We start from the raw sequence: 59321 nt of genomic DNA, 5'->3' as shown, positions 1-59321 counted from the left end.
TATTTTATTTCTTTCTCCCAGTTGGGGGTTCTATTAATGATGAGTAGTTTTTCCAGAAATAAAGTCAAAGGGCATTTATTCAAATATACCTGAGTATACTGGGACCCAGGAGTTTGAAGAAAACATAATTATTAATCAATTATTAGTTAATAAATTAAAGGAAGTGATCACAAGTAGTTGACTTGTTCCTTTGATATGACATATCATAAAAAAAGTGTTTTCTTGAGACTCCTGGTATCTTCAAGTATGTTTTTTAGTTTATCTAACAAATGCCAGAGTGAGCACCTTTAATAACTATTGATATTAAGATCCATCAGTTACATAAAACCATGGAAAATACAAGAAAAAATAGCAGTATTATTCATCAATCTTTCTAGGAAGATACTTTAAAATTAAATTGTTTTTGTTTTGGGGGGTTCTTTTTTAGGATTACACATTGATATTCTTTTTATTCCTAAATTTTTTAAATTGCCTTTTAAGACCTCTACCATTCTAACAGTCCTTTGAAGGCATGTTCTTTTCAGTGAACAGCCTTTTGGGGAGAATTCCAGTCTTCCCTTTAGATGCTTTCTTCTGAGTCATAGACCTTAGGTCGTCCCATAGACCGAGGAAGTAGACTTTACTTTATAAGGGAATAATCATCATTCAAATCACATCGCAAGCTGGATCTCAGATCATTTTGTCTTAACAAAAGAGAAGAAATAATGACTTAAATGTTATGTATACATAGTTCAAAACAGCGTTTAAAGTTTACAAAGTACCTGACTTCTAAAGAGGCAATCCTTGGGGACAAAAATTAGTGCATTATAAATATTTATTTGATTATTTAGTATCAACCAAAACACCATCCTGCGCTATTTTGACATTGAATTCCAGATATATCTGCTACACATCATTAACCTCTGTTTAGGTTGCTTGATCTGTGCTTGCCCTGAAACATTTATAGAAAAAAAAAAAAGTCTGTATTTAGAGCTATGTATTGGTCTTTATCTGAACATGTTTTATATTCATGTATAAAGTTCTTAGTCTCATAATCTTCATTCAAGACATGTTCTGACAGAATTTTAATTATATAGCTTCAAAAATTATATATTCACTCTGACTCGATGTTTTTAATTATGTACACAATTCATTTCTGAATTTATATCAACATTTGACTGTCAGCCAATTTAGTAGGAGGGTAAAGGTGTTATGATCATTGGATAAAATGGCCATAGCTATTTGGGAAAGACATTTGAAACCCCAAACAAACTTTTAAAAGTATTGCCTCATTTTCTCATGCCCATTTAATAAATCCCAACCTTTTTGGAATTTTTAGTATTTCTAAGGCCCACTTCACATTGCATGGAATACTCCAGTCCACCTAGGTTACTAGCACCCAGGAAACAGAACCTGCCTCCCAGATGCAGATTATTCCATTTTTGTTAGCACAAAAGTATAAATGGATCAACCTGTTATCCATCAAATACTTTTAAAACAGTAACCTATTATTTGCCTACAGTCTCTCCATTTAGTTATATTAGAATTACTAAACACTTCATCATCAAGCTGTACTTAGTCTAACTGATTTTTCTTTTGCTGTTTTACAAATACTTTAAAACTCTAATGGTTATCTTTGATAATGCTTAAAACAAGGTGCTTTCCTTCAAGTTCCAACATAAAAGTTGGTGAATTATTTGGGTACCAGTTCCTTGCTTGGTCATTTGTTGGCTCTTTGAAGTTGGTTTGTAAGTTCCAAAGAGTTATGTTTACAGCAATAAAATGATTAACACTGATTTTATTATCTTTTCTGGATTGTCAGGGGGCTGGGGGACAGAGGAATAACGAGAGGTTATCAAAGCTAGTTATTATTTTCAGCTCGTATAAGTGAAGAATTTGTTAACGTTTCACACCGGTAACGTTTATTTTCTCTGTCTATTGCCTTTTTCTCGCTCATGGTTACTGAGGAGCTCCTCTCCGGAGCGCTGCTCACTCATGTCAGAGCACAGCCTGCGCAGCCCGCACGAATAGTCAATGATGCACAGCGTGTACTTTCAGCATCTTTATGCTTTTCCTTTCTTTCTTTGCTGCTCTAATTTTTATTGTTGCGTACACTAGCATTTCATTGCTTTTAGAATGGCGTTTCTTTTTATTTGCGTTTGAAGTCTGACCCCTTCATCTGTATGGGGGCACATCTCTTCGCTCTCCAGCCACTTTCTGGACCATTATCGCCTCCGGCTTGCACAACCCTCAGCCTTTCAGACACATGGGGCCTGCTTATACCCGCCCCCCCACCCCCACCACTTTGTTCTCCACGTGCCATTTCCTGACCTCTGTCTTAATAACGTCCCCACTTTTACTGAAGACTCATGTTCTGGCCCACGGAAGTCTGGCCACAGACTTCTCCAACTACTGAGGGTGTTCACAGTAACCTCAGTGACCATAGGTGAGGCATGTGACACCCAACTCTTAGTCCCCAGACCCCCATCCTCCCCACTCCCCCTCCGCCACCCCCTTCCTTATCCTAACCCAGCATGGCAGCACTGGGAGGCCTCCGTTTTACTTCCTCCTCCTCCTCCCAGCTCAGGTGCTTAAGTCATTAAGGAATTGTTGCAATTCCTCCCCTTCATCCAAACTCCCAGGAATTTTTTTGGACTCTCACCACTTTCTCACTGGCTGTTAGCTTCACTTCCCTCCTTATGGAATCAGGCGTTAAGAGACCTACTCCAGTCACCTCTCGGTCACCTCCTGGCCCTGCTATCCCACTTACATATCCCAAATCTCTCCCCCTCCAGCTCTGTCTGCACACCAACAACTAAACAGATGATTCAAGGGAGCTGACTTTTTCATTTGAAACATAGGATCTCAATCATAGAGTAACATCTACTGCAGCTTTACAATCCTGGTTCTTTGACAGGCGTCCCCTCTCATTAGACGGCATTCCTATTCCATACCTTCTTTGTCCTCACACCTCCCACACCTCCTCTCTCCTTCTCATTCCTAGCTGGTGATCTAACCCTATTGTTTACTGAGAAAACAAGTCCTCAATCTCGAATCCACTCAGCTTCCTCTGCGAAACCTACACATGCACCTGTACACACACCCATTTCCCCGCCTAGCACAATGGAGTTAGTGTCCTACTCATATAAAAAGACAATCCCCATTTGTGCTCGAGGACTTCCTCTCTCTCTCTCTCTCTCTCTCTCTCTCTCTCTCTCTCTCTCTCTCTCTCTCTCTCCCCCCTCCTTGGACCAGTGCCTCACTTTTAATTTACTTGTTTCACCAAACTTCTTAAGACGCCTGCGCAGATGCTTTCTTTTCTTCTTCCTCATGTCCCATCAGACTTCCCCCCTCACCCATCAGTCCATCAGAATGGCCCCTGTGAAGTCTGTCCAGGACCTATACATTGCCAAACACAGGGCCCACTTTTCTTCCTTGCCTTCCATAGCTTCCGGGAAGAATCTGAAATTCTCTCTTCCTTGAAACAGTTCTTTCTCGGCTTTTCTAACACTGTCCTTTCAGGATATGACTTATGCTGTATTGGTCATTCTCTAACGGTTTGTTCCCTACCTACTCACCTTTTAAACGGTGATGTTCCCCTAACGTTTGGTCCCAAGCCCTCTCCTCTCAACATTCTACACTGTTTCTATGAGACCTCATCCAAGCCCCTTTGGAAGATGTTCAAAATTTAGCTTATCATTTTCCCACCCACATGTCCCTCATCCCAGTGACTAAGACCCCACTGGCCCACTGCTCAAGCCAGAAACTGAGCACTTCGCCCGGATTTCGTCCTCCTCTTCATCCTTTACATTTGCTCCACTGGGTCCTATTGATTCTACAACCAACATCTCTCTCCGTCCACCCGATAGCCGCCATCCCCATCCCCACCACACTGCCAGACCTGCCTCTTAAGTAGTCTCTCTGCTTCCATTTATCTTCAGACAGTTTCCTACAATGAGGCAGGTGGCCTTCGGAAATATAAATTACATTAAATAAATTCTCTATTTTAAGAATTTCAATGGATTTTCTTTGCACCTCCAAGAATAGCCCATAGGGGCCTGCCTGGTCTGGCATGGAAGATGGTGGTTTGGACTCGGATAAGCTGTGACGCAGGTGAGAAGAGACAGACGGAGGAACTGCCTTGACCTTCCTGTGCAGCTGGTCTTCACTCTGCGGGGAACGTTTCCTCCTCACTTGCATATGGTTGCCTCCTTTCATCTCTAGGTAGCAATTTAAGTGTCACCTCCTCAGAAATTCTGTCCTTGACCAACTTGTTCATTCATTCACCATGTGATTATTCACACAGCAGATGAAGGCCCAATAGTTGTGCCAAGCGGTGATGATAGGACAGTGAACAAAACCATGCTTCTGGTCGGGGAGCTTGTATTCAGCACTTGGAGGGGCCGGAGGAGGCGTGACAGTGAACAGGTAAATACACAGCGAGTCGGATGGCAGTAAGTGGCCAAGAGAAAATAAGGCAGGGCGGCTGAGGCCAGGGAGTGCAGGATGGGGTGTTCTTCTGCAGGAGGAAAAACTCTGGGCAGGCGCACACTGGGGGTGTTCGAGGAAGAAGCAGGAGACCCCAGCGGCTGGAGAGAGTGGGAGAAAGGACGCAGTTAGAAATGGAGTCTGAAAGGTGGCGAGGGATGGGACCGCGGGGCCCAGCAGGCCCCGGGAGAACCTGGACTTACTCTGCAGGAAATGGGCAGCTGGGCAGAGTGCTCTGCTCAGGTCTGTATCTTAAAGGGCCCACTCCCTGCGGTGCTGGAACTCTCGGAGGAAATCACAGACTCAACATCAGTTAGGAAGCTTCTGAATAACCCAGGTGAGTGAGTGGCTGTCGGTAACCGATAGTTAGCTTTACTCCGGAGGGACTCCTGCTCCCTGGTTCGTCGGCAACAGGATGGTAGGCAGTAAGTAACAAAAATAAAACAAAAACCTTAGGCAGTTTAGTAAAGCAACGTTTTAAAAAGAACCTGGAAAAAGGGGCCCAGAGCAATCAATTAAATTCAAATCTCCTTGTGAAATGTCTTGGAAAAACTCAAGTCTAATAACTACTGGTACAAAGGAGAATATTAGATGAGTTGAAAAGTTCAAAAATCATACCAGTTTCTGGGCATGTGCTTGGTGATGGAGTTCAAATAAGACAAATGTCAGCTGCCCCTGGGACTTACTTTTCTCCGTTTTACAAACAAAGCCTAATTGTGACAAACTTGGTGTATTCCAGTCATCCCCCCTCCCCCAAAACCTCGGCCGGCCCCTGACTCATTTTCCAGAACTGCTCACAATGTCAGGCTCCGGTTCTCACTGAGCTTCATAGCTGGTTGGACCCAGAATGTAATGTGTCACGTTTTTCAAAGAAAACTACTTCTCTGCGATCAAATTCGTAGGTATCACTTTAAAAATAAATGCCAGTTTCTGCTTGAGAAATTACTGATGTGGGTTTGTCAGTTTCTTTGGATCACAACTCAGATTGGGTTCACCCAGAGGTAGACCCTGAAAGAGAATGTGAGGGTCACCTGGAGGGGGGGGGGGGAGTGAATGGGGAGGTGAGACAGGACAGGGAAGGCAGCCCACGGAATGTGAGCTGTCGGCGTTACCACCAGGGGCCATTGCGCCTCAGCCCTCCCGGGGAAAACCCTGGGAACCCGGGTAGTTAAACTCAGACACAGAGTGAAACCATCCCAGAAATGAGGGAAACTGTGTGTTTGGACCAAGCCACCACCAGTTAATAGTTCAGGGCTGCCTCCGGGGACAGAATCCCGTGCCTGCTGTCCAGACGGGCAAAGCGGCGGTGGCACCAGCGAACAGAGAAACGCAAGCGCTGGCAGTTAGAATGTGGGTGAGTGGGCACAGAAATGGTAAGGGCAAGATATGGAGGGGCACCACCGGGCCTGTTACAACCGCTGGTGTCCTCCGCCCCACTGTCTGGCGAAATAGGCTACAAGAACCCTCAGAAGTTCCTGATTTGACAGGTCTTTCTTGAACATTCTGCTGTAAACAGAATGGACGTAAGCTAAAATATTGATAGGTTGGGTAATAAAACCCAATGGTATGAAATAGGAAAGTCTTCAGGTCCTCCTTGTAATTGCTAATGTACCTTTATGATATTGTGACATTGATGTTAATTAGATGTGTATAACCACAGAGTGTTTAGACATATAATCACCCTCCTCTAATACATGACTGAGCTTTCCTGTTACACACTTAGGAGTGACCTTAATAGATAATTGGTTTTGATGTCTATTTACTTTCAGAAAGAAGGGCTATGAGTCGATTACTAAAGACAGTATTTTATAGGCATAACCCCAATATTTTAATAACTTATTTCTAGCCATCATGCCAGTTCACTCAATCTCTAAGACATGTGCGTGCCCCTAGCTTATTATAAAGATACACCAAAAAATTTTCTTGTCATTAGTTGGATATGGAACTAATTAAACAACAAATTTTGAATTAATGTGTGATACTCAGAGGTCAGGACAGTGACAAGCAAAAACAGTAATTATTTCTTGAATACACAAATAAATGCCATCCATTCCCTACTCAATTTTTCTAAAATCCATCCTTGCATTGACAGTCTGTGTGAGAACTAGCTCCCAGATTAAATCATATTTCTTGTCAAATTCCCACCATTCCTAATAAAATTTCCTTTTCTGAATTGTTCTTTGGCACAATGATGCCCCTTCTCAAGGTATAAGACAAATTTAATAAAATATATGTTCATGATAAATATTCTTTGTAAATTATGAGTAGACTTCTTAACTTTATACAAACTATAAAATCCAGAAAGGAAACATTATATTTAATGGTACAACATTAAAAGCTTTCTCTATGAAACAGAGAAATAAAATAATGATGCTCACTACCAACGTTGCATTTAACATCTTACCAATGATTCAAAAGTAGAGCGGAATGATTATAGGGATTGGAAAGAAAGAAACAAAACTATCTTTATTGTCAAATTAAAGACTGATGTAGTTAAAATCCAAAAAAATCTTGAATTTTTAATATCAATCAAATTAAAAATAAGGGTCTAGCCAAATGAATGAACAAGACAAACAAAAACTCATAGTTACAGACAACAATATGGTGGTTACCAGAGGGAAAGAGGGGTAGGTAGGAAAGGGTAAAGGGGGTCAAATATACCGTATGGTGACTTTGGGTAAACACAAATGCAATATAAAGATGGTGCATTATAGAATTATACACTTGAAACCTACATAATTTTATTAGCCAATGTCACCCCAATAAATTTAAATTTTTTAATTTTAAAAAAGTAATAAACATTTTTTTTAATTTTAAAAAAATAGTCAATATCCATATGAGCTTAGCAAAATTGCTGAATACAAAAATCAAGAGCCAAACTCAATTGTATTTCTATATGAAATAAAATAAATGTCAGAAACTACAATTTTAAAAAATATGTCTTTATACTAGTACTAAAGAATAAGCCTCAAAGAGGTCTCTGTAAGACCTTAACAATGAAAAATAATAAAACTTTATTAAATAAAACCTAAAGTTACTTAAAATATTAAATAAAAGAATGCTCCTTGTTTGTATGTTCCAATACATGACTCAAAATTGTGCAGTCCTAATCATAGTCCCAGTTTGCTTGTGAATCAGGTGATTCTAAAACATACAGGAAATGCCATTGGCCACACAGCCAGAGCACTCTAGAATGGACAAGGCGGGAGAACTTGCTCTATCAGATGTCAAGACTTACTGTAAAGCTATGCAGTTAAAACAGCTTAGAACTCACATAAAAATAGACAAAAGGAAAATGAGACGAAAAAGAGACACCTACAGTTATGCACACTTTCTTTTTATTTTTAATATTTTATTTTTAATGCACAATTCAGGTTTATTATTATTGGTAGTGCAGAAAGCAGTGAAAAGCATACTCTTTTCAATGAATGTGTCAGGACAGTAAGATCCACATATGAAAAATAAAGATTAAATTGATCCCATGCCATTTACAAAAATTATCTCTAGATGACTTTGAAACTTAATCATGAAGGGCAATATTTTATGTGTGTGAAAGCTTTCTTAAATAAGACACCAGAGCACTAACCATAAAATAAAAAAATAATAAACTGATTACTTCAAAAATAAGAAAAGCTATTCATTACAAACTATCATTTTAAAAAGAAGACAGAATGAGTGAAAATATTTGCAATATATGTATCCAATACATAGATATGGATGATGTAAAGAACTACAAACTATTTTAAAGGAGAGCAATCTAAATAAAAATAGAAAAAAACTTCAATATGCATTTAACAAAATAAAAATTCCAAATAATCAAGAAATTTATGCAAAAATATTGAACCCAAAATAATCAGGGAAATGAATATGAGATACAAGTAGCTATCCCACAAGTTGGCTAAAATTTAAAGTCTGACAATACTTTTGGGGTCAGTGTTGGTGAGCAAGAATGCAGGCTGGCCTCACTTGGACTTTGGACCTTCAGAGCTGTAAGATAATGAACTTGTGCTGTTTTCAGGCACTAGTTTGTAACCATTTGTTAACACAGCAACAAGGAACTAGTAGATAGCAGGATTGTTTATAATATCCTGTTCTATATAAAAACATAATCATTCTCTATTGCAAAAAATATATTTTTAAGTAGAAAATAGTTGCCACATATATGGCCGAGGTTAATTTCTCTTACATATGAACAGTGTTTATAAATCAAAGTGTGACACAGTGGGGGAAAGGGAGTGTTTCACATAAAAAGAAGCAAGAATGGCCCTAGCTGGTTTTGCTCAGTGGTTAGAGCATCAGCCTGTGGACTGAAGGGTTCCTGGGTTCGATTCCAATCAAGAATACATGCCAGGGTTGCGGGGTGTGCAGGAGGCAGCCAATCAATGATTCCTTCTCATCATTGATATATCCATCTCTCTCTCCTTCTCCCTTCCTCTCTGAAATCAATAAAAAAAATTTTTTTAAAAAAAGCAGAAATGGCTAACCCCCTCTTCCATGAAGAGATGCTAAACTGATCACATATTTTTAAAAGTCCACGTTTACCTGTTTCCATTTTCCCTGAGGAACCCATAGGCCCAGGTTAATTTTCCTGCTTCAGTAGTTCTTAAACTTCAGTCTGCAGTCTCAGAATGACCCAGCAAGCATGTTAAAAATGAACTAATTCAAGGGTCCGTCCCCAGATGCTGACTCAGCAAATCTGGGGTCAAGAACCCGCCTTTCCTGCATACTGGACCATATGATACTTGGTGCAATTGATCCAAGAAATATATTTCAAGAAGCACTGCCTAGCCTTTGACTTTCTCATTCCTGAATTTCATCCCAAACAACTTCAGCCCAGCCCCGTGGTCGGCAAACCGCGGCTCACGAGCCACATGCGGCTCTTTGGCCCCTTGAGTGTGGCTCTTCCACAAAATACCACGGCCTGGGCGAGTCTATTTTGAAGAAGTGGCATTAGAAGAAGTTGAAGTTTTAAAAATGTGGCTCTCAAAAGAAATTTCAATCGTTGTACTATTGATATTTGGCTCTGTTGACTGATGAGTTTGCCGACCACTGGCCCAGACCATTCAGAGCATCAAAGGTACTCTATACACATCACAACTTTGCCAAAGAGGGGCACTGCCACTGCCAGCGGAGTAGCCAGGGTGGCACCTGAGTGAGTATCACACTGTGGCGCTGCTGCCACTGGCATCATGAGCAGGAGTCATTTGCAAAAATACATATTTTTAAGTAGAAAACGGTTGCCATAGACATGGCAGAGATTAGTTTCTCTTACATATCAACAATGTTTATAAATCCTATATTGTAAATCCTATATAATAAAAGGGTAATATGCAAATAGACTGAACGGCAGAACAACCATACAACCAATCAAAGCGTAATATGCTAATGATATGCTGAGGCTGCTCAACCGCTTGCTATGACGTGCACTGACCACCAGGGGGCAGACAGTCAACTGGTCAACCAGTCGCTATGACATACACTGATCACTAGAGAGCAGATGCTCCGACTGGTAGGTTAGCTTGCTGCTGGGGTCATCGGGACTGAGTGAGAAGGGCGGGACACGCCCTGGAGCCCTCCCTCTCTGGCCCGATAGTGCACCAGTAGCGTACCTCAGCCTGGCCTGCACCCACTCACAATCTGGGACTCCTCAGGGGATGTTGGAGAGCCAGTTTCAGCCCAATCCTGCAGGCCACTCCCCTTGGGAGGGCGCCAGATGAAGGGCTCATGGCTGGCAAGTGCTGCTGTGGCAGCACAAGCCTCTCCAGATTGGGACTGATGGGGCGCGAGCCCGAGGCAGGCACACTGGGGCCGGGATGAGCGGGAACAGCAGGTAGGAGCTGCAGGTGGCATTGGATTGTGGGTTTCAGCCAATCCCTACAGGCCACCCAGAGGGACCCCACCCATGCACGAATTTGTGCACCGGGCCTCTAGTCAATAATAAAGACATCAGTGACACAGGGGGGATAAAGTCTGCAGTAATACACTTTAATTAAAACAGCCCGGCTGGTATGGCTCAGTGGTTGGGTATCAACCTAGGAGGTCATGGTTCAAATCCCAATCAGAGCACATGCCTGGGTTGCAGACTTGATCCCCAGTGTGGGGTGTGCAGGAAACAGCCAATCAATGGTTCTCATCATTGATGTTTCTATCTCTCTCTCTCTCTCTCTCCCTCTCCCTTCCTCTCTGAAATCAATAAAAATATTTTTAAAAAAACAAAGCTAGAAGCCAGGTAATTCTTTCTGCACTTACTTAATGACATCCCACACTGAGGACGTGAAGTCACAGAGAGAATCAACAAGGCACCTCTGTCAGGGTGTATGATTTTAGGGTGTAAATGAACATCCTTATGATATTAAGCAGAACTCTGTAGGGAACTGACATTTAACCTCCATGATTTCTAACACCCACTAAATAACCTTGTGTGCTGGCACCCTTATCTCTACACATAAATTGGCTTTAATGAGGAAACAGGTTGTTTACCTTCAGTGCCATTATCTTAAGGTGAACAGTCAGGCATGTTTGCACAGCAGCTGCTCTAGGTCAAAGCCAAGACAGGCTGTGTTTACCTGCCGTCCATCTCCCGAGGCCCATGCCAACGGGAATCCTTCTGCTTGAGTCAACTCCAGAACCTACTTGCCTACTGCATTGGACAAACATAGTCTAGGTCCATAAATATTTTTTAAATTTCCTCTCCTCTAATATGCCCTTGGGTATTTCAGTAATATCCATCGTTAGTCCTAAACCATCATAATTAGATGGAATTTTTGCCCTAACATCATGTTCATACCATTTGGCCTGTAGAGATTACATTTCTGTTTTTCAAAAAAGAATTTGTACTGCAGCGTGTTGAATGAGCTGTCTTGTATGGCATTCCTTTAAAAATACAAGCGTTAGGGCACTTACTACGTTTTAGACGGATACGATGTAGAGAATGAAAATGTCCCACCATGTTGGAAGCAGGATGAGACCACATTACAGAAGCACAATAACAATAATGAAATACCAAGAGCATCCCTATAAGTCGACGTGCATTTTGCCATGAGCGGATGAAATGCTACTGGTTTGGTAGCAAACGCAAATAGGGAAACATAAGTAATAGGACAAAATTCTGCTTGCAGAGCCAGCTATTCAGCTCAATAATTTGGTGAACTATAAAACAGGTGTGGTTTAAATATATATATATATATGGCATTTAGCCATCAATTCTTTTCTATTTTGCCTTCACATATCTAGCCAATATTAGAAAGTGGCTCTTGGCATTTATATAAATTGACTGTAAAGCAGGAGGTAGTATGCTTTCCCTATCATCAGCACTAATCAACTGTATGTCTACCTCTAAAGTGTATAGGAGAGAAGTCAGAGAGGAGAGACTGAATTAAATAATCTCTAGCATATGTTCAAACATTGGCATTATGTGATGGCTAGAGCCCCACAAGAGAAACAGAAGTAGCTGCTATTTATCTAAGATCAGAACCATGATCAAGCTTTGGCTTGGAGAGGGTTTAAGTTGAAATCCTGCCCTAACAGGTTTGGCTCAGTGGATAGAGCATCAGTCTGCGGACTGAAGGGTCCCCTGTTCGATTCCGGTCAAGGACACATGCCTAGGTTGCGGGTTCGATCCCCAGTAGGGGGCATGCAGGAGGCAGCCAATCAATGATTCTCTCTCATCATTGATGTTTCTCTCTCTCTTTCCCTCTCCCTTCCTCTCTGAAATAAATAAAAATACATTTAAAACAGTAAATTGAAATCCTTTGGGGATTCTATTTTTGGGACCATCCCACCAACTCTCTCAAGGAGTAGATATTTAATAAATGAGGTGCCAGAGCTTCAAGTGTCAACTTCTCAGTTACTGCAGACTCTGCATCTGCTCATGATGGTAATCTCCAGATTTGAATTCGAGGGCCCATTGAAATTAGGGGTTATAAATGGAGAAATCTGGAGGAATCACCTAAATGATCAGGTACCTAGTTCTTCTGCTTGTTGTTTCTTTCCTTTGAAACTCATCCTATGAACAGCAACTCAAGTAGATTGAAAATTTTATATTTCAAGAGAAATCAACCAATCATAGTACAAACACAAAGGGTGGAAACCCTTGTGAAATATCTCCATCTGTTACAGCAAATGAAGAACATAATTTCCCCGTGCGAAAAACAATAACACATAGGGATTTAGACCTGTTTCATTAACTCTCTCAGGCAAATTAAATTATTCTAATTCAACATTAACTGAAATAAAACATAAATCATTTTCATTAGCTGGCTAAACAATGGTCAACTTTCTGTACAATGTTAGTATAATACACTACTGTCTGTAGGTTGCCGCTGAGCCTGCTTGGAAGTAGGTATGGAAACAAAACCATCATTAGAGCCACTGACTTCTCCCAGATGCCTTAGTTCCCTCTGAGGCTCTGAATGGCCTATTGTTTATAGACATAAATCCACTGAAGAATCCCATGTTGGATTCTCCCATTCTCTACTGTTCTGCAGTGACTCCCAGGGCAATCAAAGGTCTCCCACTCTTACATCTGCTTGATGGCCGAGAGCATAGAACTAGAAACACTGAAGCTTCTATATATTCTCTACCATTTTCTCATATTCCCGAAACTTCCATAGACTCCCTGCCAACTTTTCATATTCCCCTTTAGATGCAGACACCAAAAAGAATTGTATGTACATGAGTCATGATAAACTGGGTGGCACATAGAAAGAGGGTATCCGCTACGTATCTTTTAAGCCTTTTATTTGAGACACGTTGTATTCCCCAGTGTTTCTATAATTCAAAACTTAAGCAGTATTGCACATTAAATCTCCACAAGATCCAAACCATCTCCATAGCTGTTTGTGGTATCTTTCTAGTGACAGAAATATACACAGTCAGACAAGGAATACCCCCAACTCACCCACCCAGTGCAAATTCTTACAATCCTTTATTTTTAAAGTCAAGGTATTTATCCTATATAATAAAAGGATAATATGCAAATTGACTGAACGGCAGAACGACCGGTCACTATGATGCACACTGACCACCAGGGGGCAGACGCTCAACACAGGAGCTGCCCCCTGGTGGTCAGTGCGCTCCCACAGGGGGCTGGCTGGCAAGCACAGAGGCGGTGGTGGGAGCCTTCCTGCCTCCCCGGCAGCTCTAAGGATGTCCGACTGACGGCTTAGGCCCGCTCCCCATGGGCCTAAGATGTAAAAGAAAAGGTTTCTATGGTAGATACAATTGTCACATTCAAACCTCTGGGTAAAAATTCATGAAAATGAAAAATGAGGAAAGCTCAGTTGGATAGGTTTAAACCTCTTGGTTTAAAGACCTATCTTCTAGGATATAATGAAATGGTGGGTTGCTAAACCACCCAGTGAATGTTGTATGTCTGTTAGCATTCTAGACAATCTAGAGAAGCACCTAGAGATATATTTAAAACGCGGCCTGGCTGGCGTGGCTCAGTGGTTGAGCGTTGACCTATGAACCAGAAGGTTAGGGTTCAATTCCCGGTCAAGGCACATGCCCAGATTGCAGGCTCAATCCCCTGAGGGCTCCTGGACTACAAGAGGGCGCAGGCCAGGCTGAGGGACCAGATAGAGCTTATGCGTGGTATCATGTTTTGTTTGTGAATTGATTTTAGAGAGGAAGAGAGAGGGAGAGAGAGATAGAGACATCAATGGTGAGAGAGAATCATTGATTGGTTGCCTCCTGCACACCCCACCCTGGGGATCGAGCCTGCAACCTGTATGTCTGTTAACATTCTAGACAATCTAGAGAAACACCTAGAGATATATTTAAAACGTGGCCTGGCTGGCGTGGCTCAGTGGTTGAGCGTTGACCTATGAACCAGAAGGTCAGGGTTCAATTCCCCCCCTCCGAGTGCATGAATTTCGTGCACCGGGCCTCTAGTAGAAAAATAAAAGCAAAGGCCACAATGCAAATATAGCCAATAAGAAGGCCTTCAGCAGGCTGGACAGGAGAGAACCATGTCACACCACCCTGTGCCTTGGAAACAATCTCAAGCAGCAACATCATTTGTGCTTCCCACATACAGAGAACCGATTGGAAAATGCCACTGCACCCCGAAGCCCGAAGCTCACCGGCACAACTGATGGAGGATAGATCTCAATTTCATGCTGTTCTGACCTAGATATAAAAGAAAAGGTTTCTATGGTAGATACAATTGTCACATTCAAACCTCTGGGTGAAAATTCATGGAAATGAAAAATGAGGAAAGCTCAGTTGGATATAAAACAGTTACGAACTTTTTTAATGCTTAATTTACTCAAGCATAGCTTTCCATAACTCTTGGTTTAAAGACCTATCTTCTAGGATATAATGAAATGGTGGGTTGCTAAACCATCCAGTGAATGTTGTATGTCTGTTAGCATTCTAGACAATCTAGAGAACCACCTAGAGATATATTTAAAACGCGGCCTGGCTGGCGTGGCTCAGTGGTTGAGCGTCGACCTATGAACCAGAAGGTCAGGGTTCAATTCCCGGTCAAGGCACATGCCCAGGTTGCAGGCTCGATCCCCAGGGTGGGGTGTGCAGGAGGCAACCAATCAATGATTCTCTCTCACCATTGATGTCTCTATCTCTCTCTCCCTCTCTCTTCCTCTTTAAAATCAATTCACAAACAAAACATGATACCACGCACAAGCCCTATCTGGTCAACAGAGATATTTTTGAATTAGGCAGATATCCCCAAATACATAAGATTCGGCTTGGGCAGACAGTATATTCAAATACTACCTTTTTGCAACAATTCATTGTTTCCCATTGCTTATATATAATTTCCTTCTCTCATAAATATCTCAACATATAATTCATATCCCTTTATTTTAAGATACTATGCCAGCCCTCTAATTGCCTTGACTCTTTCCTATTCTCCAAAAATGTTAAGCTGAGGTTCTCAAGACACTAAGTGCTGGTTGGAAGACATTCCATCACTAGAAATAGAGCCCGCCTCGTTCTGAATGGCATGACGGGGTAGTGAGGGCAGGGTACAGTCTCCCTTTGAAGTTCTCTGACCCACCCATATTAATGACTGCAGACCATTGGACTACATCTCTTTTTATGCTTATTGAGGTTGCTGCGATATACCCTATTCCCAACCCACACTAACAAAAAGGGAGGGAAGAGTGAAAAAGGGAAATGGTTTTCAGAAATATCCAGATGCTGCCCTGGTCTTTTTCCCTGAAATTCCCAGGTTTCTGATGTCAGTCACTTCTTAATAAATATTCATGTGGGTTAGACAAGTGTTCCCATGGATGTACTTTTCTACCAGTGGCAATGCCACAAGGAGTGAGCAGACGCAGTACTGTGGTTATCTTAAAGCAATTTAATGTTATATCGTATGGGTTCGACTGTATATTCAGGGGAAAGGTGCTAAAACAAACATACTAGTGAAGTCAGCCTCTCTTGTCTTAACCGTATTTTTCCAGAACAACTTTAAAATGAAGAATGCAGTGCCAGGAGCAGACTTCTTGGGGAGGGAAGCAGGAATCGCCCGAATGAAGAGGTGAGCGCTTCGCTCCCGTCTTCCTCCCCGCACCACACTTCAGGCCGGTGCCCTTCACAAGGCCCTGTGCGCAGACGCATCCCTTGAAGTTGGTTTGGTAGTGGACATGTGTGTGTGTGCTGTCAGTCTGTGTAATTTTGCTTTTACAATGTTGGCAGTAAGAGGCAGCCTACTAATTTTATTCAGGATGATGATAGGCCCTAGCATTTTAATTATTTTTCATGTTGTGAGTAATTTATTATTCATTGGGTATCTTCCCCGTAAATCTTGTCTTCACACTGTAAGATTTTTTCTTTGGTGTCCAACAAAGGGTTTCATTGCAATAAGAATCAAGGTGTGTCCATGTGCTTACCCGGAGCCCAAACAATGCCAGCCTTCCAGACCAGCCGCGGAGACTGGGGTGGAGAGACAGAGTCATTCTAGAACATCTTCACTCCTCTGCCCGAGACAGCAGCGGCAGCACCCATGCCTTCCTAAAGGGCATCTCCAGGCACGTCTTGCTGCGGGCTGGATCCAGGAGCCCGGGGACTGGGACTAAACTCGAATCTCGCTGGGGTTTGTGTGCAGAGCAACCCGAAGGCATGGATTGGCTCCTCTTCAGGAACATTCGCCTCTTGATGGTTTTCCTGGTAAGTGGAATGTGAGGCCTGGGAGGGAAAGACAGCCTGATGCCTTGTCTCCTCCGTCCCCTGGACGTTCTACATGGGATTTCATCCATTTATCCACCCTGCCGGCAAAGACAGTTTCAGCCGCTGGTGATTTCAGAGGTCTCTCCCAGCTTGAGGGGCTACATGCTATAGAGAAGCAGGGCGAGAATCTGGCTGAATTGGCCTTAAACAGAATCAAAGACATCCTCTAATTCAGATGAAAGGCTAGAACAAATCTAAAATTTATCATCAGAAATCAAGTAATGCACCTATTTTATTAAGTATATTTTATTAAGCATAGTTCTTATACTTCAATCAGACAGATGATTGTCAAAATCCCCGGTGCAAATGGGTTCTAAATTTGAAGGGAAGCAAAGTGAATCCAGCCCATTTCTTTTAAACAGTTATTTCCCTGTGTGTTTCTCTCATGGTGGGAGAATGTTAGCGAGGCCAAAATTACATTGCAACTAATTATGTAATAGTTAAGTCATGTGACATTTGAATTGCCAAACTATTGCCAATTCAATCAGGAAGTTCTATTTAAAGGACCAATTAAACTAGGTTAGTTTAGATTCAAGCCTATTGATGGTCAAATGACAGAACAATTCAATCTGACTTGTCCATCCCAAGGTGTTTTCTTGTATATACCAAGGAAGAAATTCCTGTTTTTCACCCCATCCATAAATTTATCAATTTTTGGTACAATTTAACATGATACAAGGAATGTGTTTCCTTTTTCCTTCTTTGCATTTTTAAGGTAAACCATGTATTTATATTTTGCCTATTACTCAATAAATAGCTATTTATTAACCACTGATTTTGTGTTCGGTACTGTGGTAGGTGCTGGACACAAAAGGGTGAATGAAACATGTTCCTTATTTAAAATAACAGTTAAGAAAAGTAAGTGGAAAGATAAGAGAAGTGAATTATTAGAAAATTGCACATTTTTTTTTCAAAGTATATAAAGGCAAATTACCTATAGTTGGCTGCAGCACAGTCTCCCAGGAATGTTGGCAGTGGTGCTACGGCATGAGTTTGGAAAATGATTCCCACCCTACTGTTAGGAAGGCATTACACAGGACATATCTGAGCATCCGTTCTAAAAGGCAGAGAGCTGAAGCTGGACAGATATGGGAATACACCATATCCAGTTGGTCCAGCAGGTACCATTCTTCTGGAGTCCATGTCTATGAACTTCAAAAGCAGTGCACAGCCCAAGTTTAAAAGGAACAGTGGTAGGACATTCCATTCTCTGAACTTGGAGGACATATTATTAAACAAGACCATTATGCAAAATAATGATAAACTAAAACAGTACGATATTATTAAACAAGACCATTATGCAAAATAATGATAAACTAAAACAGTACGAATAGAAGTGCACTGCCCTGCTGTAAGGATCATCCTTTCCTTGCATTACTAAAGGAAGCAGAAAGAATCTGATGCCATCTTTCATAGAAATGAAGAGTTATTAGCGTAGACCTCTTACAGCACTTCTATGGGGTACCTCCATGCTTTGACTCAGATAAAGCTTTTGTTTCCTGTAAGGAAAACTGATTGTATGCATCAAGATTTTTGAGGCAACTTCTGGGCACTAAATTTTGCCTCTTATTCCTTTCTGCCCAGGTATATTCTATGACAATATTACTTAATTGAAGAGTAAATTTTCTTTTCCTTGATGTTGAAAGAGTATTATATTTCAGATTCGTAGAATCTCTTTTTGGTAGTATGGATTTATTTTCCTTCATAATTTTAGTGTTTTGATACTTAATTTCCCTCCACAGATATTAAAGTATTTCTGTTTCATACCTCATGGTAATTGTAATAGACTTAAGCTCTTTTTGTATTTCTAATAGATCTCTTAAGGTATCAACTAATAATTTTTGCAATCAGGACGTAGAGATTTCTAGCATGTGTCAAGATCGGGACAAGTGCAAGAATGTGTAAGGGGGATCAATTGCCTCTTCCGGATGCTGTAGAAAAGGGGCATTCCTGCTTGTCTTTCATTTCCTGACCTGCAGCTCGGCCCCTTTTTCATTAACTAAATCAAAGGCTCTCGGGGGCATTACTGCAGCTTACCCAGGGAGGGTGTGGCAGGCTCTCGGAGACGGCAGCTGTGTCATCTATATCTTAACCACAAAGAGTACTTTAAACAAGGTTGTGAGTGACTGAACCTATAAAAGCTACCCCAGCTCTCAGCTACAGAGCATCTCACTCTGTCACGTGAGCCCTTCAGCGCCTTCTTCCCAGGGCGCCCCTCCTGTCCCTTGGCTGTCACACACACAGGGGTGGTGAGGTGCCGTCAGCACTAAACCAAGACTCAGAAGCTCCGGACGGAAGTCACGGATTCTCCTCAAGGAGCTGCATAACCTTGGCTAAGGCACCAGCTCCTCGGGGCCTCCCTGTGCGCCCTGGGAGAATGTGTGGTCAGACATCCTGTCGCTAAGTTTCTTCCCAGACAGAAACTCCGAGACTCTACAATGGTCTCCATTGAACAGCTGTGTAGCGTAGAAGTTCAGGTCTGACTCGCATATATTTTCACAACTTTGGTTGGAGAACTTAAAGATTTAGGCAAAGCTATGGAGTGTGTAAGTTTACTAGGAAGGAATCACTTAAGGCAGAACAGTTAATAGCTACGAGAGGCTTGTATTTCATTGCGTCGATAAGATCATACAAACAGCCATGTAGCGTTTATCAGATAAGATGTTTTGTGCACAAATGGTGATCATTCATGCTATGCATGAGATGTTAACCTTTCAATTAAATGTTCTGATTCTTGGAAAGTAAAGAAGGTAGGTGGCTACACGTATGGATGTTATCTACTCTCAGCTGAAAACAGGTATCAAAATGGATCAACATATTTAGAACTAACCTATCTACTTATCAGGTTAGTTCTCACATAAATCACTGTGAGTCTGACAGGTGAAACAGAAATTTGGTGTATTTATTTATTTTACTTTCAGGCAAGTTTCTAGAAGTGGAGACTGATGACAAACCATCTTATCTGATGTGGGGTTTGGGTTGTACGAAACAGAACGCCTTCGGTAGCATGAAATGATCGGTTCCAAGACTGCTTGTTACAGACATCACTGATGTCCTCATCGCACCAAAGGTTAAACAGAGGCAAATCTCACCTCTGGTGTTTCTGTGTTGGTGTGACTAAGGAATTACAACACATATTTGAAACCAAGTGGACAGACTTATAGTGTGGCCTTCGAATCTCTGCGGAGTGCAGGATGGACTAAGAGAGCTTTGCATGCCAAGAGATGCTCAGTGTTATTACCATATCAGGCCCTAGAACTTCAAGGCAGTCCTGCCAATTACATTTGTTTCTAGAACTGTGGCATGAAAATGCTGCTCTGCCACTGCGTCCTTCCTCTCCTCTTTGGAGGGGCTGCTTTCTGAGAGCACTTCTCGCTGGTTAGTAGATAGTCCTGAGTCTCCAGGGAGGAGCTCCTTACAAAGCAGTGAGCCTGGGGTTTGGGTTGCAGCTGTTTCCCTCCCCTCCCCAGGCGGGACCCGGTGGGAGTCCTCACTCAGGAGAGCAGCTCTGGGACAGGGGGTGTGAAGGGAGTGACGGTGAAACCTTCCGGTATCCCCAGCCTGGGAAACGCCTGCCCTCCCTGCTACACCGAAAATTACACAGCTCACCAGCTGAAATGCCACTACCGGCTACACTGTCAATTACAAACAAAGGTGGTATAATTAGGCCTGGACTTGGCATGTCTACCAGAGCCCCACGAGGATGGTGACTGCTTTACTCCATTACTTTACAAGTATTATTCAGGAGAGAACTGCTTATTAATAAGGTACTGGGTGTGCAAATGACGGTGAAAACTGACTTCAAACAGGTGGCACAGAGATGGAGACAGGCCTGTTCAGTAGCTGCTACGTTAGGTAGACTCGGGAGGTCAGAGAATAGTGTGTCTGCTAATACTGCAATAAGCACATGTAATGACTTAGATTCTACATACCTCATACAAAACCATCGTCTCTCTAGGAGGCGGTATTAAAACGGGAAGTTAGGCCCAGAGAAACTTCAGCAATTTGCCCAAAGTCGGCTGGCTATAGCATATTGGCTCTTATTCTCCCCAGAATGTACAGACGCCATCACAGGCCAGAAATTACCTTGCACACAAAGGACAGTGCCCGTCACATAACATTTTATCGGTGACATTTTCTGAATGAACGAGTGAATGAATGGATGCTGTTTCTGCCTTTCTTGCCAAGTCACTTCACCGTGTTTCCACCTACATGCTAACAGCGACTCTAACATGGGCAGTGAACTTCCGAGTGAGCTTGAGGGTTGGAATGGAGACGCCAGAGTGTTGGTTCTCCTCCCTCCGCTGCAGGCTGTGCACACACCTCTGGATCCGGCCTCTCACCAGGCCGCATAGCCAGCCGTTTTACAGTTAGCAAAGTTGTTCCCTCTGTACCACTCCCGGAAGTAAACAGAAGCAGCCCCGTTTTACAAAGAACTTTTCAAAGCCCAGCTGATGCAGTCGGCCCTGAGCGGGACCCAGTGCCGCGTGTCCAGAGCTCCCCATCGCCCCGGAGGGACGGCCGGCTTTGGGCTCTGCAGCGTCTGCGGCCTCCGGATCCTCCCATGCGGCTGCTCTCCTCCCCTCCCAGCGCGTGGCTCCTCTCTGGGCAGGGCTCCGGCCCCGTCTTCATCATGTTCTCGGGACGAGCGCAGACGCAAACCCGTTAGCTTTGCGGGCACTTTATTTTGCAGGAAAGGCCCTAGTGCAGTTACTGTAGTGAGTGCAGGTCAGTGTAAGGACTCCCACGGGGAAAGGAGGACAGGGGACCCTCTCCCCAGCGAGGCCACGGAGGCTGGACCACTCAGGGTGCCAGCATCTGGGCCAATCCTGCTCCCTCGCCTGCAGAGCCTCTGCCTCTCTCAGTCTCCATGGTGACAGGTCAGCCCGTGTCGTGTGCTGTCTCAGCCGGGCTCAGGCCAAGCCCCGTCCTCGGAGGGGAGGCGGCGGCATAGCTCTAACAGGTGACTCTGAAAGGCAGGCCTGTCTGCATTTACCCAGGAACCCGTGGCTGTTCTGCAGTTTAACGGAGGTTCGTGCAGCTACGCCGGTGCAGCTTCGGAAGGTGATGTCCCCAACGGGGAGGAAAGCCGCCCCGTTTCTCAGTGAGGCCTGGAGGGCCGGGCCGCTGGCACCCTCATCGGCAGGGCCGGCTAAGCAGAACGCAGAATGCCAGACGGACCACACTGGCTCCCTCAGGCACCACATCTGTCTGTGGACAAACCCGGCACAGCACTGCACTCCCCCCACCTGAGAAGACACCAGGGGCAGCGACAGGGACAGGACGGAAAGGAGCTCAGACTCGGGGAACCTCGGGGCTGCATGGATGTTGCTACCCCTCCGTTCACACGGGTTCTGTGGAGAGGACAGGAGTAAGGTCAAAGGAACTCAGCGCACTTCCTTTATTCTTTCCAGCTGAGCACTAATCTGTTTGATGTGGTTAATTTCTTTCTTTTTTCTTCTTTTTTCCTTCAAGGCAGAAGCATTTAATTATTATTTTTATTGAAGTATAGTTGGCATACAATATTATATTCGTTTCATTGTGCAACACGGTGATTTAGCATTTATATAATGGATGATGTGCTCACCACACCGAGTCTAGTAACCGTCTGTCACGGGGCAGTTATCACACTATCTCTGACTATATTCCCATCACCCTTTCCACCCATCACTCCATCCCCTCCTCCATCCCCCCCCCCCACCACCACCACCGAAGCGCTGAGGCCAGTACCAAGCCTTCACAGTGACTGACTGGTACCCTCCCAAGTTAGCACGTGCTGTGCGTGCACCCTCTGACGCACGGAGGAAACTCTCTGTCACTCTCCTTTCCGCTTTATAAACCTGGTACCTTCACATTTCACTCTACTTCGATCGGAACCTGAGTCAGAGAGAGGGGAGGGGTTGGTCCAGGTCACATCTGCTAAACAGAGTCAAGACTCACACTCAGTTCTTCTGCCCCCAAGTCTAAAGCAGTTGTGTCCATAGCACATTGCTTTTAATAACAGTGATCTACAATTTCGGGCTGTATCTCCACTTGTAGATATAAATTATCTGACTCAGAAACACCCACCAATTTGAAGGAGCACGGATAGCCCTGAGATACAGAAGCACTTCCGGGTTCACGTGTACAGACAGTTTTAAAAGGATCACTGACCAGGCACGCAGCTTCCACATGTGTATTCTTTGCTGAAGTCATTCCGCGGAGGTATCCAGCTGGTTCTCCTCTCCCAAACCTGTCTGTCTGTCTGTCTGTCTGTCTACCCATTTATACCCCCTCCCGCCCTTCCACTCTCTCTGAAAAGCAATGGAAAAACATGTCCTCAGGAGAAGATAACAAAAAAAAAATTTTTTTTTAATGTATGATGTCTAAATGTACCTTTCCTTGACATGAAACTTAACCATGATAATAACTGAGTGGAAATAATTAGTAAATTGTGTGTAGAATATCATTTATTTGGGGTAAACAAATTATAATTTGTCTAAGTATGTGCTTTTGAAAAAGGCAAATTCTAAACTTCTCCAAATATTAACAATGATGATCTCCAAGTGGTCAGATTTTATGTGATTTTTACTTTTCCTTATTCTTTCCAGAATTATCTGCTTTTCTAACCGAAAGACTATCTAAACCCCAAAGGCAGTATTTACTATGAAATAAAACACCCTATGCCACCAAATAAGACCATCTCCTATTAAATACTGAATTTCTTTTCCTGGTGTAGCTATTTTACTAATCCTATCTAATAAAGAGGGAATATGGTAATTGACCATCACACCCTCACAAAGATGGCATCACCCACAGCCAATAAGGAGGGAATATGCTAATTTCATGTCCTCAAAGATGGCGGCACCCACAGCCACAAGATGGTGGTGCCCAGTCCCCTCAGCCCCCCAGCTGCCCAGGGCCAGCCCAAGATGCAGGCAAGCCTCGGATGTCGGCTGCCCAGCCGCCTAGGGCTGACCTGAGGCTCAGGTAACCAGGGTCAGCCAAGGCTTGCGCTGCCGGCAGTGGCAGCAGCAGAGGTGTGATGGGGGCGTCGCCTTCCCCTGATTGCCTCCCACCCCTGAGGGCTCCTGGATTGTGAGAGGGGGCAGGCTGGGCTGAGGGACCCCCTTACCCCCATCCAGTGCATGAGTTTTCATGCACTGGGCCTCTAGTGTCTAATAAAAGTACACATGAGGGAGAAAAAGAGTTAAGTAGAAACACTGGGCCCTACTGCTACATTTCTCATCGCTGATTTTCCCCCTTCTTCTGGACTCAGCTGCCCTTCCAAATCCCCACCCATACCCTTTGCCCTCTCTTACATCTGCGAAATCTGCTTTGCACCCACTCCACCTGGCCCAGTGTCTCCCTCCTCCCAGTGCCCTGGAGTTCCCTGCTTTTCCTCTGCTCCCTGGCTCTTTGGAGTTTGCAGTAATATCTCATCCCCTCCCCAGTCCCCACTCTACCTTGATAGCAACCTCCAGCTCCCAACAGCCCTCACATTCCTAGCACAGCAGGTCGCCAAGCTCCACTAGAAAAGGCACAGGACAGACTTCCCAAGCCAGCTGGCCCTCAAACTGGCCATCACTATGGGATAATGGATTATTTTCTCTATTTCCAATTTTCTGTGTTCAAGTGTCCCCTCACGCAGGAATGCTGGGTGAGCCTACTGCTCCTCTCTCATTCGTGGCATTTTGTTGGTTTCCTGTCGTTTCTCTCTTGACAGTCTCCTCCGCCCCCGCCTTCCCCATCCCTGCTCACTCCAATTCTGAAAAGCTATATAAAAAATTATCCTGCTCTTCCACCTCACAACGGTTGTCTCTCTTCAGAGTGTCCTTCCAGCCTTCTGTTCCAGAGGAAGAGATTGTCTTCCTCATATCAGGGCTCCTCCTTGCACTTTATTGTTTCCTTCTTATTGCATTTGTTGGGATGACACTGGTTAACAAAATCATACAGGGTTCAGGTGAACAATCCCACAATGCATTATCCGTATCGTGTGTTCACCACGCGCTTCCCTGCACTTGTGATTAACCATTCCTATTCTCTCTTAGTTTACACTTGTAACTCCTTGATTTCTGCCTCCGCCGCTCCTCACTTCCTCTCATCTCCATCTACCATTCTTTCTCCACAAACGCCTTTTCCTCTCCCTGGGGACTGTATATTTGGTCATGGATCCCCAACCTAAAAAATATGTCTTGATTTAATTAACTCCTCAACTTGCATCAGATCTCTCACATCTTTTAACTCCTAACTTGAAAATGTTATGTCTGGTTGCTATTTCCACTTTCTCAATAACGTGTTCCTTGACTCCTGCAATCTGACTGATGCCACTTGCAAAAGTTCGCACTGATTGCCTGCCTAAACTCCCAGGACGTCTCAGTTCCCAATCTCCTTGACCTTGCTACGAGACATGAACCATGAAATAGTTCCTCTTCAGCTAACTTCTTATCGCTGCGCGCCACTCATCCTGCCTCTTTCTGGCTACTTCTCCATCTGCATCTCTTCTTTCTGAATTCAGCTTGCTTACCAACCCACCACCACAGCCACCACCACCACTGCCACCGCCACTGCCACTTCTGACCTTTTCGTGTGGACAAATCTGCTCTGTACCCACAAACCTGGTCCCTCGCCCTCTCTATTCTCTGCTTAGACTTCTTTCTTCTGCCCCCTGCACAATTATAAGCATTTCCTCTAAGAGTCTGTTCTCTGCCAACTTTATTGATCTTCTTAAACTTTTTAATGGAATATTCTCACCTCCTGCAACTTTAAATAAGACCACCTCCTATTAAATATTGAATTTCTTTTCCTGGTGTAGCTATTTAAATAGCACTCCTGTTTAGATAAATTTCCACTTCTTCATCTCTTATGTCTATTCCAAATTTTAGAAGCAATAAAATTAACTAATTAATAAATTAATGGAAACCTCGGCATCATCTCCCTGCAGTGACCCTCTCCTGTTGAATTCTTTGATTGTTAAAAGTGCCCCCATTGTCCCAATAAGCCAACTTAAGTACCCACGATCCTCCTCTTGTACCCACGATCTACAAGTCCTATTGGTTCCTTGGAAATGTCTCCATTCTCTCTCCTTTCCAGTCAGCCCTATGTTCATGTTCTAACTGTGTCTTACCCAGCAGCTGCTCATTCTTAAGTGTCTTGACTTCAAGTACTTTATCCTCGTCACCTTCCCTTCATATCAACGATGTGTTTTTAAAACAGTGCTATTGTCAATCCCCGTATTTTATTCAATGAAGCCCACACTCCTTGTTTGGTATATAAAGCACTTCATGATCTGCCTCCAAACTGACATTCCTAACCTTGTCTCCCCTGTCTCCTCCTATTTCCTCTTCTTTCCAGCTAATAATATTATTTCCCATTCCTGGAACATCCTCGGAAACTTAGCTCCCTTACACCTGTGTTCATGTTTTATTCTAGCTGAGAAATTTCCCCCCATCAATTTCTCTTACCAAAGTAGCTTCATCCTGCAGACCCTTTCCACACCCCACTCTCCCCTGAGGCCTCCCTGAAATCCACTGGGTAACTTGAGTTGTCTGCTTCTCCTTCCACTCAAGTTATCCAGTGAATTTGGGTGCCTCTGTTGAAGCACATATTCTAACTTTCCTGTAGTTATGTGTTTGCTTCCTTAAAAGTTTAAAAGCCTTTGTGGAGAAAAACCTGTATTATTAATTTTGTATTACCCATGTTTATTCCCTATCACTAACAAAATGTGTATTTAAGAAATGAATTAATCAGAGAACATTGTCAATAATTTCATGACTCGACTTCCTTTAAACTATGCAAATTTATGCTAATGCTGTGTCTTCTATAACAGGTGGCGCTGGAAGTAAACAGTGAATTTATTGTTGAGGTAAGGTATAATTATTAAAACTACCTTCTCAATTTAGAATGGAAAGAAAAACTGAGTCATGTAATGCATAATATATCAAAAATCAGAATATTTGAAAACAGCGATATTTTCAACCCATAATTTTAAATGTCCCTGCTTTCAGGCAAGGTTTGTGACAGGTCAGTGTCATAGTAACTCCTGCTTCTCAAACTTTACTAGTAGCTTATTTCTGTTTCCCAACCTAAGGCAAAGCAAAAAAGCAAAGTAACACGTTAGAATGGGAAGAGGAGTTTTAGACAATTACATTAGCATAATTGTATGGTCAATCAATGAGGAAAAATACAAAAGCAAAAATATCTGTAATCACAACGAAACAAAACAACAGAACCCAGGGCCACTTAGAGTGGGGCTTGGAAAGTAAAGCTATCTTCACTGGGAGGACTTTATTTTATTATAACAGTTACATTCTCATTCTGATAATATCGAATAATTGAAGAAAATATAATTACTGTGTAATCTCTGTTGATAAAACAAACAATAGGTGGTACCCTTTAGGAAGCTGCATCAAAATGGAGAAAAATGTAAATGCTTTGGTTCCTGAAAGTATAAGCTCCATCCCATGGAGCAGCTTCTCCCCCCAAAGTGGTAATTAATGAAGCTTTAGCTCAAACAAACATACAATTACCTATGTCTCAACAAGTACATAAAGAGTTACAAAAATATATATGTGTGTGTGCATGTGTGTACATGTACACAAAAATGTTCATGCGTGTAGTAACATTTCTAAAGTCTTTAATAGTATACTAGTAAAACTCTTAAACACCCTCCAACAACAGCAATTAAGACTATAAAAACACACAGCAAGCAGAGACGATGAAAACACATAGCCAGTATTGAGAACCCATATAGGTGCCCATGGGATTAGGGTGGTTACCATCATTTCAGTTAAAACATTCTTCTGACCTGCAATAATCTATTTGGATACACAGCCAGAGTGGTGTCCTCACCAACAGAAAGAAGCATCCTTCCTCTCTTTGAGTCAAGTACACTCACCAGCACAACCTCCCAGGAATGCGCTCACCTGGCACAGCCGCAAGCTGTTAACCTCCGGAGACCAGAAAGCCTGGTCAGAGCTCCGTGCAGGCTGAGGTGGGCAAGGTCCCTACCTACTGCCACATTGGGTCCTGCCCACCACAGCCACAGACGCATCTGTCCACACCTAGTGCTCCTTACAATGTGGCCCTACCCTAAACATCACTGAGCATGTGTGGTCCATGCCAACTGGACCTTGATATGGCCCTGTCCACGCTCAGGAAACATCCCGGGTTCAAACAGCCCCTAACTCTTATGTATGCCGTTGGTTTACAGGAGTAAGACATAAAATATTATCATGTATTATTAGTCCAATCACTATGTTGTGGCTGCACTGCCAATAATAACCCTCTTGCCTTGGTAGCCTAGCTGGCATTGACATGTGGGGGGAGGTAGATGGGTCCGCTTGGACACCCCCATGAATGCTTTTGGACCGGGCCAAATACCAAGGACCTTTTGGCATAAGCCAGATGTTTCCGTGGATGCTTTGGACCAATGTCTGCTAATCAGCGGACAGATTGAAAGAAGAAAGACTACATACACACACCATATTATCCAGTATAACATTACGAGCTCCACTCAGCTAACAAAGTGTGTTCACTAGCCTCAGATAGTTAGCAGTGAGACGATTCCAAAAAGAAGTGGCTGCTGAGGATGCCCAAGCTCTCTACCTGGAGTGGGGAGGTGGTAAAAACACTTTTTGTTCCTCAAACTCCATGCCGGGGCCGCTTCTGGGCGAGCCTCGCCGTGAACAGATGTCCCTCCTCAGTAAAGCCGCCCTGACGCTGCACTGTGCACTCTTCCGCTCAAGGTCAAAGAGCTGGACGTGGAAAAGGGCACGACCAAGTGGCAAACTGTCAGGAGACAGAAGCGCGAGTGGATCAAGTTCGCGGCGGCGTGTCGCGAAGGAGAGGACAACTCCAAGCGGAACCCCATCGCCAGAGTAAGTGACGCCGACGCCAGAGGCCTTTGGAGGGCAGGCGGCCCTCAGCGTGCCCAGGGCTTGCAGGCTTCACCGCTCCACCGGCACCGAGGGAGCTGGTGCTGGGGGGAGGGGGGTCGCCTGCCTGGGCTGCGGAGGCCCCCCTTTGCTATCACGTTCTGGGAGCGGCTACAGAGCAGAGGCTCCTGAGTGATCCTGGGAGACCCGGGCCTCCAGCACGACTGGGCTCCGTGCGTCCACCTGCTGCTGCTCCTCGCCTGTCCGTTCTAGGACATGTCTGCATACACATGTCTGCTGCTCCTCACCTCCCGTTCTAGGACATGTCTGCATACACATGTCTGCTGCTCCTCACCTCCCGTTCTAGGACATGTCTGCATACACATGTCTGCTGCTCCTCACCTGCCCGTTCTAGGACATGTCTGCATACACATGTCTGCTGCTCCTCACCTCCCGTTCTAGGACATGTCTGCATACACATGTCTGCTGCTCCTCACCTGCCCGTTCTAGGACATGTCTGCATACACATGTCTGCTGCTCCTCACCTCCCGTTCTAGGACATGTCTGCATACACATGTCTGCTGCTCCTCACCTGCCCGTTCTAGGACATGTCTGCATACACATGTCTGCTGCTCCTCGCCTGCCCATTCTAGGACATGTCTGCATACACATGTCTGCTGCTCCTCGCCTGTCCGTTCTAGGACATGTCTGCATACACATGTCTGCTGCTCCTCGCCTGTCCGTTCTAGGACATGTCTGCGTACACATGTCTGCTGCTCCTCACCTGTCCGTTCTAGGACATGTCTGCGTCCACCTGCTGCTGCTCCTCGCCTGCCCGTTCTAGGACATGTCTGCATACACATGTCTGCTGCTCCTCACCTGCCCGTTCTAGGACATGTCTGCATACACATGTCTGCTGCTCCTCACCTGCCCGTTCTAGGACATGTCTGCATACACATGTCTGCTGCTCCTCGCCTGCCCGTTCTAGGACATGTCTGCATACACATGTCTGCTGCTCCTCACCTCCCGTTCTAGGACATGTCTGCATACACATGTCTGCTGCTCCTCGCCTGCCTGTTCTAGGACATGTCTGCATACACATGTCTGCTGCTCCTCGCCTGCCTGTTCTAGGACATGTCTGCATACACATGTCTGCTGCTCCTCTCCTGCCCGTTCTAGGACATGTCTGCATACACATGTCTGCTGCTCCTCGCCTGCCTGTTCTAGGACATGTCTGCATACACATGTCTGCAAACACCGATATTCTCCTGACCAGCCCGGCAGTCTCACTAGATCCAGAAGTTAGGAGAGCCTCAGCGGTATTTCAAACAGTGGCTCTCAATAAGGAAGGAGCGCTGAGGAAGAATGTGTCAGAGTTGATCCGTGAAGGGCAGGATCCACATTAACAGCTCCCCTAGCTCTTCCTAGGCCTCTTGGCCTCGGGCCACTATTGCAGTCAAGGGCAGTGGTTTATCAGAACTCCGTCCTTAAAGCTTTCCATCAAATCCAGGAAGCGTCAACAGTGATATTACAGATATAATCTCAGCTCAAGAAAAGAGATGTATTCTCTCGCAGATGTTTTCAAAGTTTTGGAAAGCTTTTAAATTGATATTGTTCCCATTCAACTTACATTTACAGCTTTATATTACCCCACTGCTATTGTATATTCTTTCCTTTATATTTGCATTTGAGGGATTTCCTGGATTTTCGTTTATATAAATAAGATCTTTGGACTAGAGTGGAGCTCATCCAAGTTGCATTTCTAGCTGTCTTTATTTAATTGTGGATATTTGGGTAACAAGATTAGTATTTTACTGAGTGTTCTCATCTTTAGTATATAGTTAGATTTCAAACTTTAAACTACCTTTGTTTAAATTTATGAGCCATAGATGTAAACCTATGAAAACATAATCTAGAGAGCGGAATATGTGCCATAAACTCTGTTTGGCAGGTGAGTGATATGGTAGGTTTGATTTATAAAATTATTGCCAATATCTCTAAATATTGTATTTCTTCTGATTTTCTTAATTCAAGTGATCTACCATTTTCATTGAATCTCAAATCCAAGGTTAAGCAGGGTACGTATTAATACAACACAATCTTCTTACAAAAAAGTAAAGCTTCTGAGTTCTTCTGTTAAACTCTTTCTCTATGTGCAAAACAAATCAGCGACGTGAACAACGTAACGTTAATAATGACAAATCTAGCGTCAGGTGTGGGTGTTATGTCAGTCATTGGGGGGGGTATATACATGTTGCCTCATACAATCCCCACAACAAGCCCAGGCTGCACGTTGTATTAGCCCATTAGAAACCAGCACGTGACAAAATTAGTGCATTTCCCAAGGTCACACGGGCCTATGCCACGGTGCCGGGTTCCAATATGAGACCTACCCGGCTACAGAGCCTTTCCCTGCTCATTCCACCACACGAACTTCACAGTCCGCCCTAAAGCCTCGCCGCTCTCTCATAGATCCGATCAGACTGCGAAGTGAGCCAGAAGATCACGTACCGCATCTCTGGGGTAGGCATTGACCGGCCGCCGTACGGGGTGTTCACCATCAACCCTCAGACGGGGGAGATTAACATCACCTCCGTGGTGGACAGAGAGATAACTCCCCTTTTCCTGGTAAGTACAGCAGTGTGCTTTGATTTAGACATTATTTTTCTTGCCTTTAAAAACTATTTCACCCCAGGACTAACGCCTACCTCTGATAAAACACAGTGGAATGAAACTGAATAAAGGGCTTGAGGAGGTAGGAAGAGTATGAAAATAGATTATGGTTCAGAATTCTCTCGTGCACTGCATAAGCACGTGATCAGATGTCTTGACAATACTGAAATTACTAGACTGTAAAAACAGTCTCAGTTGACTGGGAAAATTGTTTCTCTGCATGTTTCCTTGGATATTTTCAAGCATGTGACTTAATTTCCTTTGGTGGAGAAAGACAGTCTTTTTCCAACTTTCCACAGATCTATTGCCGGGCTCTGAATTCACGGGGTGAAGACTTAGAAAGGCCCCTTGAGCTTAGAGTCAAAGTGATGGACATAAACGACAACCCTCCGGTGTTTACACAAAACGTGTACACAGGCAGCATCGAAGAGAACAGCGATGCGAGTGAGTAGGCCAGTCTCCTCTCTGCACTGTGCCACTTCTGTTCCTCTTGGACAAAAGCTTTAGGAGATTGAAATACAAGTAACTTAAAGCATTTAAGGAGTGCAAGTACTTTATAAACTGTAAAGGGTTTTATAGAAGCAAACCACTGTGATTTTTGTCACCAATGGTGTAGCTAAAGTTATAGTAAGACAGGGTAGGGCAAAAGTAGGTTCATAGGTGTGAGTACGTGAAACACAGTTTCTTCTTATACTATTAGTTATTAGTTACTAGAGGCCCGGTGCACGGATTCGTGCACCAGTGGGGTCCCTTGGCGTAACCTGCGGGGATCTGTGGAGGAGCCACTCCCGCCCATCCCGGACCCACTCATCCCAGTCAGCTGAGCGGCACTCCCGCTGTGGGAGTGCACTGACCACCAGCGGAAAGCTCCTGCATTGAGTGTCTGCCCCCTGGTGGTCAGTGAGAGTCATAGCCACCGGTCAACCAGTCAAGCGGTAGATGTGTCAGGCGGCTGACCGGCCTCTTAGGCTTTTATATATAGAGATTGTATTATTGTCCATACAAACAACGTAAACCCACTTTGCCCCACCCTGTCCATGCTCATGGGTAACTACGAGAGAGAGCCTGAAGGGGAAGGCCAACCATGCTTTCTTCCTTTGCCTGCTGATTCACCAAACTGATTTAACAGAGTCCCCAACACTCTCCATCTCCATCTTCATTCCTAGACACACTGGTGGTGAAGTTAAGTGCCACCGATGCGGATGAAGACAATCACCTGAACTCTAAAATCGCCTACAAGATCATCTCTCAGGAGCCAGCAGGTGCGCCAATGTTCATCCTGAACAGGTACACCGGCGAGGTCCGCACCATGTCCAGCTTCCTCGACAGAGAGGTAAAGCCTTCCGTGGATGAACGCGAAGAAATAAAGGATACACAGTTTTGAGAATACGGAGATGAAATAACGCATGTATGCCCTTCGTCCAGTGTAAAGGAGGGAAGGAAAAAGAATCCAACCATTATTTTAAATGAAAATTATACAGAAGAAAAATTATATTAAACTATTATATAAAATTAAAAAAGAACAGGGGAATAATGACATCAGAATGTGTTGGGTTTTATTCAAATCAAGACCTAAGTCTTATAATTCTTTTTCATCTTAATCAAGGAGCACAGTATGTACAACCTCCTCGTGCGGGGCTCGGACCGAGACGGAGCTGCAGATGGACTGTCCTCGGAGTGTGCGTGTAGGATCCAGGTCTTAGATGTCAACGATAATTTCCCCACCTTGGAGAAAACCTCCGTAAGCTGTTTCTCTTATCATCCTTTTACGTAAATGCCAATCACCAATTTACGTTCCCACTAGTTGTGGTTCTTTTACAGGTATGGATGTACTCAGCTTTGCTATATAAACCTCAGCATCTTTATGTATAATAATGAATCTTAATTTGGGGTATTTGCCTTTGAGTCACTATTCCATAATGATCTCCCCTGTGAAAGCAGTAGATCAATCTCCTCCATATATTCCATTCAAAGAAGTGTAGAAATTTATTAACATCATTCTGGGAGTATTATAACAATGGTGATGGATTTTATATGCCCAGTGATTTACTGAAGCCATTCTAACAGAGTCCCAAAGATTCTCAGCTTCCACTTCATCCTGGGGCACAAAGAAGCATAAAACCAAAATCGGCGGAGCCAGACGTGGCTTGCCACTTGTTTTGGTAAAAACTAGGTTTTCTGTTGGACCACAGGGGTGCTTATTCCTTCGCATGTTGTCTGCGGCTGCTCTGATGCTACAGCAGCAAAAATGAGTAGTGACAGCACTAATCGCAGGCCTACAAAGCCTAACGTATTTATTACCTGGCCTTTTATAGGAAAGGAGGAAGGGATGGAAAATTAAAAATAAGCAAGAAAAGTGAAACAATGCAGTCTGGCCCTGATTTTACATGTAGCACAGGAAAATCACTTCTATTATCTTATAATCATTTTATTCTTAGATTTCTTATGGACTATATGTCATTTAATAATGACGTAAAAATCTCTGACACAGTTTGTTGTTAGTATCTTAAATGATAATTCAGGATTTGAAACTAACTTTCCTCTTTTGAAAATTCACTGATTACAAAATTGGTCTGTGTCACTCAGTACTCAGCAAGCATTGAGGAGAATTGTTTGAATTCGGAACTGATGCGGTTAAAAGCAATTGATCTGGATGAGGAAGGCACGGATAATTGGCTGGCGAAATATGTAATTCTCTCCGGGAATGATGGGAATTGGTTTGAGATTCAAACAGACCCACGAACCAATGAAGGCATTTTGAGAGTTGTCAAGGTACAGTATGAGAGCTGCAACTTTTTCTTTTAAAGATGTTTTAAAATACTTTCAGAGACAGGATCTGTCTACAAAAAGCAACCTACAGCCTTGAATACTGTTTCTGTGAACAAGCGCCCTAAGTGAGCTTCCTGTGTCAGGCTGAGACCGCCAGCCAAGCCGCACATTATTTATTACCAAGAAAAATAAGAAGGCTATTTTGTTCTCACAGTGTCCAATGTCTAGTGGAGAAGTCTAGACAAGGACCCCACATTAGAAAATAATATGGGAGTTAAAAACATAATAAATAGCCTAGCCAGCATGGCTCAGTGGTTGAGTGTCAACCTATGAACTAGGACAGTGGTCGGCAAACTGTGGCTCGAGAGCCACATGCGGCTCTTTGGCCCCTTGAGTTTTTAGCAAAGGCCAGCTGAGGAGTACCCTAATTAAGTTAATAACAATGTACCCACCTATATAGTTTAAGTTAAAAAAAATTTGGCTCTCAAAAGAAATTTCAATCATTGTACTGCTGATATTTGGCTCTGTTGACTAATGAGTTTGCCGACCACTGAACTAGGAGGTCATGGTTCAATTCCCAATCAGGGCACATGCCCAGGTTGTGGGTTCAATCCCTAATAGGGGGGGTGTAGGAGGCAGCCCATCAGTGATTCTCTCTTATCATTGATGTTTCTATCTCTCTCTCACTCTCACTTCTCTCTGAAATCAATAAAAATCCTGTATAATAAAAGCCTAATTTGCAAATTGTCCCCTCGACCAGGAGTTCAACCAGGGGGCGGGGCCAGCCGGCCAACTGCCCGTGGTCCCTCTCCCCAGCCAGCCCCGCGGAGGCCCTGGCTGGCAGCCAGCAGCCACTAGGGACGCTACCCATGCACAAATTTCGTGCACTGGGCCTCTAGTACATTATAAAAAAAAACATAATAAATAGTAGTACAGATGCCATATTAAACATAATCAATTGCTAAATGGGTGAAATATGAGAGAATGATTGAGATCAGAGGTAGGATGCTTTTGAGCTAGATCTGTCTTAAAGTATTTCATACAGGGAGTAAGTTAAACAGGACCTACTAACAGACTGCTCAGGTGGGAAATGAAGTGAGCACGCATACAGGTGAGAACACGTAATGCACGTGCAGGGCTGTGAGCACCTCGGTGGAGTGTGCAGAGCATCCGCCTAGAGAAGCAATGAGATTCAGGAATGGAGATGCTGAGTGGGAGCCGGTCTGCTGAGAAACTTGAATACCAACCTACAGGGTTTGGCTTTTTCTTATAAATTAGCGTTTCTCAAACTACTTTCCATTTTTACTTAATGGGCTGCAATATAATCTAACGGTACAAATTAGAAACAAAACTACAAACTAATAAGATTCAAATTAACATCTATGTAATAAAGGAGATTAATTTCTCAAACACAATTTCTACTAACAACATGGACAGAACTTGCAGCTATGAGCATACATACAGACAGACGCACACACACACTTAGTATGGCCCCTGGTGATCATTCAATGTTGTCACCTCTTTTCTCTATTCCTGTGAAACTTTTATCAGTCTATTCAAAAGCCATTTAGACTCCTTGAAATGCAGACATATCATTTACATATTGAGTCTCTCTCTGTTCTTTTTGAAATTATCTGGAGCAATTAAAACATTACTACTTTACCATGAAACACAACCATTAGCATGGAAATCATGTGGTGCACAAATTTATAAGGTGGTCATCAAAATTATGGAAAAAATCTTTACATTTTATGCTTGTCATTCTAATGAACACACAAAAAAATAATTCATGCAATGACCATCTATGACTTATATAACTGTTTTCTGTGAGAGCCAAATTGTTTTAAAGATATACTTAGTTTATTGCAAAAGAAAACTATTCAATTCAATTTCATGAAAATTGATTAAGGTAGTGTTAGACGCTGTATAGACAAAATATCTATTTTTTTCCCTGCATAACTTCCCAAGTCTCTTAAAGAGAGCAGAAAATATGCTTGAAAACATCAAAATAATATAACAAGGCTAGTTAAGATGGAGTGGAACCCCTTAACATGTGTGTTAGAATAGCCAGAAGAACTGTGTGTTTAGATAATATGTGTACAATTCCCCTAGGACTTGGCATTTGGAATGGTGTTACTAATGACCTTTACTCAAGCCACCCTCAGTCACAGGCTTTTGACTAAGCTTTCTATGACCTTTTCCTCAGTGTGAGGGCATTATAAATGCTTTAGTTCAACTCCAATTTATTGAGAATTACTATGTGCTACGGATATGAAAGTGAATGAGACGATCTCCATTCTCAAGGAACTTGTAGTTCTAAAAGACAAAAAGAAAATTAAAAATTTCTCTGTCAATAACAACTTTCCTTTTGCTATTTATTGATAAATGTGTATTGAAATACTAACACACAATACAAATATACGTATGTGTATATATACATTCACTTCGACTTTGAGAGGAATTGCTACTCAATTAGAATTTTAACCAAAAAAAATATTAATATTGCTCCTTTAGTCTGTTAATTATACTTTCAGAAATGCTCAGATGTGAATTCTACATAAGAAACTGGGGCCTATGTATTCAGTTAACAGTTATGGACATACTTTCTTTCACTCTAATTTTATTTTTTTATTTGTCATAAATACCTCATTTGGAAAGAAAGGTCATTTTTCATTCCAGGGTTTTTATATAAGAAGTTTAAAACTCCAGATTTGAGTCCAATTTAAATTCACAGGCCTAAGTGACCTATACACCGCATTATCTAAAAGATAAAGCGAATAACATGTCTGAAATACACCTCATGCCATAATAAATAAAATGTTATCAATTCACAATCAGAATTGCATAACTCCTGGACTTTATGTTGGTGTGTTGTGTCCTTACCATGGTTTCTTATTCTGTCAAAATAATTCTTTTGCTGTTTCAGAGTTTTTAATTTCTATCATTTCAGATGCTGGATTATGAACAAATGCCTAATATTCATCTTAGCATTGGAGTCAAAAACCAAGCTGAATTTCACCACTCAGTTGCCTCTCGATTCCGAATGCATTCAACCCCTGTGAGAATTCAGGTCATTAACGTGAGAGAAGGACCCACATTTGATCCAAACTCCATGACTTTCAGTGTGCACGAAGGAGTAAGAGGGGATTCCTTAATGAATTATGTTCTTGGCACATACACGGCTGTAGATTTGGACACAGGGAATCCTGCGACGAACGTCAGGTACCGCAGACCCTTTGCTGGGTTAGAGTGGCAGCGCGTGGTTCTGTCCAGTGCTGATCCGTGGAGCATGTGCTAGTGTGTGGGGTTTTAAACATTTTTGGAGTCTTGCTTTGCCTGTTCACCTGTTATAGAACACTATGTGGCACTGACATGTTCTTAGAATGTTAACTGTTTTATAGGCTGTAAGGGCGCCAACTGGGTGTAGGAGTAATTGTGTCCAGGGAGCAATTGTAAGATCAAAGAATCACCTTCAGTTACTCTGAGTCTCTTTGATCTTTTATGGCCAGGGGTACCACCCTGGGCCTGGGCTGACTAGCCATATCGTAAACAATAAGACATCATAAAAGATGAGTCACCGCTTGTTTTGTTTTGTTTTTTACCTGTGTTATCTATAACTTTGGGGCTAATTTCAACCTTCTACTTAATCTTATAAAGAAGGATAGTATATATAGAAGAAGCTAAAATAATGTAGAGAGTCAGAATTAGAAAACTGAAAAGTAGGAATTAGGGGCACGAGGTATATATATTATACATGAATTAGACCTATATAGGATAGTCTGGACAATAATTATAGTGAAATATACAAATATTCTTTATATCCTTTCCTTGTCTCCCTTCTTACACCCAATATTTTTTGAGTGCACAGTCTGTTGACTTATAAATTACTTTGATTGGAACAATTTTGATTATTTAATCAGCTAACAAATTAACAGACAACAATTATGAAGTCTGTCGGTATGGGATAGAGGAAAAGGGTATGTCAGATAAGGGCCATGGGAACTTAAAAGTGTGCCTGGTACAGACAAAAGGTCTTCGCCCAAGCACTTGGCATCAATTACGAGCCACAAAACGCACACACACAAATGGAATAAACGACACCACAACCTCTGAAGGACAACAATAGAGTGCTCTGAAACCAATAGCTTAAAACTGAGCAGCAACCGATACATCCGTGTGAAATGAGTAAAGGGTATTTCTTTGATATTGCTACGATTTAATAATCAAACCGGAAATAGACTTATCCGTTTTATGAACAATTATATAAAGAAGTAGAGGAGTAAAAATGAAATTTTAAAACTCTGTGCATTAATATGTTCAATATTGAAATTTTATTGACATACATTTTATAATCCAAGTCAATTATTACTATAAAGCAGCAAACACCATATATAAGTTAAATGCATTGGATGTGACTAAACTTATTAACTTTCATATAAGCAAATGATGAACTTATTTCCTTAAAAACAGGTATATCATAGGACACGATGCTGGCAGCTGGTTAAAAGTTGACTCAAGGACTGGCGAGATACAATTTTCTAGGGAATTTGATAAGAAGTCAAAATATATTACCAATGGGATATACACAGCAGAGATCCTGGCTATCGATGGTAAGAAATTTATATTCAATGTTTTAATAAAATTATTAGTTTGCATTAAGTTTGAATATTATTCTAATGTTGATAGTAGAGTGACTCAAATAAAATATATCATTCAGGGGTGTCTGCCAGCCTTATAGAGTTCTAAATGCCTTAGACCAAGAACTGAATTCAGCACACTTATAACCACAATTTACATTTGTCATAATTTATCTCACCTACTTCTAAAAAAGAGTTGTATCAGACCTAGTGTAAAGCATAAAAGTTAAAGCATATAAAGAAAATTCCTTTTCTGTTTATGGCCTTATCGCCTGAGACGGTTCGCGGGATCTGCAGGGTGTGTTAGGAATGTTTACTCAAAGTGCAGCAAGATGTGCCCAAGTTCACGGGGTTGAGCTGCCGGGAAGGCAGGGCCCGCAGGCAGAGCCAGGGCAGTCCCTGACGCTGAGAGGCCTGTGAGTGCCGCTTGTCAGACACGTTGCCCAAAGTAAGACGTTAAGAACCAAGGAGCACAGGTTACTGCAAATAGAAGACCCGAACTGGAATAGAGTCCTCAGCACAGGTGCACTGAATGCACTTGTCCCTGAGCCGCTTTGCACGTGGGACAATCTATTGGGCCTTCCTCTTGGCGGGTAGCAACAGACATTTGTTTGTCAATAGTTAATGATTCTCCGGAGCACCGCCTAGGAAACCAGCTCCTGCATAACACACAACTCCAAAGGTCAGCCACCGGCGAGGGAGGAAAACGGAGTCCCAGGTACATTCCTAACGGGACACAGACAGACACTGCAGGTTGGCACCGAGTTTATACCTGAGCTTTACAATCGTAACCAACGACAGAGAGATGGGCAGTGTAAGATTATAAAAGAAACCATGGTAACACCGAAGCAATTACAACCCATACAACCTGTGAGTGTCGCTTTTCACATCTGGGACAGTCACAGAAGCAACATCGCCTTCTTTATTGTCAGTATTCTGGAAGGCCCGTTCTGGCGTGGACTCAGCATGCTGATCAGAGCCTACGTTCGTCCATTGATCATCTGTGAGAGTCTTCAACAACTAGGATAAAAATCAGTCATTTCAAGTGAATAAAGAAAGAGAAACACACTATCAAAAATGTATCGACGGAAGGCTACACACAGGCCATCGTCTCTTCATGAGCAGGGTGTGTGCCCTGGCACAGCGCCCTCCCAGGGGTCAGACAAGCCTGTTCGAAGATGATGGCCACAGCTCCTTACACAGCAAACGACGCCGGGCACACACCGCCAGCAGGACCCTGAGCTGTGGGCGCCCACAGCCGACGGCCCTGACAAAGGCCCGGAGGACCAGGGAGGACAGACAGCCCTCTGTGGGGTGATGTGATGGCTCTCAGTGAGAGCCGAAGCCGGAAAGTCCACGCTGAATCGGGAATTAAGAACCTACTGCACAAAACCATTAGGGTACCGACAGCCTTCCAGTCCATTTCCCTCTGATTACCTGGATGGCTCTCCACGGAGGCACACAAAACCATCTTTAAGAGAAGTTTATTAACTTCTCCAAAAATGATCTAGTAAAATACCCAAGAGACGATAATGTTCTAGTTTACAAATGATAAAACTAAGACCCTGCTCAAGTTAAAAACAAAATAATTCTTTATTTGTCGTAACAGAACATAAAGTAGAAAAATAGACTAAAATCCAGCCTACTATTTCCTGGCACCTTGCCCTTTCTGATAAACTATATAACCTAGAATTTATTCCAAAGATGTTGGGGGGGGGGGGGGGAAATGAAGTATTTTTATAGTTGTTTTCTGAAGTACCTTCTCGGAGAGAAATAGCATCTAATGGGTGGAATTAAACAGTCAAAATGGAAAGAAAAAAATATAGACAAATAGTTATTTCATTTCAGTTGTGGTTATTTCCACAACCCAGGAGTCAGTAAGCATCCTGAAACGGAGGCGCGGAGCTGTCTGGGGGTCTCAGTTACGGGGACAGGGTGGGAATCGACAGCAGCAAACCTTCTCCAGGAAGGACATTTCCTTTTGCATCTTAGGATGCTGAGGAGTTGGCAGAGTAAGATGGAGGTGGAAGCATTTTAGGAAGAGGGACTAGGATGAGAGGGAGTCTTGAGTTAGGAGGAAACTTGTCCAAAGAACTAAGAAGGCAGCGTGGCTGGAAGGTTGTGAGCAGAGGCCAGGTGGCTTCGGGGCGGTGACGTAGGCAGGAACCCATCACGCCATCTCAGGAGTCCCTCGCACTGCTCCTAGGTGCTGTGGCATCGCCAGGGGATATGAGGGAGGAATTTCTCCCTGACACCATTCACCTCATCACCCACGATGCTTTGCCCTTCCAGATGGCTCTGGGAAAACGGCTACGGGAACCATCTGCATTGAAGTTCCTGATGTCAATGACTACTGTCCAGTCATTGTTGCGGAAAGTAACGCCATCTGCATTGCCGCTCCATCCATCCTTATATCCGCGAGAGACGTTAACCATCATTCTTACGGGTCTCCCTTTTCCTTCTGTGTTGTTGACCAGCCACCAGGGACAGCTAACTTATGGGATATCAAACCAGTAAATGGTAAGTGGAATGCAAACTTGCTCACTTAAAGACCAAAAGCATAAACAATTATCAGTAATTTGTCAAGCCATGACATCTTTCTTTTTAATATATTTTTATTGATTTTAGAGAGGAAGGGAGAGAGAGAGAAACATCAATGATGAGAGAGAATCACCAATTGGCTGCCTCCTACATGCCCCCTACTGGGGATTGAGCTCGCAACCCCAGGCATGTGCCCTTGACTGGAATCGAACCCAGGACCCTTTGGTCCGCAGCCGACACTCTATCCACTGAGCCAAACCAGCGAGGGCCATGTCATATTTTCTATCTCTGTTTCCATAATTCTCACCATATTCATATTAAATGAAAAAAATCATATGCACACTTACGCTATCTGGAAAAATGTTGAACTGAAATAAAAGTAAAAATATTTTATCAATACTGTATTAACAAATAGTAGTATGTAAAGATCAGTTTAGCCATTATTTTAGGTAGATGGGGTGCTACACAAATATTTGATTAGTTTAAAATAAACCGAATCCTTGACAAACTCGCCAGATGTCAGAATTCCCAAGCCTAAACTATTTCAGGCAAGTCACTTAAATGTCTCTGAAACTCAGGTATGCCATAGATTTACATCTACACATTTTCTACTCACTTAGAAGCATATGAGGTCAAAGAAATCCTACATAATAAAAGCTTAATATGCTAAGTGCCTGATCATCCGGTTGGCCGTTCAACCAATCAAAGTGTAATATGCTAATGATATGCTAAGGCTGCTCAACCGCTCGCTATGACATGCACTAACCATAAGGGGGCAGATAGTTGACAGGTCAACCAGTCACTATGATGTGCATTGACCACCAGGGGGCAGATGCTCCTACCAGTAGGTTAGCTTGCTGCTGGTGTCCGGCCGATCAGGACTGAGTAAGACGGGCTGGACATGCCCTGGAGCCCTCCTGTGTCCCTCCCTGGCCCCGATTGTGCACCGGTGGGGTCCCCCGGCCTGGCCTGAGCCCTCTTGCAATCTGGGACTCCTCAGGGGATGTTAGAGAGCCGGTTTCAGCCTGATCCCGCAGGCCTGGCCGAGGGACCCCCACTGGTGCACCAATTCATGCACCGGACCTCTAGTTGTTTCTATAAAGAGCTATGAGCTCAGACTTATTTGTAAGGATAAAAATTTAAATCCAATTGTGCGATATTAAATGAACTGTTAGGCAAACTGTGGTACATATTATAAAGATGTAGTACTATGCAGCATTAAAATTAGAATTATGTGAAGCATTTAGATACAAAGGAATGCATCAACCGAAGTATGTAAAGTATAAATATCCCAGAATGTATGTGTGTTTGTATTGTTGCTATATAAAAATGAAAACTATGATTAAAATGAAGAGTAAATTTCAGGCAACATAATATTTAATATACTTTAGGTTAAATGTCTATTAGAAAGTGAAATGCTCAGAGAGCCTCATTTGGGCTAAGGTGGCTCCCTAATCTCACATTCACCTGGTAAAATAGGAAAGTCTTTGGAGACAGGGGTGTGGGGGTCAGCGGCGGGAGGGTATGGGAGGAGGTCATATGGCAGAGCCCACGGTGAGAGGAAACACTCCCCCTTTCTGAGGCCACCAAGCTTCTCCATCCACAAGAAGGAGAAACCAGAAACTAATGCTGGGGAAAATGCCCCCACTAGCGACTTAGCCAAAGAAAGAAATGTTTCCCCACAAAACCTTTTCACTCGTCTCCACAAAACCACTGTAATCTTTTAGAAAGCTAAGCGTATTAAAGCAATTCTATTAAAATCAAGACAACTCTGAATTCACATTTCCCTATAAAGTCCAATAGTCTATTCTTAAACAATAATTTCTAGCCACATTTTCCTCATTCAGATCCTAAACACTATGAGTAAAAAATACAAGAAGAATGTTCAACATGGAAATTGGTAATGATATTCAATGATATTATAGATTTGCCAGTAATATATATATATTTATCCTATATAATAAAAATCTAATATGCAAATCAACCAAACAACAGGACAATCGGTCGCTATGACATGCACTGACCACCAGGGGGCATATGGTCAACACAGGAGCTGCCACCTGGTGGTCAGTACACTCTCACAGGGGGAGTGCCGCTCAGCCAGAAGCCGGGCTCATGGCTGGCAAATGCAGCAGCAGTGGCGGCGGTGGCGGCAGCGCTAAGGATGTCCGACTGACAGCTTAGGCCCGCTCCCCATGATGAGCAGGCCTAAGCCATCAGTCAGACGTCCCCCGAGGTCCCTGGACTGCAAGAGGGCAGAGGCCGGCTGAGGAACCCTTCCCCCGCAAGTGCATGAATTCCATGCACTGGGCCTCGAGTTTATATATAATGACACTAGATATAATATTCCCAGAGCCCTGTTTCAATGTTGGTGTTGAAGAACAGAATAAGCTTTCACCTGACATGCCACTATGCCACTGCTTTATTCAGGCCTTACTTTGTGCCCAGGCTACATTTTGGTACAACTAGGTGGTGTATCATATAGCTAACTGAAAGTAGTAAGCAATAATAATTATTATTAAGTGTCATGAATTAATCAATTACTATTCATGAATTACATGTAAATTTAATCATCTTTAAACTGGCTTGGGTTGATAAGTAAATCTCAATCAATATTTAAGCAATAGTTTCTATAGAAAACCAATAGGCAATAATAGCACAAAGAATTAGAAAAATAATAGTTATTGGAATAATTTTAAATGAAAGGGCAACGATTCTGAATAAGAGATAAACAACAGTCTTAGGGAGGATATTTGTAAATTGTAATCCTAAATAGAAGACTTCCAATATTTCCTTTCAGCTCAATACTCTTCCTTCATTGGACAAATAGCAATTGCGTTCATATTGTGGGCCAAGTATTGCTGCTCTGGGTGAGCAGCAGCAGCCCGGTCGTCTTTGTAGAAATAACAATCCAGCAGGAAAAATTCATTATCAGTGTTCCTTTGTTTTGTTTCTTAGTAAGTAGAGGGAGCTCTGTGACTATGGGATCAAGCCCTAAGTCAGGCTTGAGTATTAGAAACGGTCACCAGCAAGTGATTTAATTCTTTTCTCTTTCCTCTCCTCCCGTTCAGCTACCTCGGCCCTCCTGACGGCCGAGCAGCCGCTGTCAGCGGGGGCTTACCAAATCCCAGTCCTGGTGAAGGACAGCTTCAACCGGGCGTGTGAACTGCCACAGACGGTTAAGATCGAGGCCTGCGACTGTGACATCAGCCAAACGTGCTTGCACGCGAGCACTCCGGGCATCTCCACCGGGGATGGCAGCTCAGTTACCGGCGACATACACGGGCCTGTCCCTGGCGACCGCATTGAGGGTTCAAACGTTGGCCTGGGACCAGCAGGGATTGGCATGATGGCTCTGGGCCTCCTACTGCTGCTCTGTAAGTCCTGGGTCAAATCCCTCTTCGCAATAGTTCCTCCAAATAAGAAGGGAACCAGGCTTGCATTCATCTGGCCATTTCTTTTTAGTATCTATGGCAATTTTGGTGAAAACCTGGGACTAAACAAAGGAACTGGTGAGGGCAAGTACGTGTTCAATAACGGTAACTAAAGAGGTCTAGAATTAATTAGTGAGGGCCGTGAAGATGGGGACACATGCAACTCCTGCGTATCCTATAGCAGAGCATAACGTCAGCCTTCCGGCGACACTGCAGCAGAGCGCTTCAGGAGTGAGAGGCACAGGCAGGTAAGCCCAAGTGGGAAGGCTGGCCAAGGCTTCCTGGTGGAAGTGACGGTGAACCACTGCCTAAAACGCCGAGGAATTTCTTAGACAGAGGATGGTGTGTGCACACATACACATACATGTCCAGGGACCTGCACATACACACATGGCCTTGGAGGTTAATACATATTTACTCAAATGTTAATACATAGTTACAGAAAGATAGGCTTATGAATACATACACAGGCACAGGTGATTACTTGTGAATAAATACATGTATGTAAATGTGCATGCATTTATGGGGAACGAGGAATCCTAACATCTGAGTTGAATCCTAAACCTGCTCCCACCCAGTTCAGGAATCTCGGAGGAGAGGAAAGACGTGCTTTCTAACCGGCCAGCAAAGGGCCCAGATCCCACGGTCTAAATCCCCTCCGTTCCAGCTCCACAGTCCATGTCAGTGGTCGGCAAACCGCGGCTCGCGAGCCACATGTGGCTCTTTGGCCCCTTGAGTGTGGCTCTTCCACAAAATACCACGTGCGGGTGCACACATACAGTGCGATGGAAACTTCGTGGCCCATGCGCAGAAGTCGGTTTTCGGCCTGGGCGGGTCTATTTTGAAGAAGTGGTGTTAGAAGCAGTTTAAGTTTAAAAAATTTGGCTCTCAAAAGAAATTTCAATCGTTGTGCTGTTGGTATTTGGCTCTGTTGACTAATGGGTTTGCCGACCGCTGGTCTCTGTGATTTGGTGGGTTTGTATTTATAAACGTGGATGCGCATACTCGACCTCTTAGCGGGGAATGATGCTCTGACATCTGTATTCACCCTCTGGTTCTAAACGTAACGCCACATTTCCCGCAAAACGCGACACTCGTGACTTCCTACGCGGAGCCGCCTCTAACTCTCCCTTCCCCGCCCCTCGCAGTGTCGCCGCTCCTGCTGCTCATGTGCTGCTGCAAGCGCAGGCAGCCCGAGGGCCTGGGCACCCGGTTTGCCCCGGTGCCCGAGGGCGGAGAAGGCGTGATCCAGTCCTGGAGGATAGAAGGGGCCCATCCCGAGGACAGGGTGAGTACACGGACAGGGCGTTTCCATGGAAACCGAGCCCGTCTTGGCAGTCACACAGCCCACGAAAATAGAAAGATGTCCATTTTAAATATTTAACAAAAAACATTCTTTTTTTTTTATTTTTCTTTTCAGGATGTGTCAAATATATGTGTACCAATAACAGCTTCCAATACGCAGGATCGTATGGATTCCTCCGGTGAGTGGACACCAAAATTTTAAAATTTGAAAAATTATCCAGCCAGATAGACCTCATGCCCCCAGATGTCTCCCAGCCCCCGCTTCTCTCAGAGCCCCCCCTTCTCCCCCAGCCCCCAGATCTCTGCCAGGCCCCAGATCTCTCCCAGCGCCCCCTTCTCCCCCAGCCCCCAGATCTCCCCCAGCCCCCAGATCTCTCCCAGCGCCCCCTTCTCCCCCAGCCCCCAGATCTCCCCCAGCCCCCCCTTCTCTCCCAGTCCCAGCTCTATCCCAGCCCCAGATCTCCCCCAGCCCCAGATCTCACCCAGCCCCAGATCTCACCCAGCCCCCAGATCTCCCCCAGCCCCAGATGTCCCCCAGCCCCAGATCTCACCCAGCCCCCAGATGTCTCCCAGCCCCCAGATCTCCCCCAGCCCCAGATGTCCCCCAGCCCCAGATCTCCCCCAGCCCCAGATCTCACCCAGCCCCAGATCTCACCCAGCCCCCAGATGTCCCCCAGCCCCCAGGTCTCTCAGAGATGGCTCCTCAGTGTCCCAAGTCAGAGGCTAGGGAGAATGAACGCCCCTGGGAGCCAGCTGTCCCCAGCACCAGGGTGAACCAGGGCTGTGAGCTCCTTAGGCAAACACATGTCTGCCTTGCTTTGGAAGGTCCTGGGGAGGGTGCAAACCGTGGAGGCCGGGAGCTCGCCAGAGGCGGCACTGCAGGCATGGCTGGTGCGGGCATGACTGGTGCGGCACGGGGCCTCCCCCAGGCTGGTCACACTTCCCGTCCAGGGGCCAGGTGCACGCACAGTGCCAGGCCCTCCGGCAGCTGCTCCCCGCAGTGGTCACCAGCCTGGAGGGTGGCTGCGATGCCAGGGCGCCTCGCCTGGTTGGGGGGGCCAGGGGGGGCCCGCAGACAGCCCGGCAGTGGTTTCCTTGGACACACAAAATGCCAACTGCAGCACTGAACCCCTTCTCCCCACAGAGATCTACACGAACACGTACGCGGCCGGCGGCACGGTGGAGGGGGGCGTGTCGGGCGTGGAGCTGGGCACCGGGCTGGGCACCGGCCTGGCCGCCGGGGTGGGGGGCACCCTGCGGAGGAGAAGCTCCACACTGGGCCCCCCGAGGGAGCAGGCGGACGCGGGCCTGAACCTGGCGTTCCTGGACAGCTACTTCTCCGAGGTAACCGCACCCATCTCCACCCCCTAACCCTCACCCCATCCCGCCTCCCCCCGGCATCCGGGAAGCAGGCGGGGCCGCACACAGCAGCCAGGCGGTGGGTGCCGCCTCCTCACCCCCGTCCAGCAGCAGCAGAAAGCGGTCCCTCTCCTTACAGCGCAGAGGCCGCGGGGAAGCCACATGGGGATGACCGTCACTGCGGGAGAAGGGCCTGCACGCTCCTCCCTCACTGCCTCCCTCTTCCCACTCTCCGCCTGCTGGTTCCTCACAGGCTCCCACGTTGTTGCCCCTAGCAACCACAAGCAGCAAGATCCTGACTGAGAAAAAATACATGTATTTGTGTCCTCACCTTAGGACATCCTTCCTGCTCTGCAGGTGCCTCCACAGAAAGGAGAGAAAGACAGTAAAAGCCAGGCCTGGGGAAGGAAAGGCTGGGCACTCAAGAACAGCAGCCCAGGACTTGGCTAGGTCAGGCCTAGAACCCAGGGCTCCTCACCCCTGTCGATCCTCACCCCTGCCCATCCTCACCTCTGCCCATCCTCACCCCTGTCCATCCTCACCCCTGCCCATCCTCACCCCTGCCCATCCTCACCTTGCCCATCCTCACCTCTGCCCATCCTCACCACTGCCCATGCTCACCCCTGTCCATCCTCACCCCTGCCCATCCTCACCTCTGCCCATCCTCACCCCTGTCCATCCTCACCCCTGCCCATCCTCACCCCTGCCCATCCTCACCCCTGCCCATCCTCACCCTCTGCCCATCCTCACCCCTGCCCATCCTCACCCCTGCCCATCCTCACCTTCTTCACATCCTCACCCCTGCCCATCCTCACCCCTGCCCATCCTCACCCCTGCCCATCCTCACCCCTGCCCATCCTCACCCTCTGCCCATCCTCACCCCTGCCCGTCCTCACCCCTGCCCGTCCTCACCCCTGCCCGTCCTCACCCTGCCCATCCTCACCTCTGCCCAGCCTCACCCTCTTCACATCCTCACCCCTGCCCATCCTCATCTCTGCCCATCCTCAGCTCCGCCCATCCTCACCTCCGCCCATCCTCACCTCCGCCCATCCTCACCTCCGCCCATCCTCACCTCTGCCCATCCTCACCCTATGCCCATCCTCACCCCTGTCCATCCTCACCTTCTTCACATCCTCACCCCTGCCCATCCTCACCCCTGCCCATCCTCACCCCTGCCCATCCTCACCTCTGCCCATCCTCACCCTATGCCCATCCTCACCCCTGTCCATCCTCACCCTCTTCACATCCTCACCCCTGTCCATCCTCATCTCTGCCCATCCTCACCTCCGCCCATCCTCACCTCCGCCCATCCTCACCTCCGCCCATCCTCACCCCTGCCCATCCTCACCCCTGCTCATCCTCACCTCTGCTCATCCTCACCCCTGCCCGTCCTCACCCCTGCCCGTCCTCACCCTGCCCATCCTCACCTCTGCCCAGCCTCACCTCTGCCCAGCCTCACCTCTGCCCATCCTCACCCCTGCCCATCCTCACCCCTGCCCATCCTCACCTCTGCCCATCCTCACCCCTGCCCATCCTCACCTCTGCCCATCCTCACCTCTGCCCAGCCTCACCTCTGCCCAGCCTCACCTCTGCCCAGGACCCGCCACCAGGGCCCGCACTTAGAGGAGGGCTGGGGCTGTGAGCTTCCGAAGGGAGAGCCCCTCGTGCACTGGGTGGGCCAGCAGGGCAGCACACGGAGTAAACACATCCTCCTGTGAATGCTACTTGGCATGTTTGTGTCACTGACCGAGCCGTCCATTATCTCAGATTTCACCCCGCCTGTTTCGTGCCCCATAGGATAGCACACCAATTGCACCACTGCTCTTCACAAAACACCGAAAGGGTGCTGTTGTCACTGTGAGTGGTGTCTTAAAATTGCTGGTTACAAATATGATTGCGGACTGTGCAGGAATGGTATTATTTCAACATGTGATAGGTACTACAGAGTGCATGCCACAAATGGGGACAAACTGCATGTGTCACAGAAATGCTATTGAACAAATCTCACTAACATTAAAGGAGCTTCACCACGAATGTCCAGCTGCACTACAGTCAGTGCTCTGCAGGACAAACGAAAGCTAAATGCATCTCCTTTCTCTTAGCACTGAGGTCATCCTTCCCCAAACATGTCAGCTCTACGCTCACAAGGGGCCCTGGATTTCAGAGGCCGGGGGACACAGCCCCTCTCTCTCCCCTCCGCCCCCTCAGCCTCTGAGGAGCAAAGCCCAGACCTCTTTGCTGTCACTTTAACATCAGCACCACCCGCCTGGCAGCTGACGCGTGCCCCATGCCAGAGGATGCTCCTCTCACCCACCTGCCTTTTAGAATGTTAACCCGCCAAGTTCTAAGGTGATGCTGATCTCATGAATAATGGACTTCAAGACCTAAAATCATCCATTCCTCGTGGTGCGTTTAGATGCTGGTGCGGACCAGAGGGCATCTAAAGGACATATAAAGGACAGCTGGATGTAAAGTTGTAGTTACTTGGGTTTGGGGCAAGCCATTGCCCCTCTCTGGGTCTTCAGCATCCTTATTCATAAAATAAAGAGGGGGGCCTGGCCAGTGTGGCTCAGTGGTTGAGCATGAACCAAGAGGTCACTGATTCAATTCCAGGTCAGCGCACATGTCTGGGTTGGAGGGCACACGCCTGGGTTGCAGGCTCCATCCCCTGTGAGAGGTGTGCAGGAGGCACCCAATCAATTATTCTCTCTCATCATTGATGTTTCTTCTCTCTTTCCCTCTCCCTTCCTCTCTATCTAAAAATCAACAAAAACATTTTAGTAAATAAAATAAAGAAGGGGTCAGATTATATCAGGTGATTCAGATGGTACTAGGCAGGCCCTATAGCATTCCACGGGACCCACCCAAGGCCATGGCAGATGAGAGGAAGGGGAAGGGAATGGCCGGTCTCTGCTCCCACCCCACCCCCTTCCACTTTCATGGCTCCTACCTAGGATTTCACTTAAAGGGCCTGTCATTAAAAATAATTTGACAATCACAGTAGGTTACCTCCTAGTGCCTTCTGCCTGTTAGCCTTACTCCAGAGAGACCCCAGTTCTTTTCACTCAGACCACATAAAACTCCACTGACATTCTGGTACAAGTCTCTGAAGCTCAGAGATATTTACATCTTTATACTTGCTTTTATTCTAAGTTGATCAAATGTATCTCCTTAAATAATATTTTGAATGTAACTTGATGTGTTTTATTATTTCTTGACCATCTCAGAAACAAAGACTACAAATCCAAATGGTTAACACATTGTCTTTGATTCATACTCTGAATAAAATATAGAAATGATCACTTGCCAGCATTCCAATAAGAGAAATACACATTTATTCTACTTCCATGCACCATTAATGCACAGTGAGCTCCTTCAACAATGCCAATTATTTAGCAAGACAGCAAAGAATGAAGGTTTTCCTAGGTTCATTCCATAAAATCTTAAATCAGATGCCTCCAAGGCGCTGATCATTTAAAGGGAAGAGAAACTTCTAACTCTCCATTTTTCTTCTAATTTTAGAAAGCGTACGTCTACGCAGATGAAGATGAAGGTCGACCAGCCAACGACTGCTTGCTCATTTATGACCACGAGGGAGTGGGGTCGCCTGTGGGCTCCATCGGCTGCTGCAGTTGGATTGTGGACGATCTAGATGAAGACTACCTGGAAACTTTAGATCCCAAGTTTAGAACTCTCGCTGAAATCTGCTTAGACACAGAAATTGAACCATTTCCCTCCCACCAAGCCTGTATACCGATCAGTACGGATCTCCCTTTGCTCGGGCCTAATTACTTTGTGAATGAATCTTCAGGAATGACTCTCTCAGAGGCTGAATTCCAAGCAGAAATGGCAATGGCTGAACCCGTGATGCACGGGGACATTGTGGTGACTGAGACTTACACGACCACCGATCAGTGTATGCAGCCCACCACGATCGTGTTTGACCCTCAGCTTGCCCCCAATGTGGTAGTAACGGAAACGGTAATGACACCTGTCTACGATGTTCAAGGGAATCTTTGCGTCCCAGCTGAGTTAGCCAACGCGCAAAACGTCATCTACACAGAGAGAGTAGTGTCTAGTCCTGGCGGGCCGGACAGGAGGAGTGGTAGCATGGCTGATGGTTGCATGGGGCCTGTGATGAGTGGCAGCATTTTAGTAGGGCCAGAAATTCAAGTGACACAAATGGTGAGTCCCCCGGATATTCACATAAGCCGAACCATTGGTTCCACATCCCCAATGACATCTCGACACAGAGTAACACGGTACAGTAACATACATTACTCCCAACAGTAAGCGCTTTGTAGTCAGTATTCCTTGACCCTTGGAATCAACAACATATCCACCAAAGATGGATAATGTACTAATTTAACATTTTAATAGTCAACAAATATTCAAATTTTTACAATGTAATGGCATTCTTTGATCACCTCTTTTTGGGGGATAGATATGGCTGAGAACTTTAGATAAGCCTTTTTAAATTATTTCTGACTTTCAATAATATGCCAAAAACACTTGAAGAAATGTGCTATGTCCTTTGATACTTCCTAATAAAGAGCACATACTCAAAAGGCGAACTTTAGAGGTCTTTGGGCCTGTAAATCTGGTTGTGTAAACCCAGATGCCCTTGTCCTTGGAGGTTGCAAAAGAAGTCTTGTCTGCATTCACCAGACATTTGTGTCTTTAGAGAATTATCTCTATTAAATATTTGAATTGAAAAAGTGAATAAAGTGTACATTTCTGAGAGGAAACTGAAAAGGAAGATGGAGCATTTAGCAATAGAAAAAATAAAATCATTTGTCTCTTCAAACGGTTTCTCAAGATATGAAATATTTAGGGCATGCTTAATATAATACAGGGAAAGAGTTTGCCAGCTAAATGCATCACTGAAAATGGGCTATCAATATATATGTATAGATATGCACCTATATATCTGTACATATATACATAAATCAATATGGATTAATTTTTGTTGCACTTTATTGACTTGTATCATTAATTGTAAATAGCAATTAGAATAGCAAAACAAAAAATGAAAACACCACAGTATAAATAGTTCTTAGGGGAAGCAGTCGAGTTTTCCCCATTACAGAGAATTTTTTCCCTACTCTCACTACTTATGTCAGAAGAACATACGGAATACGGTTTAATAAGTACCGTTGACCGGAGCCACAGAGTTTTTATTTGGTGTCTAGATCGTGTCCAAAGGCACCTCTGTAAGAGTGTATAGTCGACAACTGAAAAGCTGCTCTGTGCTGAGTGCTGGTCTTGGCTCAGTGAATACCTAGGGAAGAGACAGGCATGATTTCTGTCTCATGGCGCTTCTAACTCCTATCAAGACTTAGAATAAGACTCTGGGGATACATGCTTGGGTTCCCACCAAAGGTAGTTAGTAAAGTATTTAGACCATTACCAAGCTCTGCTTTTCCTTTCCACACTGCTACTTCTGCGGGATGAGTGCAGGGGAAGCACATGTACAGATGGCTTATTTGTAGTGCGCTCAAAGCTGGCCTGAGAAAAAGAAACTCTAGTGAGATGGTTTTATTTAGTTCTGTAAAATATGTAAACTATGTGGTAGTAACTATAATATGACTCGTAAGATCATGTAAACGAAATAACTGTATTTCCGGGGACTTTTCCTTTGGAAGAGAATAACTTTGGTGCTTCCTCCTTTACAAATAAAACTATTGTAAAATCTGGGGCCTCTCACATATACTCTTGCCCGATGCTCTCATTTTACAGAAAAGGAATCCAGAACTGGAGACACTGAGTGATCACAACCAGCCAGTTGTGGTACAAACTGGAACCCACCGCTCGGGTGCTCTGGCCAGTGTGCTATGTAATACTGTGACTTCAATACTAGAACTTCATCGGACATGGAGAGATCTCATTTGGCCTGTTGCATGGTCTTTGCTATTTTCTAGTTGGAGGAAAAAGTCTCTCCCAAGAAAATAAAATAGGTTAAAGTGTAGAATGGCTAAGACAGTACAATGCCAGGTTATTTACATGTTTTCTAATCGTTTCCAAATTACATGCATTGCCAGTCATTGCAGCCATTCCTTCCTTTAGTCATTCACAACCAAGATTCTGCTACATTTCATGACTCTATAGTTAGATGAAATGCATAGCACAGCCAGAGAGCCTGGCGTCGTGGCCATTCTAACACTCAACCAAAAACCTGCCATGTAGTACCTGTGCGCATTCAGACCCGTGCCATAACCTGACCTATTTTTTTTTCTGAATTTTTATTCTAATAGGCCAGTCATTCTAAAAATTGTGAAACAATCCTATATTATAAAGGCTAATATGCAAATTTTCCCCTTGACCGGGAGTTCGACCAGGAGTTAGACCAAGGTGCGGGGCCAACCGGCCAACCGGCCAACCACCTGCGGCCCCTCCCCACAGCCGGCCTGATCAGGCAGGATGGCCGGACCCCACCCGTGCACCAATTCATGCACTGGACCTCTAGTTAGTAAATAATTAAATGGAGGTGATAATGGAATTAAAACTAAAAATAGTATTAGGTGTGAAAAATTATGAATAAAATAGTACTGACAGATTAAAATTTTAAAATTAGGTAAAAAACCACTTGTGAGAAGGATGAGAAAATTTTTCTGTGGGCTTTCTCTTCTATCAATATGCAACGATGTAAGGTGCTTGCAGAGGCAATCTCCCTCTGACGGGTGGATGCTCCCTCCATATAATCCCCGGAAGCAAACCCAGAGCCATTTCATTTTCTCTCCACGCCATCTGTGAGGAGGAACCCTCCATCACTCCCAGACCGTCAGCATCACTCGTGGGACTCACGCCTCTGAAATCTGTGTGTTTTAAAAACATCATCCCAAACAAGCGAGATCTCCCCTTCACTGCTTCAGAGTTACGTGACTGATTTATCTAAGAGGTAAAGGTGACACGCACTTATGTTAGAGCTTAAAAATAAATCCAGAAGCCGGGAAAGGAGATGCAACAAATAATTAAGTATAACAGAAGATAGTTTGGGTCATATCTCCCGCCCTGCATGTTTACTTGAAGGGACAGCATTATTAAGTGAATAAATGGGCTGTCTTAGAAAAGTTTTATCAGGTGAAGGGAAAGAAAGACTATAGGAAGCAGAGTATTTATAAACTTGTTTCATAAAAAAATATTTTCAAAAACTCCTTTTTGGATTAGATGCTTCTGCATGCAATGTATTACTAATGTAATGATGTTTTATATGTTTCCTCAAACATAAAACATGTGATAAGAAAAAAATGTTTTGTTTTCTCTTTGGTGCTTGTAGTATTCTATGCACAACCACACTTTCAGAAAAAAACTTTCCCACTGTGTTCTAGGTGAATATCATCTTTAACATCCTATCTAATAAAAGAGTAATATGCAAATTAAACATCACTCTGCCACACCCACAAGCCATGCCCACAAGCCACGCCCATGAGCCAATCAGGAGCGAATATGCAAATAAACCCAACCAAGATGGCTAAGGCCACAGAGAGCAGGAGGGAGGCTTGGGTTTCCCCGGCAATGGAGGAAGCCAAGCTTTTCACCTGCCCTTGCTGGTCTAGGCCTCCACTCAAGGCTACAAAGTTTCAATGATAGAAGATACATAAATCCAAACAGAAATGGCAGCAGCCACGGAGCTGGAAAGTCCACGAGGCTAGGGTTGCCCCCGGCAATGGAGGAAGCCAAGCTTTCCGCACACCCTGGCCAGCCCAGGCCTCTGTTTAGGGCTACAAAGTTTCAATTACAGAAGATACATAAATCCCAACAGAAATGGCTGCCGCCACAAAGCAAGCAGAAGGCTTGGCTCCGCTCCAGATACAATTATAGAAGATAAATAAACCCCAGATACCAGGGCCTCCGCTTGGGTCACCAGGGGGTATGGCTGGCCTGCAAACCACCACAGGCCCCTCGCCCAGGCTGCCCCACGCCCCAAGGGAATCCCACCCTGATCCAGGACATCCTTCAGGGCAAACCAGCTGGCCCCCACCCATGCACCAGGCCTCTATCCTACCAAATAAAAGAGTAATATGCAGATTGACCATCACTCCAACACACAAGATGGCTGCCCCCATGTGGTCAAAGATCCTGCCCCCATGTGGACACAAAATGGCCGCCACAAGATGGCCAGCAGGGGAGGGCAGTTGGGAGGGACCAGGCCTGCAAGGGAGGGCAGTTGTGGGTGATCAGGCCAGCAGGGGAGGGCAGTTGGGAGGGACCAGGCCTGCAAGGGAGGGCAGTTGGGGGCGATCAAGACTGCAGGGGAGGGGGCAGTTAGGGGTGACCAAGCTGACAGAGGAGGGAAGTTGGGGCGACCAGGCCTTCAGGGGAGGGCAGTTAGGGGTGACCAGGCCAGAAGGGGAGGGCAGTTAGGGGCAAAAAGGCTGGCAGGGGAGCAGTTAGGCATCATTCAGGCTGGCAGGGGAGTGGTTAGGGGGTGATCAGGCTGGCAGGCAGAAGCGGTTAGGGGCAATCAGGAAGGCAGGCAGGTGAGCAGTTGGGAGCCAGCAGTCCTAGATTGTGAGAGAGATGTCCGACTGCCCATTTAGGCCCGATCCCAGTGGGCAGTTGGACATCCCTCAAGGGGTCCCAGATTGGAGAGGGTGCAGGCTGGGCTGAGGGACAACCCCCCACCCCCGTGCACGAATTTTGTGCACCGGGCCTCTAGTTATGTATATAATAGAGGAAAATGGATTCATTCATAAATTTAAATTCAGAATAATTCATTTATTTGACCATAATAGAATTTCTCAATATAATTGTTATGTTATTAGTAAATGCTCACTATAAACTAAAAAAATCAATTGAATCTAAATTATAGAATGTCTTTTCCCATTGGATGTAATACTGTACTGTATCAGGGGCACCAATTTCTGTCACAATAATGAAAGAATAATCAGTTCAATTAGAGAACTGTGGAAGGCTTTTGAACATGGTGAGATCTGAGCTAGGCCAAGTAGAATTCTGCCTAACAGCAATTCTAAAAGGCATAAAAACCAAAACCACAGGATATATCCAGAGAACATTAAGTATTCAACTTAATATTTTTAAAATTAAAAGTATATATTTTAAATGCCTGAAACAGATTAAGAATTATAAAATTTTTACATAGTCCTTTTATATAATGCTTATTATACTAATTACTCAAGATATAACTATCCTATTGAATGCTCAAAAACACTGTGTGGAATGACACCAATGTCATAGATGAAGAGCTAAAGCTGAGGGAAACTGTTATTTTTATGTCAAAGCTTGAGTAGCAGAGGTTAAAATTCAAACCCAGATAGCCTAACTCCAAAAATCGTATTCTTAGCACATTGTTGAAATTTTAATGAAGGAAGGACATGTGAGAGGCAGATGGCAGAGGAGCTCAAGTCCCCTGAGGTGTGGCTTTAACTCGGTAGGGAATGAGACCCAATGGCACTTCCGTGCTGGTGACCGGCCGGTCCCAGGTCACAGGACCACACGGCAGCCCTCACGATCGTTGCTGTGCTGCTGTCATCAGACAGTCACCACCACGGCGGGGTCACCAAGGCAGGGAGCCTAGCCTGGCGGGCAGGAGCTTCTTAAAGAAGGTGAGCTCCCTGCCGAAAGCCTGGGAGAGCCTCTAAGTCCCCACTGAGGTGAGCAGGTCTGTGCTCCCTTGTCCAACGTGACTCCAATCGATCACTCTGCATGGGAAGTACGTGTCCAGTGGCTGCCCTGGACCTGGTCTATTACCGGAGGGGAGGCGTGTGGACTAGCTGCGGTTCTGGAGCAGGGCCTGCTTTCTCATCACTGTCCCTCTGCCCCACCCTGCCTCCTTCATCTGCAACCCTCTCCCCTCCTCTCATCTGCTTCACTCCTTCCTCCTCATCCTTCAACGCTCCCTCAAGCTCTGCCACTTCCTGGGAGCACTTCCCACTTCCTGGGAGCACTTCTTGGTATGTCCTCCACGACCCACCCGCTGGCTTCCTCCACTCTCAGCACACTGTCCAGCACACCGATGCCTGACAGTTCATGAGCCGCTGAGATAAAGACCGTGCTTTTCTCGTTTCTGTATCTCCAGTGAAACAGAATGTCTGGTGCAGAGCAGGCACTCCAATTTTGTGTTTTTTATTGAATTCAGAGAGGAAGGGAGAGGAGAGAGAGATTGAAACATCCATGATGAGAGAGAATCATTGATCAGCGGCTTTCTGCCTGCCCCCCACTGGAGATGAGCCCACAACCTGGGCACGTGCCCTGGCCGGGAATCGAACCGTGAGCTCCTGGTTCATTGGTCGACGGTCAAACACAGAGCCACGCCGGTGGGTACACTCTAATTTTGGGTTTAAAGCAGCCCTTTGAATGCTCTCTGAGAAGCTGTGTAAATGCCACACTTAGCAAAAAAATGCAAGTGCATAGCTCATGAAGACAGTTGCATTTCCGGAGAAATTTACCTTTTGCAAAAAGAATAATAAAATAAAATTACTGAAAACAACCTCACATTCTTTCAAAAAAATAAATTCTAAAATGTTACAGAGAAAGTGATTTTATGAAGAAAAAATAGTTTGGAAGAAAGTTAAAATTTCTGGAAATGTGAGAGAGACTGCTGATAACAAGGTTACATTATAGCCATTGGTTGATTGATGGGTGTTTTTTGGTTTTTTGTCCTTTTCAAAACCATTTCTTTGATTTCTTGAAGAAAGAAATGTTTAAGTTCTGTAGTAAACACATCGTACAGCAGGGGGCAAACTAGAGTTTCCAATAGTAAGATAAAAGATCTTGACTCTTCATCATAATGTATTTCTCAAAACAACCAAAAAAATCAAATAAATGAACCTTAAATATTATACTTACATGTTACACGAAAAAAAAATTCCCAGAAAACCAACACTTACTGCCACTAACTATGGTATAATTTCTTCTTAACTTTTTTCTTGAATGTTAATGTGTAAATGATTGTTCCAATAAACATGTACTAAATATCAAATACAGATGATAAAAAGTGATTTGCTAAAACAACTTCTTCACATTCTGTTTCAGCTTATTTAAAACAACAGCGAATCTGAAGAAACTGAGTTTATACTGAGAAAGAATTGCGAGCGAGGGTTTGCCAGTAAAGCCTTGCTTTTGTGGACTGTTAAGAAGGTTAATGAGCCCAAACTTGGGGGATGTCCTACCTTGTCAGAAATCCTAAGGGGAAGGGAAACCAAGATGGCGGCATAGGTTAAACACCTAACCTGCAGCCGGGCACAACAATTTCAAAAATACAACTAGAGGTCAGAACGGACATCGTCCAGAACCACAGGAAAGTTGGTGGACTGAAATGCCCACAGCTGGGGAGAAGGAGAAGGCCACGGGGACAGTCGGGGAAGCCGTAAAAGCCTGAGGTATGGAGAAACGGGCGGAGACACAAGCACACGCGCCTGCGGGGAGGATGGAACCGGAGAGGAGGGGGCGGCTGATGACCTGGCCGGCGTTCACTGGCAGGAAGGAGATAAAGGCTCCGGAGTGCGCTGAGCGCCAGCTCCGATTGCACTGAACCCCATTCCGGGCGAAACCCTGGGAAACTCACTCACTTTTGCAACTCCGCCGCCCCCGCAGGCCGCCCGGCCCGGGACGCTGGGGACGCCGCCGCAGCGGCGGCGCCCGGAGCCCGGCGGCCTCCCAGCACCCGTCCCCGCCGCGCAGCCCCCGCGCGCCTGGTGCCGCGGGCCGCGCGCCCCGCACACTGGACGGAGGCCCGGGCGCCCTCTCCGTGCACCTCCCGGCGGCGCTAGACTTCAGTAGAGTTGACTGAATTCAAGGGAGTAAGAAGTATAAATTGGGGGGACGCCGCGGCGGCGACGTCCGGAACGCGGCGATGGCGGTGCCTGGAGCTCGGCGGCCGCCCAGCGCCCGTCCCAGCCACGCGGCCCTCGCGCGCCTGGTTCCGCGGGACGCGCGCACCGCGCACCGGACGGAGGCCCGGGCGCCCTTTCCCTGCACCTCCCGGCGGCGCTAGACTTCAGTAGAGTTGACTGAAATGAAGGGATTAAGAAGTACAAATTGAGAAGTTTGAAAAAGATAGCGGCGGAGGTTAAAGGCTGTTCTGTTGCCTCGCACCCAGCGAAATCGGAGGGGATGAGGTG

The 59321-nt window shown here is 44.9% G+C and overlaps 1 protein-coding gene across 1 annotated transcript; it reads left to right on the top strand.

Moving 5' to 3' along the window:
- Positions 1–16557: 16557 nt before the first annotated feature.
- On the top strand, positions 16558–51531 carry DSG4 (desmoglein 4). The gene is made up of 16 exons (XM_054723608.1): positions 16558–16605; positions 26474–26509; positions 28392–28523; positions 30993–31148; positions 31493–31637; positions 32360–32526; positions 32800–32934; positions 33780–33965; positions 36913–37184; positions 38433–38572; positions 40892–41119; positions 44212–44517; positions 45723–45862; positions 45995–46058; positions 47024–47223; positions 50761–51531. Exons 1-16 carry the CDS (start codon positions 16558–16560, stop codon positions 51529–51531), a joined length of 3126 nt encoding a protein of 1041 aa, XP_054579583.1.
- Positions 51532–59321: the final 7790 nt, after the last annotated feature.

Source organism: Eptesicus fuscus, chromosome 12, assembly GCF_027574615.1.
Source record: "Eptesicus fuscus isolate TK198812 chromosome 12, DD_ASM_mEF_20220401, whole genome shotgun sequence".
Taxonomy (NCBI): Eukaryota; Metazoa; Chordata; class Mammalia; order Chiroptera; family Vespertilionidae; genus Eptesicus; species Eptesicus fuscus.
The sequence above is the reverse complement of the archived record's forward strand: the minus strand, read 5'-3'. Positions and strand labels throughout refer to the sequence as shown.

What these genes read in the sequence shown, in the direction of transcription:
- DSG4 (XM_054723608.1), top strand. Translation starts at nt 16,558, where the DNA reads ATGGATTGGCTCCTCTTCAGGAACATTCGCCTCTTGATGGTTTTCCTG. An exon ending in CGAAGAGAACAGCGATGCGA is followed by an intron (nt 31,638 to 32,359) that starts GTGAGTAGGCCA and finishes CTTCATTCCTAG; the next exon opens with ACACACTGGTGGTGAAGTTA. An exon ending in AGAGATCCTGGCTATCGATG is followed by an intron (nt 38,573 to 40,891) that starts GTAAGAAATTTA and finishes TTGCCCTTCCAG; the next exon opens with ATGGCTCTGGGAAAACGGCT.